At 32.2% G+C, this 72,089-nt stretch overlaps 3 protein-coding genes across 11 annotated transcripts; 2 read left to right on the top strand and 1 right to left on the bottom strand.

The window, feature by feature from the left end:
- Positions 1-19,767: 19,767 nt before the first annotated feature.
- Positions 19,768-28,285, top strand: LOC103487420 (uncharacterized). 7 transcript variants are annotated; one of them, XM_051081613.1, is made up of 11 exons: positions 19,768-20,084; positions 20,326-20,393; positions 20,861-20,922; positions 21,021-21,170; positions 22,550-22,726; positions 24,108-24,320; positions 24,657-25,625; positions 26,058-26,329; positions 26,854-26,910; positions 27,014-27,083; positions 27,416-28,285. In XM_051081613.1, exons 1-11 carry the CDS (start codon positions 19,879-19,881, stop codon positions 28,106-28,108), a joined length of 2,937 nt encoding a protein of 978 aa, XP_050937570.1. In that variant the 5' UTR covers positions 19,768-19,878; the 3' UTR covers positions 28,109-28,285. The 7 variants fall into 7 exon arrangements, with proteins under 7 accessions (XP_050937570.1, XP_008443953.2, XP_008443952.2 ...); XM_008445731.2 differs by having other exon boundaries at positions 21,063-21,170; positions 24,657-26,329; XM_008445730.2 differs by having other exon boundaries at positions 24,657-26,329.
- Positions 28,286-28,686: 401 nt separating this feature from the next.
- LOC103487419 (uncharacterized) lies at positions 28,687-45,136 on the top strand. 3 transcript variants are annotated; one of them, XM_051081610.1, is made up of 7 exons: positions 29,037-29,185; positions 29,680-29,845; positions 30,929-31,015; positions 39,736-39,909; positions 40,005-40,091; positions 40,157-40,228; positions 42,895-45,136. In XM_051081610.1, the coding sequence occupies exons 4-7, from the start codon at positions 39,871-39,873 to the stop codon at positions 44,839-44,841; spliced, it is 2,145 nt and encodes a 714-aa protein (XP_050937567.1). In that variant the 5' UTR covers positions 29,037-29,185; positions 29,680-29,845; positions 30,929-31,015; positions 39,736-39,870; the 3' UTR covers positions 44,842-45,136. The 3 variants fall into 3 exon arrangements, with proteins under 3 accessions (XP_008443951.1, XP_050937567.1, XP_050937568.1); XM_051081611.1 differs by having other exon boundaries at positions 29,044-29,185; positions 29,686-29,845; XM_008445729.3 differs by lacking the exon at positions 29,680-29,845 and having other exon boundaries at positions 28,687-29,185.
- A 6,304-nt stretch (positions 45,137-51,440) lies between these two features.
- On the bottom strand, positions 51,441-52,892 carry 6H01 (36.4 kDa proline-rich protein). The gene is made up of 2 exons (XM_008445727.3): positions 52,031-52,892; positions 51,441-51,664 (listed from the first exon to the last, which is right to left on the bottom strand). The coding sequence occupies exon 1, from the start codon at positions 52,713-52,715 to the stop codon at positions 52,068-52,070; it is 648 nt and encodes a 215-aa protein (XP_008443949.1). The 5' UTR covers positions 52,716-52,892; the 3' UTR covers positions 51,441-51,664; positions 52,031-52,067.
- Between the last annotated feature and the right edge of the window lie 19,197 nt (positions 52,893-72,089).

The raw sequence follows: 72,089 nt of genomic DNA, 5'->3' as shown, positions 1-72,089 counted from the left end.
AAAATATTTGGATTATCTGCATATTTTAAAATAAATAAATCCGTAAAATATTGAGAAATTAAGTGATGAAAATTGTGAGTAAATCTCCAAGTTTCTTCTCCATGTTATTAAGAAAATTGGTAGAAAATTGAATTTATAATAAAATTTTAAATGATAATGGATGATAATTGACAAGGTATATCAATTTTGAGTGCATGCATCGAGAGGATTTTGACTCTCCTATGATGACAGTTAAATCCTATCATAAAAAGATTTCGTGACAGTTATTTGTAGTCATTGATGCGTCAGTCATTGAAACTATTTTATGAAAGTTCTACAAAACTGTTACGAAATCTGTTTTTCATGACAGAGAATAAATGTCACGAATTACTTATTTTATGACAGATTAAAACTGTCATTATTTATATTTTATGATAGAGAATAACTATCATTACTTATATTTATGATAGATAATAACTGTCATTGTTTATATTTTTTGACAGAGAATAAGTGTCATTATTAATCTTCTTTGACAAATATTAAATGTCATTATTTATCATTTATGACAATTATTAACTGTTATCATTTAACCTATCATAACTTTAATTAATTGTCAAGAAAACGTTTTCGATGACAATTTTTTTAGATTCAAATGTCATAATTGTGTTTTTTAGTCCCTATTTTTCTTACCCTAATTTTTATTGAATCCATGTTTTTATTGCTGCCCTGCCATTACACAGACCAATACAATCAAAAGTACTATACAACACACCCATATGGAAAGAAATGGTGAACACCTTAATATATATACTTTAATATATGTACAATTGTTCGTAAAGTGTTTGTACAATGAAGAATGAACATATATGTTTTGGTACGAACAAGCTATTTAAATAAGTACATTTGAACCAAAATTTGGCTACCAAACCTACAAAAAGTCCTATAAATCAATCAATTGCCGTAAATATGGCTTCACTGCTCCAATAGATTCTTGCAAAACCTAGTCAGAAAACAAAATGAAATGTTAGAGTATGACTCTACACATCAAGATAAGAATTGCATAACAAAAGCATATGCCACAAGAACATTGCTATTTTTGAAAGATGATGGAACTTTGAAGCCATTGGTTATTAAGTTGAGTCTTCCACAGTAAAGATAGATCATCAAAGCTAACAGTAAAGATAGATCATCAAAGCTAACAGTAAAGACAAGCAAATAATTCAACCTAATGAGTAACTCAATTTATTTTAACAAAAAAAAAAACCCAGAATTTATATCTCACCCCTTGTGAAAACATTTTGCAGTATTTTCTTGACAGCAAACTTCATAATGTCCATGAACTCTTGTATGCTTTAAGGAAGCCAATAGTCGAAAAATTACGTCTTCAACAATCACAACCAATAATGGTTCAAACATAGATCATAAAGGTCGCTTGGGTATGTAAACCACAAAAACCAGATTCCACATAAAAGAATCAACATGAAAGTATTTTCCAAAACGAAACTAACCAAGAGAAGAATTATGGAGAAAGAACAAAACAACAAATATACATTCAAGAATTATTTCAAAAAATAAACTAAAAACTATAAATCTTCATTAGTTATCTGCTATAGCATTAATACTTTCAAGCTTATCATAAAGCTATTTAAATTTATCAATTGTCATTTTTGAATTTAAATGTTCCTCGATTCTAACTGTAAGACAATATCAAAAAAGTAAATTATAGAAAATAGTTATAATAACAATAATTTATGGAGCCTCTACATCACATATATTCTACAATGTTATCCACATTATCTTAATTAATATCTCAAGTGCACTAGTTAACATGAAATTTACCTTAACAGACTCATGGGTGCATATGGATTCCAAACTCGATCTCGCATAGGTGTTCTCATGTCATCATGAATTGGTGTTGCTACAAAAACAGATAGTAAAATATGAATAACTCTCATAGTACTATTAGAAATTTAGAATAAAAAAAAAACATGGAAAGAGAACTAACTTCAAATATCTCTCACTGGCGTCATGTTTGGATGTACGAGAGTTCGAGTATCTCTCATTGGCGTCATGTTTGGATGTAGGAGAGTTCGAGAAGGATGCATTGAAGTTTCACTTCTCATACCATATCTAGATGCATCACTGGTACATAGCAAACATTAGAACCTTGAAATAACAAACAAACAAAAGGAGATTAGTTATGTATTATATCTTATATTTACCGATGAGGAGTTGAAATGGCCATATTATCCGAGATAAAATTGTGGTCAACTGCTCAAATAAAACAAGCATTATAGAGTTAATACCACATGTTTAACTTCCATTTGAGACTTTAACAGTTCTCAGATATTCTTAAAAAACTGTATGCAAGTAATGTCACTAAATCAAATAAACTGTTGCTCAAAATCAAAACATGCCTCTGACAACATTCATTTGAGATGCAAGCTCCACTCGAACCTGTTGGCCTTTTATTTCAATAACACTCGAAAGCCCATCTGCAAACAATGGTAAGGAAAGCTAGCTAAGATCCAGAGAACAAAATCCAAAAAGAACAGGCGATGCAACATTCATTCATAAACACATAGGCGAGATGGGACAGATGGAGGGAAGGGGGATAGAAACAGACATCAACAATTATAACAAACACCGCATGAAATTACATACTATAACAATAAATTTGTAGATCGCCACAACATTAAACAAACTTCCTTAATTCAAGTGGTTAACTATAAAACAATCTCCAATTAAAGAACATCTTCAATTAAATACTTAAATAAAATAAACTCAAATGAGAAATGCATGGAGAATGATAGTCATTAAAATTTTTCTCATTTCCTAAAGAGTTACTCGATAGTCTTGTAAACTGAATAGTGTGGACTAATATTATATAATAAGTCTCCAAAGATTTTCTAACCACTTCAAATGATATATCTTGCTAGCATACAACAAAAACTAATTACAATAAATTGTATTGAATAGCAGAATCCAAGGCAAAATATACCAATCATAAATAGTAAAATAAAATTATGTTAGCAAAACTTACAGTCCAGTAATTTCGATTGGCAATGTCTCAGCCACCTTCATACCTCTTTTAAGTAAGACAAAAGCACTCATTTCCTCAGCCTAAATCAAATAGAAAATACATATTACAAAACTTAAAAGTTTACTAAGGCATAGATCTTCCATAATTAATTTTTCACCTTTCTCAAACCTTCCATTGAACAACTTCTTGAAAAAGAATATATTCAAGACCAAGCACCATACGACAACAAAGATCGATCAGCCTTGTTAAACAATCAATGATAATGCACTGAAAAACATATCAATAGATTTCTAAGAATGTTGTTCAAATATCAAAAGCAATCTTATCTATTGATACATTTACTTCAGTTCATTTATATTTTTTTGTAGTTCGGCTCAACCATATCAATGACCTATGAAACTCTTTAGCGAAAGGTTTTCTTAATAATGACTCAAATGTACAAATTATAGAACAGGAGCGAACGATCGTGGAATGCAATTGATAATCAAAAACCATAAAAGTGAACAATATAAAACAATTACAAACAGAGTTTGAAAATGGAAAGCAAAAAAAAAAAGTTATGAGCCATCCAAGGAGAGAGAGATAGAAACCAATGTCAATTCATAAGTGTGAAAAATGAAAACTTACTGCAAGGGCCTTAGCTAAATCTCCTTCTGTCAAAAAAATTAAGGTACATATGTATTAAACAAAACAAAACATATTACAGGCAACACATAAATACAAAATGCCTACATAAAACGCACGCATGATCCATAAACGCTTACTATATTATCATTTCTATATTATAATACAAGACGCCTACCTTACCGCATATAATTTCTCCTGCTTCAATACATCAACAAAACTCATCCCTCAAAGTCTTAACTAAACGAATTCTTAAGAACCAAACCATAGCTAAGTTCTTGAATTGACGAGTTCACAAAAACGTACCTGGTTTCAGATCGGTTCATGTAGATTCCAAAACACATAGGCCATATTTCTTCTAGTGAATGTGAAATGTCTAAATGATTGATCTAAACAAAGTCTTAACACAAAACTTACCGAAAATGACTTGAGTCGTAGCTGAAAAGTGATTGAAGAAGTCCAAAACTACAAAAAGAAGTTCCAAGTGTTTTGAATGAGATAATGAAACTTTTCAACTAACAAACAATTAATAGATGTTTTTTTGGCACAATAAGAATTAATGCTTTTTGGGAGTTCTTGAGAATTATTATTTATTCGTTAGACTACGAATGAATCTATTCGCAAGTTCTTTCAGAAATAAATCCCAGTAGAATAGTTTCAAGGCACATTTCCCTGGAATATAAACAATTAAAACTAGGAGAATTCAACTTCTAGAACAATCCAACTGTGGAGCGGAAAAAATTCTACAAGAAATGACAATGAATTAAAAAAAAACTAAAATTCCCTTCAATTGGATAGGAGTAGGACCAAACAATCAATTAAAATAAAACAAAACAATAGCAATAACACTATACCAAACTGCCAAAAAAATGCGTCCTTCATACACGTATCGACGTAGACATAAGCAATATAATCAAAGATAAATAAGAAATGGGAAAGAAACCTTTTCTTCCTTCTTCTTCTTCTCAGGGTCTTCCATTTCAAGTTTTTTGTTCGGTTCCATCTAAAAATCAAATGAACCAATCACTAACCAGTGTTTGTAAGAAGATATAGAGTGTGAGACGGATGGGAGGCGTCTGCGATCTTGTCGGAAGGCTGAGACTGCGGCAACTGAGGGCAACGTGGTAATAGAAGGGAGGGGGCGGCTAAACGTGAGATAGGGTTTGAATGAAAAATAATTAGACATGGCTGTCGTAGTTTGTCGTTCCTGGGGGCCGTGGAGATGGAAAATGAAGATGGCTGCCGTCGTTCGTCATTTGTGGCTGCCATGGAGATGGAAAATGAAAATGAAAATGGCCGCATCCATAGTGTTTTTCCAGAATAAGGCGCCCAACCTTATTCATACACTATAGACTATTTGGGTTATTAACTCGAACTTAATCCATGTTTATGTCTCTACATAAAGTCCAAGTATATTGACAAACTTAGTAAAATAGCCTCAGGACCTTAATATTTATTGGTTTTAAGATTATAGCATTCAATAATAAACTTTATTGAATCAAATAACAAAGTATGAGTTTTAGGACATAAATTCCAAAAGTTTTAAAAGGGTTTAGCGGTTAAATTTTTTTAAAAAAATGTTACTATAGTTGTACAAGTATGTGTCATAATGAATGAAATATTTTAAAAATAGAATGTGCTACAATTACAACTTTACTATGTTTTTAATCGTCGAAGTTCGATTTTTTTTCACAACTTAGGACAATTAGTTAAACACTTTTTAGAATATGGTGAAATATGAAGTATAGTACGTATTAAATATTGTTAATTTAATTTAATTACTTGGACAACTTAGGGGCATTTTTAAAAAGAGCCATTTCAAATGTTTTAATTTTTCAAAAAAATGTGAAGTTCTCATTTCTATTCCGTTTCAATTAATGAAATTCACGTTTGAGACCTATGATTGTTATGATAAGGTATTAGAAATTTTAAAAAAATTGTAGTAAAATATTTTGTTACTAATGTGAGTCGTACTAGTGAAATTCTTTACATTGGGATGGTAACTTTCAAAAGAAAATGTAATGCCCGTGCATCTAAAAAAATAACACAAAATTCAAACTTTGTAAGCATAGAATAAAACAAAATAATACCAAATTTATTAAATAGGTCAAATGTCCATAGAAAACAAAAAATTACAAAATTACAAAACCGAAAGTTTGTCCCCTACAAATAAAATTAAATTACACAATTTTAATTCTAATGAAACAAAAGCACTACAAATCAAACTTTGAATCTACAAACGGCTAATTTGTAGTACTTCTTAGAAGGGTGAGATGACCGCGACCGTTCTGCATAAAAAAGTAAAGAAGTTACGAAACGAAAAACGCCGAAAATACGAGAAGTATTTTAAATGCAGTAGAAATGAAGAAATAAAAAATAGAAAAGGAACGATTACATACCTTATACGTAGAAGAAATGACGCGACGTTAAAATACAACACTCAAATGTAAAAAGAATTTTTCGAATAAGATGTTAAGGAGCCTCAAAGTTTCAAAATCGGTTCAATAAGTTGAACCAGATTTCATTGTAGTGGAAACATGAATTAGGAGGGAAAAAACAAATAACAAAGCATATGAAGAGACAAAGTAGAAAGTACAGACGACACACAAGACAACAAAGAAAATAAATAATAGTAAGTAAAGTTATCTAACAACATTAACAGGAGATTTATAGTAGTTGAAACATCATTGGAAATATTTCAAAATAAGTAAAGTACTCTAATATATATGGAAAGAAACATACATTAAAAGAGAAGGAAAGAAAAAGATTACATAAGACAAAAGAAAATAGGTAAGGTACACTAATATGGAAAGAAACATACATTAGAAGAAAAGAAAGAAAAAAATTACATAAGACGGAAGAAAATAGATAAGGTACACTAATATGGAAAGAAACATACATTAGAAGAGAAGGAAAGAAAAGAAATACATAATACAGAAGAAAATAGGTAAGATACACTAATATGGAAAGAAACATACATTAAAAGAGAAGGAAAGAAAAAAATTACATACACTACTACAGAAACTGACTCTCTTGACGGTTTTAAACTGTCAAGAATGATTATTCTTGACGGTTTTAAAACCGTCGTTGAATCCAGTGTCAAGAAAGGCAATTTTCTTGACAGTTGTAAAAAACGTCAAGAATTGTTAACGTTAACAGTTTATAACCGTCAAGTATTCAATTATTCATGACAGTTTAGAACCGTCAAGATTATAAGTTTTAATGACAGTTTAGAACCGTCAAGAATGTGACTATGAATGACAAAAACCGTTAACAATATGAATATTCATGACATTTTAAAACCGTCAAGAGTGCATTTTTCATAACATTTAATAACCGTCAAGAAAGTGATTGTTTATGACATTTTGGAACCGTCAAGAATTTTGTTGTTTATGACATTTGCAAACCGTCAAGAAATTTATTGTTCATAACATTTCAGAACCGTCAAGCAATTTTTCAATTTTTTAATTGTAATTTAATTACTAGTTCCTATATTATGCTCCCATTGGTCCAAGAATTCAACTACATATAAACGACAAATATACACAAATATAGTTTGAAAACTCAAACATAAATATGCACTAGAACAATTCCAAAACTTTAACATATATTAACATTTTACCATATATGTATCAACATTTTGAAAACTTTACATATTTGTTCGATATTGTCATATTCAAAACATTACTTCTATCAACCGAGCTCAATGACCTTGAATGAAACTTGGCTTCAAATAAACTTGCATTCTGCATCCTCTACTACCTCCAATTCATGAGCTAAAATAAGTACCACCAACAGCAGAGCCAATCTACAAGAAGTAGATAACATCACAACAACAAATATAGGATTAATGATCAGCTATGTTGATGATAACAATGTAAAGGGGAGGTGGAAATAGGTTTAGATCAGATTGTCAATACCAAATATTTACAAACTCCTTGTAACTAATTGTTTCAAATTCACCTGTACTATGAGTCATTGGCAGAAACGCTCATTTTGAACTTTTTGACTTCAATTCAAGAGGAGTGATCAGTTTGATCCTCACTCATTCTATTCATCGTCATGAAAATATTTGATTTGAACCATTAAGTTTTAAAAAAACAACAGTAGAACGTTTAAAAGAAAGACACCCCAAAGCCATCACAGAGTGAAAAGTACTAAAACAAAGAAAGCTTAATCCATTGGCATTACAAACCTGGTAAGATGAAGTAACCAAAATATCTGCTCCAGCCTCCAATATTTGATCTTCCAATCCTATAAACAGGAATCTGAGTTAGTAAAAAAAATAAAAGTAGAAGTCAAGGTGCAAAAAAATTTCAATTAGATCTCATCATCAAACAGACAAATTATTTATTCCATTTATGACCACGTAGCAGTTTGCACTGGCAAAATCTACTCAAAATGAAGGCAGAAAACTAAATTTGACCAGATAAAAAGTCATATAGAAAGTAAGCTAACCTTATTATGAGAAAAACAGTCCAAAAAATGTGTTTCCAGTGAGAACTAGGCCATACATATGGTGATTCATGATGTCAACAGAAAATTTCTTTGGCGATGAAGTATTAGAATGTAGCGATTGGGTGTAGGCTTCCTTGTCGGATGGCCCCAACTTTATTCTTTCCATTTCCATCTGACATTTTGAAAGCATAGTTACTAATCAAATATTCTTTTTTGTCAAATGAAATGTAAACAATAATGTCAAACCAATTGAGATATGGATAATTTGAAACCACAACATCGATAATTTGTCGTTAAAGTTTGACAAGTAAATAGAACTAGTTCTGTCTTGTATATAGTAATGGTTATGATATAGAAGAAAAAAAAATCTGATTTTCTGTATTTCATTTTCTAAAAATAAAGATAGGCAAAATCATTAAACAAAAGAGATTGTGGCGTTCACCTCTTTCATAATACTCTAGCATTTGTTGAGTATTTCTTGCTGCTCGAGAACATTAGATTGTCTAATGAAATTTGTTTTTGAAGTCAGAACATCAACCTGCCACCGACCTGAAGAGTAAAACAAACGGTCTATTCAATACCTTAAAAATTCAAAATTCAAAAGTAGAACAAGAATATATTTACAGGGACAGAGAAGACAACGAGGTAAACAAAATTGACACCATTCTCCACAAAATTTGCAAAGTGGCATTCAATCAATCCTTCTGCAAAATTATAGTAAAATTACCGCATCCAAGAAAAATTAAGAAAAAAAATAAGAAGCGGAGGGGGGTGTAAAATATTGTTACTTATAGCACCAATTCGTAGTATATTGTAAAAATTGAACTCTATAAACATCAGAAACACAAGGCAAACTTGTAGCAACAAATTCAGACAAGCAAAAGATAAAGACAAGATATATTATAGTGGTTCTGTAACAACCCAAAATCTTAACACTGACTTAGGGGACATTACCAAAACTTGATCAGTAACTAACTCTACTAACTCTAAAACTTTAAACATATTTTAAATATAAATCAACTATCTTCAATCACTTAGGAGCTCCAGAAATGAAAGTAATTACGCAACTTGATTCTATCTTTTCACTCATGAAACGTGAAAATACTACAACAACCTTGGAAACTCATGTATAAGGATGTGTAATATACAAATGGCATTCTTTCAGAGGAATAAAAAAGCCCATATGAATATATCTTGGATGAAATCATTTTTCAAGATGCAGTCTTTTGACGTCCATCAAAGAGATACTGACCTTAGAGAATATATCTCGGTCGCGCAAGTTGGATGCAGAGAATGAAAGCTGCCATTAGAATCGGAGAAGAAGTAGGAAGATGAAACGAATTAGATGGCTATAAATTACATGAAGTTAAGAATAAGCAACAACGGAGGAAGCAACCATGGCTACATCTACAGCAAATCTAACATGTATACCCCAGAAGATAATACAACCCAATTGGAAACAGCAACAGAGAGTAAAGGATGGGGCACTAAACACACAAAGGACTTGAGAGGGTACAACCAAATAATTGAATGAAGCAGGTGAAAAAGAAAGGAGAAGAGAACCTCGATCTGGGAATAGAGGCCCCGATAGCCCCGAGATAACAAAAAACAATCTATGGAAACATTGGAAGTAGTACTTTGGGAGAAGGCAGTACCACCAATGGAAGACTGACCAGCCGCTTCGTTGGAAAAGCAATTGCCCATTATCCAAAAGTAAAGAGCTTAAGGATGGGAGTGAGGGATAGTTGCCTCCAACTGATCGACACAACTGTGTTACAACCAAAAATTAATAACTTCACATATCATAATCTCAACTACTCCAATGATATTGATATCCACATCCCATTGGTAATGCTCACAACGCCAACCTCTAATCATTCTCTCATACCGCCAACGTTGCTCTACAGTAAACCATTTAATGGAAGGGGCAATGATTTGCTGGAAGAGAAAAAAGGTATGGAGATCAAATTGTGGCACATGTACCTGGATACAAAGATAACACATGATCAAATTCAATCTGTAACAGTTTTTAATAAGAAAAGTTCAATCTGTAACATTAATTCATCAATACACTTAGTAGAGAAAGAAACTTTTAAAGAGTTCTAAAACCCAATAATATCAAATGAGACCTAATTAAAATAACAACATGAATGAGATACTAAGAGAGCTTTTCCCCATCATTGTTTTCAAATAGACAAGCGTGTTATGGAGATACTAAGTATATACAGTACAAGACACAAGAAGATTATGACTTGTCACAAAGAAGTTACAAAGAAAAACATCCCCACCTAACTGAAATGAGATTAAAAGAAACTTCCTCCTTCTATTCATCACTTGGATTTTCCATCTGCTCAATCCAAAATTTCTTTATTGATTAATTGAGAAAAAGAATCCAAAAAGAGTGATAGCCTAGTTATGGATAATCAAACACCAACAATGAATTAATCAATTAAACCAAACCTTACTTATATTCGGAACAATTGATCGGAGTGAGTAGAGGGCGGAGGTGCGAGTTTGTGCGCAACGACAACTGGAAGAAACGCGAAATAGAACGACCTCGCGTGATAGGCGTTGATTGCATGAACACCAACGAAGGGAGAACGATGGTGAATCTAAATGTTAACGACTAGGTAAACGGTGGGGTGCGAACCGATGAAAACGACAGAGGACTGAGTTTTCGTGGATGGGAAAGACGAAATCTTGGAAGGCGACTTCATTTCGAGAGAAGGCTCAACAGAAACACGACAGAGGATTTGATTTTTGCGAACAAGGAGGACGAAGAGAAGGTTCGTGCGAGAGATTTAGGGTGATGACGAACAAGGAAGACGAAGAGAAGGTTCGTGCGAGAGATGGCGACCGCGAACAATGAAGACGAAAAGAAGGGAAAATTGAGGGTTTAGATTGGAAGAAAAGGAAAATTGGGGATTTAATTTTTTTTAGAAAAATGAAGCTAGTTTTTTATTTAAAAAGTTACAAGAATTTAGTTTTTTTTTTTAAAAAAAAAAGATTTTTTTTTATTTTTTTCAATTAATTTAGTAATTCTTGACGTTTCTGAAACGTCAAGTAAAATTCTCTTACTTGACGTTTTAAAAATGTCAAGAAATTTTAAAATTTCTCAGTCTCCGCCTTTTCAATAAAATTCTTTACGTTTTTAAAACGTCAAGTATAATTACATATTATTTGACGTTTAAAAAAGTCAAGAATGTTGATTTTATAATAAATCTTGACGTTTTAAAAACGTCAAGAATTTAGAAGATAATCCTTGACAGTTTATAACAGTCAAGAAAAACGTTCATATTGCTTGACGGTTTAAAATCGTCAAGAATTTTGAAAATTGCCTCCCCTCCGCCTTTTCATCAAAATTCTTAATGGTTTTCTTATTAAACCACCCCTTTCTTGACGTTTTTACCAAAAACCGTCAAGAAAGGGTCTTTTTCTAGTAGTGATAAGACAGAAGAAAATAAGTAAGATACACTAATATGGAAAGAAACCTACATTAGAAGAGAAGGAAAGAAAAAAAATTACATAAGAAAGAAGAATCGTATAAGGAAATATGGAAATATGGAATGTACTTGAAAAACAAGGCAGACATACGTGAGAAAACACCAAACAAACGTGAGTACCAAAAAGGAAATATGGAATGTACGTAGAAAACAAAACAAGGTAAAAACAAACAACTAGGACAAAAGTATGGAAACAACAAAATAATTTACCTACGAATGAGAAAACACTAAAACAAAGGAATAAGGCAGTCAATCACAAATGCAAGTGGTAAATGAAAAGAGGAAATGTGGTTTATATAGTGGGTGATGAGGGAGTAAATAATGACATAAATGACCACACCAAAAAAGACGGAGGGAATCTCTGCCTCTCTGCAAAATCAGGATAAATGAAGAGATAAGTCCAAGCATAGTCAAAGGGTAGCTATTGGAAGCTATACAAAAAGTACAACAAAAAAAGATAGCCAAATATGTTGAAGAGACAAAACAATCTGCACATCTGAAATGATTTTTTCCCAATGAGATGAGTGAGTAAAGAAAACTTGGAAACAAATTTTTTTATGACAGTGAAGCAGCCAGGACAATTCATAGTTAATCAATTTTAAGAGCAAACAAAGTGGTTCTACAAGGGACATAATCACCTAATAGAAACATTACAAAAAATTACTTTGTGAAGTGCATAAAGAAAGATCAATGACAACAACGGATACCCAAACAACCGAAATCAGTAGACCGAAATACAAAAGAAATCAGTCAATGGAAAACTACCAAAATCAGTAGACCAAACTAGAAACGAAATTAGTCAATGGAAAACATCCGAAATCAATGAATGGAAAATAGCAAAAAAAGTTATATATATGTAACAAAACGATTCAAATGTAATGGAAAACAGAGAAATATACTCATCATCGGCTTGTGTTTGAAAATAATAGGATTCAAATAGAAGAATACCTCCCTACCATGCTCGATTTTGACCCATTGCCAGGCAAAGTTGTGAAGTACATGTGTTTACATCAGTGAATGGCAACCCGAAACGATAACTTTAATACCAAGTGGCGTATGGGTTAGATAGAGCGGCAAGGAAAACATTCAAGAGGGAAAACAAACATGCATGTTCACGAAGAACACCCAAAAAAGAGAAAATCGAAAGGAGTTTGGAGGCAACGCTGGTGGAGGGCTGCCTTCAATAAACCCACATTGGATTTTCAGGGAGTGAGAGAGACAGATGAGAGAGATGTAGATCGGCATTGGGCATCAATGTAGGAAACCCTTTTTCCATGGAAACGGGGGAATGGATTTTCAACGAAAAAATCATCAACAGTCGAACTTCCCTTCAACAAATGGACGTAAAACAAAAATGGAAGAGAATAGGAAGAAGAAGGAACCACAAAAATCGAAAGTGGAAGAAGAACACGATCGAAAAATTTCAACATGGATTAAGAGAAGAGTGAAACACGAGTTGAAGGGAAAGAAATGGGAGGAGTCGTTTTCGACAGAGTGGAAATGAAGGGTTAGGGATAAAACAGCTATTATAGAAACCCTAAAACTAGGGTTTCCATAACCCTTGTTCCAAACGGGGGTTAGGGTTGGGATAACCTAACCCCATAGGGGGTGTTTGGGGGAAGGAAAGGAAAAAGGGGGAAAAGGAATAAGGAGAAGGGGGGATTATGAAAAGGAAAAGATAATAATAATTCTTGTTTGGGGGAAAGAATAAGTGGGAGGATTATGAGGGATTATTTATAATCCTTGTTTGGAAGAAGGAATAAGTGGGAAGAAATATGACAATTTTTTTTATTATTTCTTTTTTAAAATTAGTACAAATGTATTTTTAAAAAAATTCATATTGTAAATCCAATATACAAATATTTGTATTTTATTTACTAAAATTTGATTTTTTTTTATCGAAAAACATGTTCTATTAGCTTTCGTAAATAGGATGTCAATTTTGAACATTTTGTAGGCAAATTTTCAGTGCCAAAAAATTAATTGATACATTACATGTGAAAGATTGATGTTGTAAGAGTAATATCGAAAAATTGCGTATTGTTAACAGTCGATTTAAAAAGGGAAACTTACATAAATGTAACAAAACTGTAAACTATTTACGGCTCGTGTAACAAAGCCCATAAAGTTAGCCATTTTTAAATATTTCACGTTTGCCCTTGCATCTTTTTTTTCTTCCTCGCGATTCGTCTTCCTCCTGTTATTTCGTCTTCCTCGTCTTCCCCTGCGATTTCGTCTTTCTTCTTTTCTCTTTTTCTTTTCTGTGATTTCTTTCCATCATCTTTCTTATTTTTCAATTCTTTATTTATGTTGTTTAATCTTCCCATCGTTTTTCTTCTTTTCCTCTTCGTTTTTTTCGCTTTGATTTCTTTCCATCATCTTTCTACTTTTTCTCTTCTTCTTTTTTTTTTTTTGCTGTGATTTCTTTCCATCGTATTTTTTTTACGCGTTTACATTTAGGTAACCAAATCTAAACGGCTGTGTACAACAAAATAGCAAAATCTAAAAGATTCTGTATAAAGAATCTTGAAAAAAAAATCATTTAGATTGGAGTAGCCAAATGTAAATGATCCGTAAAAAAAATAAAAAATTGTGTATAAAGAATCTTGAAAAAAATCATTTAGATTGGAGTAGCCAAATGTAAACGATCGTGTAAAAAAAATAAAAAATTGTGTATAAAGAATCTTGAAAAAAATCATTTAGATTGGAGTAGCCAAATGTAAACGATCGTGTAAAAAAAATAAAAAATTGTGTATAAATAATCTTGAAAAAAATCATTTAGATTGGAGTAGCCAAATATAAATGATCGTTTAAAAAAATAAACGATTGTGTAAAAAAAATAAAAAGATCATGTATAAAAAATCTTGAAAAAAATCATGAAAAAAATCATTTGGATTGGAGTAGCCAAATGTAAACGATCGTGTAAAAAGTAAACGATCATGTAAATAAATCTAACTGATCGTGTAAAGAAATCTAAACGATCGTGTACCAAAAGAATTAAAAAAATCGTGTACCAAATTTAAAAAAAATCATTTAGATTTAGGTCCCTAAATCTAAACGATCGTGTAACAAAATTAAACGATGAAATTGAAAAGATAAATTGTAACCATATCTAAACGATCGCATATAAATTGTAGCTATATCTAAACGATTGCGTTGTAGTCATATCTAAACGATTGCGTATAAATTATAGTCATATCTAAACGATGACGTATATATTGAACCATATCTAAACGATCGTGTATAAATTGTAGCCATATCTAAACGAACGCGTATCAAACAATAACCAAATCTAAACGATCGCAAATATATCACGCGTACATTATTGACGGCATGGTTGACGCGACATTTTTGGTATTTTACACGGTGGGCCTTTAGGCTTTTTTCACTTTTTGAACTGTTCTATAAAGTGCAAATATTTTGCCGCTTTTTTATATTTTTGAAAAGACCCCATTTAAAAAACTTTATTATTTCTTTTTTTTTTTTAAATTCGTACAAATGTATATTTTTTTAAATTCATATTGTAAATCAAATACACAAATATTCATATTTTATTTACCAACATTTGAAAATTTTATTGGAAATGTTTCATTAAATTTTGTAAATACGGTGTTAATTTTCAATGTTTTGTACATAAGCTTTTCGTGCCAAAAAATTAATTAATGCACTACGTGCAAAAGAAATTACATGTATTTTCTTCAAATTGATGTTGTAAGTGCAATATCAAAAAATTGTGTACCGTTAACAATCGATTTAAAAAATTTAATTATAAATTTTTTACTTCATACAAATGTATTCTTTTCTAATTCGTATCGTAAATCCAATATACGAATATTCATATTTTATTTACCAAATTTTGGAATTTTTATTGGAAAACATATTTCATTAACTTTGGTAAATACGATGTTACTTTTGAACGTTTTGTACGCAAGTTTTTCGTACCAACAAATTAATTGGTGCATTACGTGCGAAAGAAATTACATGTATTTTCTTTAAATTAATGTTGTAAGTACAATATCAAAAAATTACATATCGTTAACAATCGACTTAAAAAAACGACGACCAACATAATAGCATTGAAACAAAATGAAATATAGGAAACAAATGTTTTTCTTTTCGAATGCAGTTAAACGGCGAACATCAATTATATCGTACAACTCTATTATGAAATATAGTATTAAAATAATAAAAATAGTAATAATAACAATAATAATAATAATAATAATAAATTTCTTAATTTAAAATAATAATAATAATTATTAGTGTCTTTTCAAAAATATAAAAAAGGCAAAATATTTATACTCTAGAAAATAATTTCAAAAACGAAAAAAGCCCAGAGGCCCTACCGTGTAAAATAACAAAAATGTCTCGTCAACAACGCGGGCGTAATATATTTCCGATCGTTTAGATTTGATTATAGTTTGATATGCGATCGTTTAGATATGACTACAACTTATACGCGATCGTTTAAATATGACTACAATTTATACGCGATCGTTTAGATATGATTTTTTTTTTCAAAATTTGGTACACAATTGTTTAGATTTCTTTATACGATCGTTTACTTTTTTTTACCCAATCGTTTACCTTTTTTACACGATTGTTTACATTTGGCTACTCCAATTCAAATGATTATTTTTCAAGATTCTTTATACGTGATCTTTTGTTTTTTTTACACGATCGTTTACTTGTTTAAATGATCGTTTACATTGGCTACTCTAATCTAAATGATTTTTTTTTCAAGATTGTTTATACATGATCTTTTATTGTTTTTTTACACGATCGTTTACTTTTTTTTAAACGATCGTTTATATTGGCTACTCTAACCTAAATGATTTTCTTCAAGATTCTTTGTACACAATCTTTTATTTTTTTTACACGATCGTTTCTTTTTTTTTTAAACAATCGTTTACATTGGTTACTCTAATCTAAATGATTTTTTTAAAGATTTTTTATGCACAAACTTTTTTTTACACGATCGTTTACTTTTTTGTACAATCGTTTACATTTGGCTACTCCAATCTAAATGATTTTTTTTTCAAGATTCTTTATACACGATCTTTTATTTTTCTTATACGATTGTTTACTTTTTTTACATGATAATTTACATTTGGCTACTCCAATCTAAATGATTTGTTTTTAAGATTCTTTGTGCACGATCTTTTATATTTTGCTATCTTTTGTACACGACGTAAAAAAAAGGAAAACAAGAAAGACGATGAAAAGAAATCACAGTGAAAAAAAGAAGAGGAAAAGTAGAAAGACGATGGAAAAACAAAAAAAATGGAAAAGAAGAAAAACGATGGAAAGATTAAACAACGTAAATAAAGAATTGAAAAATAAGAAAGATGATGGAAATAAATTGCAGATAAAAAGGAGGAAAGAAAAAAGACGAAATCGCACGAGGAAGTAGATGAAATAAATAGCAGGAGGAAGACGAAATGTTTTTTTCCCTTATTATTATTATTAATAAAATAATAATAATAATAATAATAATAATAATAATAATATCACACCTTTTGAGAAAGAAAGATAATAAACAAGAGGGGATTTAGAGAAAGAAAGAGAAGCAAAGAATAAGGTGGATTAAATATATTTCTTTTCCACCTTTTATTCTTTGTCCTAAACATGGAAATGACTATATAGTTTTTTTCTTTCCTCTCCCAAACGGTTCCACAGTGATTATCCTACACCCAAACAGCCCTTGAGTATTTGATTTTATTTTAATTATGTTGCTCATGTAATTGCAAAAAAAAAAAAAAAAAAAAAAATGCTAGAGAAAAATATCTAAAATGTATTTGGATGGAAAATTTTATTTTTCAAATTACGAAACCGATCGTAAAAAGACCTATCAAATTCTGGACGAGAGGCATAAAAAATATTTGTTTTTCTTAAAAAAAACCGTTTTATTTAAATTATTTGATAAAAACTAATAAAAATAAAATTGATAAATATTTTAAAAACTACTTTCAGTGGTTAACAAATTTTAGTCACTTTCCTTTCCTACTCTTAACTTTTAACTCTTTGTGTATCAAAGAGTTACTCAATTTTTGGTAATAGTTCTAAAATTTTGTGAGTATCATTCTGCCGCATATCCACAAACAATAAAATTTAGTAATTTGTTAAAACTTGTTTGACCCCATCTTTTTTATTTTTGGTTAAAAGAAAAAAGAAAAAGGAGAGTCAATAGCTATTTTGAAAAATTAGGTTTGCAGAGGTATTTTAGAGCAACTTCTAGAATTAAAAAAATCTGCCAAACTTGTAACAAAAATGGAGAGTATAGAAATGAGTTCAACACAAAAAGGAAAAATAAAATTTACCTTAATGATGGGAGAAGAAGGGAAAAACTCAACCACAAGTGGGGAATTCAATGGTGAACAACGAGAGCTTTCAACGGAGAATGAATGGCAGAGGGAGGAAAGACGGAATAGAATGAAGATGAACATGTTCTTTAGTTTGAATGTTTAACTCTAAACCTAATGTTGCGCGAACCGAAAACGAAAACGAAACCGAACCGAGCCTGTTTGGTTCCATATTATTATATTTATAAACCAACCAAACTGAACTGAATCGATCTAGCAGTTCATTTCGATTTTTTACACCCCTATAACCAAACTATTCAAAACAAGTTTTTTTCTTTTTCTGTATTTTCTCTTATGGGTCTTATAATAGATTTCTATTCAATGTTTTGCATTTATTTTGTTTTCTTGCCTATCGTTTTAAATATGCAACTTCAATGATCTTTTTGGCTTTGAATTTGAAAACTAGTTGTTTTTCTTTTTAGTTTTGTACCTCATAGTTCACTTTAAGGTACCAGGTAGTATTCATATTTTTTTTTTTGCTCTACAAAAGCCTTTATACTTCCTTTATACTTTTGTTTAACCTGATGATAAAGGGAATTAAGGTTCTGGTGCCTTTTGCGAACACTGAAATGGTGTCCATCCACCCTCGTATGTGAGCGCCTTTCCAGAGTACACCTTTTGCACAAGATCGCTCTCATTTGTTTCTACTAATTTTGTGGTAGCAAGCATGTTTATGAGAGCAGAATGTTGATTTCAACTTTTTCCAAATTGTAAGAAAACTGTACAACCTTTATCTGCCATGCATTCAACTTTCCCTTGCTTGAATTCATCTATTGCTCGAGACAAAGTAGTTGCTACATCATTGACTTTTGGATTAGGCAAATTTGTGGTTATTCTCAACAATCGATCATCGCATTTGAAACATGTTGAGCGAAAAATGATCTTCAAATGTTTCTATGTCTATTAAACTTATTAAACATTTGAGGGCGAATGAATTTTAGTGAAGTTTTGTTTTTCAATTCCTACTGTGCATATTTTTGTTGTGTACTTTATGTATCAATTAGGGTTAATAACTAATTAAGTCTATATCAATACTGATAAAAAAATAAAAATAAAATTACACATATGACAAAATCTATTTCGTAAACTATATCACTAAATTATACAAAAGTTCTAGATTTTATTAAAGTTGAACACTATAAAAGTTGGCAAATAACTCACTTAAACTCGGCGATGACATTATAGATTACAAAATACTCATAGTAATAGTTAAATTTTTATAGACATATCAATATTTTCATAATTTCATGAGTTTTTAACCTAAGAAATGAACCAATATTTTGGTTGTATCGTGCAAGAAATACCTAACACAAAAGAACAACCAAACATCACAAAAGCAAATATAAAATAAAGGGATAGTTGCAAATGTAACAATTATATTCAAAATAATCAAGTATATAGTAGTATTTTAAAAAAATTGTAAATATAGCAAAATCTGTCAAAATATATGAATGATAGGAGTCTATCAGACCATGTAACAAATGTTGGTCTATCACGGATAAATTTTGCTATATTTACAATTTTTTAAAAATATTGCTACATATTTAATAATTATTCTAAAAATTGCTATTTGTTGTAATTATCCTAAAATAAATAACAAAACACAAAAATGACTATTTATTAACTTAAATATACATTTTTATATAGAAAATAAAAATAGAAAAATAAATAAAATATTTACCATTTGTAAAAAAATCTAAGTATAACAAATTTTTCGTCGTGATTTTTGTCGGCCTTCTACTTTTTAAACATGGAGCGATATATATATATATATATATATCCATTAAATTCCCCGCCATGTGGCCACTCCGACGGGACAATTTTTGGCGCGAAATTAATCTTCCTTCTTCCACTAGGTCTCTCCTTTCTCTCATTTGTTTCTTCACTCTTCACTCTTCACTCTTCAGCAATGGCGGACATCTCAAACCGTCTCCAACAAATCAATACCCTAATTTGTTCTGGAGTCAAAGCAAACAAATCACTTGCCTACTCCTCTCTTCTACAAATCCAACAGGCTTCTAATACAAACCACACTTCAATTGATGCCCTAGCGGAGTTTTCTCGGGATTCGATACACCCTATCGTCTCCGATACACAAGATGAAGACGAAGAAATGTGAGGCTTCCTTAAATTCTCACTTTTCGTTACTTCCTGCTTTCTTCAAGATACCTAGTTGCAGTTCTTTTTCCTCTTATTTGAACGCGATTCGGTTGTTTATTGTGATTGAGAGCATCGTATTATTGGTTTAACTAAATTTTAGGGTTGAAATGAAGTATATGTAATTGAAGGTAGATTTTAAGACCGAGGATGTTAAGTTGGTGATTCGGATTTATTTTCATTTGTTTTCTTCATTCAGCGCCGCACAGGCATTGAAGTGCTTAGGATTCATAATTTATCACTCATCGATTGTTGCTGCCATTCCGGGTATGTACTTACGGTATGAGGGTGGTTTTCTTTCAATTCTAACTGTCAATTGGTTACCTTCTTCACTTTTAGCTATAAAAGAGCCAGTCCCGAAGCACTGGTCACCATTCATCAGCAAAAGGTGCTGGTGCTTGAGTAGAAATATCTGAATGCTTGTATTAATGAGAAATGCCCATAGCTGTTGCTTTTCTTTTACCTTTTGTAGACTCAAATTGTTTTAAGATCTTATTGCATGTGCATTGGCATACCTGGATACATGCATACCCTGTATAGATGTAATTAGCTATAGAGACTAGCAGAAAAGCGACAAACAGATATGCTGATCTCAAAAATCTATGATCATTTTAGATATTTTACTCGAATCTGCCTGCCTTTTTTAGTGGCAATATTGTTGAGAATGAATATTTTCTGCTATTCACTACTATAGAAAAAAATTTCATATATTTTTCTTTTTATCCATGTTCCAGCTAAAGAAGCCAACTTTATCTTTAAGTCATTGGCAGAACTAATCAGTAGAACGAGACTGAAGGTTTGTTCTACTTCTAGCTCCAGAATGAATTTTTCATCAACCGCGCTTTTTATGCCCTCTTTTTAAATTTAACTTATCGTACAACTATTTCATTACAGTCAGTGTGTAACTTAGGAGTCTGGTGCATATCTATTCAACAGCTTGATTCAGACATTCTAGCTATGAATTTCCAATCTTTATTGCTGGCAGTTACTCGTGCACTCAACAACCCCTATGGGTCTTTGTCGACCACTTTTGAGGCTATCCAGGTACAAGTTTTGTTCAACGACTTATATTAGAGCTTTCATACCTTTTACTACCTTACCGCGATATGGGATGGCCTTGGTTACAGGCTGTTTTGTCAGGTGTCAAGTCCAGAATTGAAACTTTCCTCTCCCATTCTCTGTGTGTACTGCAAGTTTGTGTCTACAGTTCTGACATGTTAGGAATACTTCGTATCTTTCATTTGATAGATGTGCAAGAGTTTGTTTTCCTCCCATGTAAAAATCAGGGTGGATGTTACATATGTTTTCTGGAAACTAAGATACTGTGGTTGCTACCTAGGTACTTTTTTAGATTGACTTCTTCAATGCCACTTACAATAGGATATAGAAAATTAAAAATTCTTTCCCTGACTTTCATTACCATTTGCATTTGTCACTGCCAAAAATTGGCTTAGATAAACTCACTTCTAGCTGTATTCTTGGATTTTCCTCGGGCAAATCATGATATTTTCCTCGGCTAAGTATCCATTATGGCTGTAGAGCACAAATCTGATACTTACAAGTAGTCATTTGAAGAAAATGCAATCTTATTTCATTACTATATAAAGACGTCAAACCACACAAGCTCTTAGAGAGGTCTATCCCTCATGTCAGCAGTGATCTTACTTTCTTTACCCTACTCTTATCAACTCATACCCCTCCCACAGTGACCCTAGTTTCTTTTCATTGTTCTATCCTCTACAGCCAGGAACAAACTCGTGCTCAGTGAACCATACTACCCCCAACTGCTCTATACTACTACTGTTTCCTACACTTCTATTCAGTCTTCTTCATGTGCTAAAACCCTCTTTTCGGGCCAATTATCTTCTGGCTTTCACTAGGCTCACTCCTCTGGAACATTTCTCTGTCATGGCATAGGCGAATTGAATGGGTAGTTTAATCTTACAGCTATGGTTCTCATTATGAGCACACAAACACCCATATACACATTGCACGGTACTCTGTTTTGGTCAATATATTGTATTATCCATTAAGCAGTAAGAGTCTTTTGTGACATCTACTGTTCTAGACTACTAGTAAATTCACAATTATGGTTACTCCTCTCCAATCTGACGTTAAAAAGCAATGGGATTCAATAAATTAGTTAATCAAATGGCTATAGATAAACTAGTTATGCAAAAAGTTAATCAGGGAAAAATGGGATGGTATGGATATGCACTAACTTATGTACTTATAAAAAGTAAGTTCATGATGATATAGTCTAATACAATTTTGAATATGACAATATTTTTAAATTTTAATACAAGGTTGCTTCCTTGTTTACAATGTTTATGAGAACTTATTTCTAGTCATGAAGCAAATGGACTTTAATTGTCTTATTCTCTTACTCATTTGTTGATTTACCTTTGGATGCTATACATTAGGCTATTACAATGCTGGCAGCCAAATTAAGTGATAAAATGAGAGAGTCATCCAATATATGGGCTCCTCCAATATACAGAAGACTTCTTAGCTCAGATAAAAGAGAGAGGGATATGTCAGAGAGATGTTTGTTGAAGATCAGGTCCACAATATTACCTCCTCCGCTAGTCTTGTCCAAGGTACTCATTTATCTGTTTTATTGCCTTAAATGTCTTAATTTTTTTTGGTCAGAAACAATTTCTCATCAAGAAGATAGTATACAACAGAGACAAAGGCCTCTGTACTCCAGTGGAGTAACAAAAACTCTCTACTTGGAGATATGTAAGAATGGTAATTAGAGGGCATTTACTGATATACTATTTGATGATAAAGAAAAATTTTCGTTTCTACTATCCATCATGCAATGTATTAGTGATTCTAAAGACAATAAACCATATTATCTCGGTTATCTTTATGGTAGAAAGTGAAGAATGTCTACATTTGTGTGTATATATCATCTCCCTAGACACTTTTGTGCTCACTCAACTTATTATATGTACCCTTTTGTTGTCAAGGTACAAATATCGCTAATCTAGATAGGGCTGTCGGAAGATTTGGCCCGAAACAAATTGTAGTTTTTTTCATGGTGTTAGTTTGAGACATAGTTTTTCTGTTAAGTTGTTCCCACCTGGAGTTGTCTGGCTATAGAATTTTGAAATTCACCTTCTTTTTTGATGAATGCCAATTGAACGGATTTTTAAATCTCCTTTGCTAGAGTGAGTGGGGGAATATCTGTTGGGTCCCAAAATTCCATATGCGTTTCTCTGATGCAATGTTTCTTATTTGAAAACTAAAGCTACTTTTTTACTTCTCTTCAATTATAAAAAACTGAAGAATATGCCATAACTTTGATCTTTCTAAAAGTGCACTCATAATTCACTTTAATTTTCAGAATTGGGATTGACTCCTTTCTTTCTATATGGAGTCTTTTACTAGAAAGATGCAGTTTATCTGTGTTATCACATATTCACATTTGACTTTCACAAACAAGATATCATTGACGATCTTTTTGGAATTTAGAAAGAAAATCTGTTATGGTTGTCCAATAGTTCAGATGGAAGTCTGTATATTGGGCATACCATGCTGTATAATCAAACAGTTGACCTCAGTCTTAAAGGTCTGAAAATAGCTATGAAACAATCTGGGGACCTTTGTTTGCTCACTATATGAAGCATCTACAAGAGACACTAGATATTTTGATAATTCATTTCTTCAATAAGAAGTTTCATCTCTTTGTAACTTGATACGATGGAACCAACAACCATTATCAGTTGATGGTTGGCACCATAAGGGGAAAATTAGAAGACTTACTCTTGGGGGAAAATGAAGGTGGAAGAAAGAACCATGAGATGCTCGCTTATCTTCCTCTCATTTACAGAAGCCTGGTGAGACCCCCCTGAGTAAAACAAAAAGTTGGGCAAGGCCTATCACCTGTGTATGGGTTTAGACAGATAAAGTCGCAAGAATAAGAAACACTTAATACGTAAACATTCTTACATACTAACTTTTGTACTTCAACAGGTGCTCGTGAAAGATATGAAGGAATCGTTGCTTATTGGAATGGATAAATTATTAAGTCTTGGAATGAAGGTTCAGGCTATTGCAGCTTGGGGATGGTTCATCCGGATACTAGGATCTCATTCCATGAAGAACAGAAGTTTAGTAAATAATATGCTTAAAATTCCTGAGCGGACATTTTCAGATCATGACCCTCAAGTTCAAATTGCTTCTCAGGTACATGGTTTGAATTGCATATTTATGGCATGCTGTCAGAAGTAAAAAAAAAGGGTTAATGACATGGAAATATAATCTGCAAGCCTTCCAGTTCAAAGTAGAACTTGGGAGATTGTTCAGGACTCAGTTAAACAGAATAGTCATTTTTGTCTCAATTGGGGTTCTTTGAAAGACTTGAGCATACGAGCATAGGTGACCCAAAAAATCTGAGATTCAAAATTATATTAGTTGCTCTTATAAAAAGGCCTATATTTCATTCATGCTTGATGAAAGTTCTATTACATATATATTTATGAATTTTGTTCTTTTAGAGGTTTTGATACCTTGACCTTGCAGGTTGCATGGGAAGGTGTAATTGATGCTCTTGTTCACACTCCAAATCTCCCGTGCAAATTTAATTTGGTCAAAGAAAAGGACAGCAATCAAACAGTGCAATTATTAAATGGAAATAATTGTGAAATCCAAGCAAATGGGTTTTCAAAAAGCATAAAGCTGATCATGGTGCCTTTGGTTGGTGTCATGCTGAGTAAATGCGACATACTTGTTCGCGTTTCATGTTTAAACACATGGCATTATCTTCTCTATAAACTTGAATCATTTGTAAACAGTCCATCCGTGATAAAATTAGTGTTAGAGCCTGTTCTCGAGGCAATTTTTCAGCTTGTTCCAGATAATGAAAATCTCAGATTGTGGACTATGTGTTTAAGTTTTCTGGATGATTTTCTATTGGCGAAGTGTTCACACATGGATAATGATGTAACTGCTCAGTTATGCTACAAATCAGAAATGGTGACGTCTGAGACTGTATATTCAGAAGCTGGTGAAAGGTTTTGGAAGCGTCCTATAAGGTGGTTGCCATGGAATCTAAATCATCTGAACTTTCATTTAAAAATGATTTGTGTTATCACCAGTTCAGCATCAATGGAGACCTTCAACAATGAGAATAGGACTTTTGCATATGATGCTTGTCAAAAGTTATTTAAATCTGTCTTAAAAGGACTCCAACTAGAGTTAAAAAAGCCCTCTGCTAATTATGATGATGTTATGTTTGCTATAAGGGAGATTTTAAAATTTTTAAGACATTTGTCTGACGATAAAAGTGGTGATGTCCATATTCACCATCATTTACATTATGCTGTCCTTCACTTTATTCAGGCTGTCACCAAGGAATTAGAACCTTCTATACTGGGATCCCCACTCTATGAGGTTGAATTAGACCTCAAGGCAATGGATGCAGTCCAATCAGTCAATCACACCAGCTATGCCCAAGTTCTTGGTGTGCCTTCTATATCTCACATGGATAAGGTAGCACCTATAATTTATTTAGTTGTAATGTACAGTTTAGTTACTGTTCGGTCTACTTCAAAAATGCACCTTACAGATTGCATCCTAAAGGAAATGCACAAATATTTTGAACTTGTATTTTCTTCATTTATACCTCCAAATAATCTACTTGCAGCAGCTTCATTAGTTCTATATAAAAATATTGTACCCAGTAGCCTGAAGATATGGATAGAAATAGCAAAAGGTTTGATGGAGAGCAGTACTATGGGGAATCATCTCACTTTGAAAACCAAGTCAGAAACTGAAGGAGTGGATACCATATGCCATTTCCTTTCTTACCCTTTTGTTGTATGCTCTTCAAAAAAATTGTGTGGCTCTCCCCTGGAGAGTCTTGAGCTTGAATCTGTTGTCCAAGTCTGGAATTCGCTTTATGGTTCTGTGAACACATTGCAGCTTGACAGTTTCGTGAGTATCAGTTTTACTGAGGGTTTGGCTTCTATGTTAAAAGGATGCCTTGATGATCAAAGGATGCCTGGGTGTGGGAGTGAATCTTGTTCTAGCTGTGAAGATTTCATTGTCGTTTTCCTCTCAATATTCGTCAACATTGTCACAAACCTTTTGAATGGGCTTCAAATTTCCAAGAGAAGATCAGATAGGATTATGAGAAAAGATAGTAACCGTGAAAAATCCAGCTTCAATAGTTCTAGCTTGAGATTGGCTGCCAGGTAATTGAAAACAGTAGCTGTTTGATTTTAGTAGAAGACCAATAATATGGTCATGTACTGGTTTGCTATTATTTTGTTAAACATGTCTCCTCTACTATAAGTGAAAAGATGATTATTTCTTAGGTATTGCATAATTGTGCCCTTTGCATGGTAGTTTCTTGATACATATCTACAATGTTATCATAGACTAAATCAAGTGGTTAACTTTGCCTTTCCCATCTCTTACAATTTTGAAACAGATTCTGATTGGACTTCATTTATTCAGCTCAAAGCTGTATTTTTAAGAATTATGGAAGATGAAAGGAGAATTCTAGTTCAAAAAAAATCTTTGCACATGAATGCTTGCAAAACTAATGGTCTGGAATATATGTATCTATTTTTGTGAGGTTAATGAGGCTCCTATAGAAAATGCCATATAAAACACAATTAATGTTTCAAGTGATATTAATCGCATAAGCTTTACTGTCTCTGCATAGGGTCTGTCCTTAACTCTCTAACTCTTCGGTTTCTTGTTCCTGGTACAGATTTATTGGACTATTATGGATAAAACAAGGAAAGAATTCATCAAATTGGCTTTCCAGGTATTTTGGAACAATTATTGTAATAATCTGCATGTGCAACTTATTCCTCTCAGTCTTTGCCTTGTGCTTACATTAATAGCTCACCCTAGTAAGGATGTTGCAGAGTATTTTCCGCATTGGCTCAATTTGTCAGCTGCCTTCACTTGAAACACGAAATATTTGAGTTCATTGAGGTACTTAAATCTATTTTCATTCATCTGACCCAATCATTTTGCAAAACACCGAGTCGATTGGGATCATGCACTTAGTTGAGGCATATTAGGACATTTTTCGTTCTCTTTTGATTCTGGTGGTGATTTTGGTCTTGAAAAGTTCATTTTTTCACTTCAAAACTACGTAATTGCAATCAATTTCACCGCTGACATTATCATAGATTTGATATGGCTGAACTATGCTCAAGAATACTCGACTTGGATAACTAGTTTTCCTCATTTTTTTCTTGTGATTCAATTGGTGATCATTTTCATGATATTTTCTTCATTTAACACTTGTCTTTCATTACCAGATTATATCCTCTCCATTGCTCTTGTGGCTGACCAAAATGGAGACATTGGATGAAAGCATTAACAGTGAGCTTCAAATCCTTTGGTCTAAAATCACTAGTCATTTGCAAAAGGGTTGCCCCTCATTAGTCTCTGACTCTGCCTTTCTGAAGCTTTTGGCACCTCTACTCGAAAAAACTCTCGACCACCCGAATCCCTCCATTTCAGAGCGGACCATTACATTCTGGAGTTCCTCATTCGGTGAACATTTATTTGCAAGTTACCCTCAAAATTTGCTTCCTATACTACACAAGCTATCAAGAAATGGGAGAATAAAACTCCAGAAGAGATGCTTGTGGGTAATCGAACAATGCCCTGGAAGACAAGAAAATGCCGACCCTCCCTTTAGCCATAGGGTAAGTGCCACATCCATCAACAGCTCAAAAAGAATACAAATAATGACAACTACAAATCATGACAAGCAAAAGGAGGATACACCTACGCCCAATCCAAAAAGGAAGAAGATCGAATTAACTCAACATCAAAAGGAAGTAAGACAAGCTCAACAAGGACGGACATGGGATTGTGGTGGACATGGCCCGGGCATTCGAACTTACACAAGCCTTGATTTTTCACAAGTAGTTGATGATTCAGAAGAAAGCCAAGACACCCAAAATCTAGATTCCATTTTGGAGATGGCAAGGGCTGATAATTAACTACTTTCTTGAAGGCCATGTTGCATATAAATTGCCATTTATTTATTTCTCATTCACCTTGTAAAATAGCTGCCATAATTATCTTTGCTTTTTCTAGCATGCTTGGTTATTATTTTACATTGTTTGTATTTGACCCACTTCTTTGGCCGATAAATGTACAGGAAATTTTTTTCTTTATATCATCCTTTCTCTCTCTCTAATTAATTTGTTTTGTAACGAATCCTACTTAATTAAATCTACCAATTTGTTGATTGAACCCAATTTTTTACATTAAGATGACAAAATCTCCAACGAACTTACTAACTTACATGAAAATTAATTTTACTTGGGCATTTATTAATTTACAAAATCTAGTAATAATTAGACATTTAAATACAGTGAATGGATTAAAATTAAAAAAGAAAAACATTAATTAAGAGAAAAAGAGAAAAAGAGAAAAAGAAGTAGAGAAATTTAAGAGTGGCATCTTCCACTAAATTTGCGTCAACTTGCTTTCCCAATTTGGTTGACCATCTGAGTATAGTTTTTATTTAAGTTTACTTCATTCTCTTCGAAATAATTAAAAAAAAAAAAAAAACAAAAACAAAAAAGACGCATTTCACCAAAACACAAGAAACCAGGTGTCCTCCTTTGCAATTAATCCACACTTTAGGGTTTCAAAAATCTTCAACTTCCATTGCTATCGAGCTTCTTCTTCTTCTTCTTCTTCTTCTTCTTCTCTTCGATTTCGTAGTTCAAAATCCCTCGCTTTACTTTCTAATCTCACTGAGAATTTTGAACTTCGAAATTTTAGGGCTTCGTTTTTCTCCCCTTATCCGTCGACTCATTTCCTTCGTTTTGCAACCTGGCCCTTGATTTTGTTTCTTTTATTTGGATCCGTTCATGGACGCTCGGGATTCATCTTCGTCCTCCGCCCCGAATCGGGATGCGTCCTCGTCGGCCGTTGAGGATGACGGTGCTTTATCCATCACCGCCGCTCTTGCTAAGGAGGCTGCCTCGCTTTTCCAATCGGGGAAGTATGCTGGGTGTGTAGAGGTCTTGAACCAGCTGTTGCAGAAGAAAGAAGACGATCCTAAGGTTTGATTTTTCTTCCACCCTAATCTAATTTTGTTTCTTTCTTTACCTTTTCTTTTTCCCTTTTTCTTGAGTTTTATAGCTTGATGTAGGAATGATTTAATCTATTCTACAATTTCGTTAATCCTACGTTAGTATATGCGCAGATGCGGGGTAGTTTTTGGAATTCAGTGATGCGAAATGTTGAGCTCAGAAATAATTTGGGGCGCGTTCTTTTGTCCCTTTTTTCCACTTTAGCGAATGTTGAGATATGAATTATTTGAGGATGGCATGTTAGAACTAAGTGTAATTTCATCGAATAGTTTGACTACGCCTAGGTTATTCTGGGAGGAAATTCAGATGGGTGGTGATTTTCATTGAATGTCATCAATTTCCTTGGGATAAATTTTATCTTTTATGATTATCTATAGGAATTTAGGCTGGGGTGGTGGTATTTCTGTTCATGCATTATTTCATTTTTGTTTATTACTGGTTAATTTGAATGTTAACCCTTCTAGTCACAGAATTATTACCTAAACCTTTGATGTGAAGGCGACACCAATAGAATTCCCCTAGCAGCTGATGGCCTGGAAAATATTTGGGGTTTCAGCCGCTTAACTAACAAGCATGGGCGATCAACTCCACTAAAGGCTCCATCATCATATACCACGTCTTTATCTTACTGTACTTGTTCCCACTGCTAGATTCAATACTTTCAATCCCTAGTTCTTCACTTTTGAAGTATGAAAAATCTAGAGTTGTGAAAAAATAATGTAATAATGACCCTGCCAGGTGCTAACGAAACGAGAAATTTGTTGTTATTGTTAGTCTGTCCAGTCTCCATTCAGTATGACTGTGTTCAGATTCACATTGTTGGCAAAAAGAGTGTTGAATGGCTTTGAATCTGGTTGGCGTTAATTATATTCCTCATGTACGGGACTAACTCCTAATCTCTGCTTTAAATTTCATGTCAATTGGTAACTTATGATTGATATAAAAAAAAAAATACTGTCGTGAAGTTAAATCAGCTTCATGAGACAGATAATATTAAGTGGAAGTGTTATGTGCATTCTCCAACTATACTGCTATCTTTGACTCCATAGCAGTTTATGTGGTGATTCCATTTTACTTCTCTAGGATAAGACCAAATTCCTTTTCTTTTATTAATTTTAGTAATAGCTCACTCTACTACCTCGGCCCTTTCTTACTTATAAGTAATCAATGGTTGCATATTTAAAGAGTGGCTTCAGATTCCAGAATGAATTACGATAAGTGTTATGGCGACTCTTTTATTATTGTTTTTGTTGGGCTGTGAGGAAGGTTTGGAAGGGGATTAAGGAGATTCTACCTTACCTTTTTTTTTTTTTTGGAAAAGATTCTACCTTACTTATTTTTGAGCTATATTATCACATTAATTTTAGGGAAATATATCTTTGGTTTTCGATATTTAGTCAATTGTCACTGTTACATCTATTTCTTTTTTAGTTTTTAACTTGACATATTCGGATGGGGTGTCTTTTGATATAAATTTATGTTGGATTCTCGATGAATTGTTATTTTCCAGGTTGATTTTGACTTTGATCCAATCTTTAGGACTGCATCTTTTATAAGAAGCTTAGTGGTATCTTGGTGTCATTGTTTTGTTGTTACTAAACTAGTTAGTTACAATGGGTTTGGCTTATGTGCTTTAATTTTGATGCTTCATTTGACTCTTCATTAAAGAAAGAATATATTGGCCAGCAGTTCATTTATAGGTGCCTTTTGCAGGTGCTTCATAATATCGCCATTGCCGAATACTTGAGGGATGGTTGTTCCAATCCAAAGAAGTTGCTTGAAGTATTAAACAATGTCAAGGTATGCCATTAGCCCTTGAGTAATTCACGCCTGTTAACTGCCACAATAAATTTATGTTTTTGGTAATATTTTATTATTTTTTTTCCTTTTGGAAGATCTGTTTGTTTTTTGCCTCAATCCTTTGCCTAGCTTAATTTAACGTTGTAGTTTTAATTTTAAAGTCATCTTTTAAATTTTTATGAAAAAGTTGTTTTAAATCATAGATAGGTAGCTTTGGCATAAGTCTTATTATACATCATTCATATTTTTGGATGCAAGTCTTAGCATTAACATAATCTTTTCATGTTTTTTCATGCAACTAAAGTTCAAAGATTTGAACTTACACAATCAATAATTAATAAATGAAAAACTCAGCTTTGAGTGAAACTTTATGATTTTTGTTTAATAATAGATTTGAAGGGCAACATGCAGTTTTCTTGGATTTATTTGATTATTTTTTAGATAACTAGGAGACTTGATGTGAGGAGAAAGTGGGTAACAATATAACGATTGTATGCTAACATGACACTTTTGTGTGGTAAACTAGTTGGGATGCATGCATTCAGTGTTTAATATCTGAGATTAATAAAGTAAACTGAGGACAAAGGTTTTGGAGGTTTTGTGATAAGGGCTGGATTTTGTGGCATGCTAGTCTCTTGTTGGCCATCATTTGTGTTCTTTGTTTATTGCTTCTATTTTTCTACAATAAACAAGCCTCTTCATTAAGATATTGATGTGAGACTAATGCTCTAAGTACAATTGCAATAGCAAGCATAAAGCTATGGATCAGGATGTGCATTCGGGCATCTCAATTAGGGTGACACCCCCTTAGCACCACCATCATCTTTAAAAAGAAACTTAGAAATTACACAGTAGAGACTCAAACAATTACAATCTTAGCCAAGAATATTCGAAAATAACAAACAAGACTATGAAGTGTAGTAGAGGAAGATGGTCATCTTTTCCACTGTTGCTGTCAACAATTTAATTCATGGAGATGAGAGCACTCCATTTTAAACTAATATTTTGACTCGAATAATCAGCAAAAGCCTTGGAGAGAAAGGAGCAAATGGATGTGTTCAATCGAGCTGCTTCAAATCTAGTAACCAAGGAGTTCCCTTATCATAGAAGACTCTTTGGTTTCTTTCTAACCACAAATCAGCCAGCACAACCTTGACCCCATTACTCCACAGGGTTTGTTGATTTTTTTTTTTTTTAACTTTGGCCCTGCCAAAATCTGAAGAACATTGCTTTCTGCTGTTTTTCCAAAAACCCAGCTGATGCCAAAAAACTTAAATAATGCAAACCAACAATTTTGAGCATAACTGCAGTCAAAGAGGATGTGCTGAATGTCTTCCTCTTCTCAACAGCTTCCTCCCGCTTGTTAGAAACCAGAAATCTGTCAACAAGAGATTTAGAGATTACTTCCCCTTCGCTTGACCTAGCGAATCAGCCATTTGAAAGAAGATTTTCCATGAAGTTATTTTCCTCAATGAATACATTGAAATTTCTCTTCTCCCTTGAAGCTCTTCCCATTAGGAATCTTTCACTTCTTCGTCGAATACTATTGGAATCTCCGCCGATACTCCGAGGTTCATTACATGAATCAGTAATAGACGTCAGTTCATTGCTGTAACTACTCCACTTGTTTATTGCTTCTATTTGGGTTTTGGTTGCCAACAATTTCTGTAACTACCCATTAGGTTGTATCAGTCTATCAGTTTATATTGGAGCCTCCTTTTTGTAGTAGGGCTCCTTTTGGTGGATAATGGATTGTAGTTTTATGTACTCATTTGTTTTCCTTTCCTACTTTTTCAAAAGAAATACTTTTAGAGCGTTCTCTGCTCAAAGAAGAGTATGAAATGAGTGTATCTCTTTCTTTTTCATTTTTTTTTTGTTTTAATCAAAAGAGCTAATTTCATTGAGAAAGAAGGGAAGAATACAATGGCATACAAATAAAAAAGCCCACTAAAAACCCTACTAAAAGAAGGGGTTCTAGCTAAGTAAAATATTACCAATAGAATAGTTACAAAAGGTCTTCAAAATCAAAGCCGAAAGGGACATATGAAATCTAATCAGGGACCAAACCTCACTATGGTCCCTTTCCTTACCTCAAAAACACCCTATCATGTCTTTGCCCCTAAATATTGCCAATTGTAGCACACACTCTAGCAGCCACAAAAAACAACCTTTCTCTCTGAAAGGCGGATGGAGGAGGAACTCCTCAGTTATTGTGCAAACGCTCCTATGCTGGCATAGCTCATACCAAACTCTTGTAGAAAAGAGCACCACACAACCCACACATATTGATAGTCCCAAAAGGAGACGATCAAGGTTTTGCTCCGCCTTCTGACAAAGTAAACAACAAAAAGACCCAACAAGTGAAGTCTTCCTAACAAGCCCATCGACATTGTTCACCTGACCAAGCAAAACTTGCCAAATGAAGAACCTCACTTTCTTATGAGCCTTAATCCTTCAGACCACATTGAAAACATATTTCCTAATGGGGAGGGAGCAAGCAACAAAATGAACAAGGATTTATGCGAAAATCTTTACTCGAGTTAGGACTCCAAACACAAACATATTTTTCTTTTAATCTATACCATATCTAAAAGGGGAAAAGTGGGAAGATCTTTATGTTCCCATTTTGCCCCTCATAGATATATATCTATTATACCCTTGGTTAGTTATGTGTCGTGGACCTTTGCACCTTTTCTATAAAGCATCATTTCATTTTGTTGCTTGACGTATCAAAACCTTGATATGCCTCTCTAATAAAGCACGATTCATTCAATATTTATTTAATATGTGTGATGGGATCAGAGATTTTAGAGGCTTTCCATCTCTTCAAAACAAAGGTAACCTACCATGTGTTTTTTTTTGTTTTCTTGTTTCATTCTTGTAAATAGAAAAGGAAAAAGGCTCCCTAAGCTTATTGAATTGTGGTGGAATATAATACATATTTAGTTTATTTTATGCAATTAGTTGAAAATGATTTTAAATGTTTTTTTAATTTTTTTAGGGGATAGAAACAATTGATTTCACAGAGAAAGAAAATGAAAGAATACGAAGGTAACAACCCTCTAAAGAAAGAGTTTCTGACCAAGTAAGATACTACTTAGAGGATCATTACAAGAAGTCTTTGAAACTGATGTTCAAAGAGAAACATGAAACCTCGCCGAAGACCAATCATTACCATGTTCTCTCTCCACACTCTAAACACTGTCTTTCCTCTCCCCCAAATATCAACACGCCTTAACAAACCATTAAAATTGACATTTCTCTTTGAAAGGTGGATGGAGAAGGAACTCATCGGTCGTCTTCTGGACCTCATTGGCAAGCTAACTCGAGACCAAATTGTGGAACTGATAGTTCCACATGGATCATGCAAATTGACAACCCTTGAGAAGGTGATCAAGGTCTTCCTTTGACTTCAGAAAACATACAACAAAATGGCCCTATAAGTGTAGACTTCTTCCTCAAAAGCCGATACATAGTGTTCAAACGACTGAGTAAAACTTACTAGGTAAAGAACTTAATCCTCCAAAGCACATTAAAGGCTGTCCTGGTAGCGGGGGAGGGATTCAACAAGAAGAGTAAAGAAAAAAGCGTCAAAATACTTGTCCTTTTCATTTGGATAACGACCGGTAGATACCAAGGTAGAGAGAAGACGAGTAATCATTGTAGGAGGATAAGGTGTAAGCCACTTGATGAAATCTCTGGGAGGAAAGGTGGTTTTTGCAATCGAACAGAGAGGAAAGAGGCCTATTCATCAATCATTTTTTCTCCAATCTCCCAAATTAGGCATTCGTCTCATCCGCCAACTAATTTTACTCAACACATGATGTAGACGAAAGGGTTTTAGTTTGATACTATGTTATTAAAAGAAGAGGGACGGTACTATGTTATTTTCCTTTGGACTGAGGAGTCCCTTTTAATTCTTAATCATATTGTGGGCTTTTATGAAGACATGTTTGGCCTCAAAATCAATAGGAACAAATGTTAAATATTGGGTATTAACGGTGATCATGATCAACTTAGGAGGTAGGTGAAGGTGTTTGGTTGTAAGGTTGGTTCCTTTCCTACATTGGGCTTCCTCTGGGTGGTAATTTGAGAGCCGCTTTGTTTTGGAATCCTATTTTCGAGAAGATTTGGAAGAGTTTGGTTGTGTTGATGAAAGGGTTTTTCTCTAAAGTAGGTAGAGTAACCCTTATTAGATCTGTTTTAGCGGCATTTGTGTTTACTACTTGTCCCTGTTTCGGGTCTCAAGTGTAGTGTGCAAGAGTCTTGTCAAGTGTATGAGAGACTTCCTTTGGGATAGGTGGATGAAGGGGCAGGCTCTCATTTGGATAGTTAAGAGGCTTATTAACCAAGGGGGTTTAGAGATTGGCGATCTAAGAATTTGTTTCAACTCTCTTGTTGGCCACGTAGGTTTGGCATTTCGCCCTCAAGCTTGTAGCCTTATGGCGTCGAATCATTGTGAGGGAACATGACCCTCATCCTTTTGATTGGGTGGAGAAAGGGGTTAAAGGCGCATATTGAGATCCTTGGAAATATATTTTTTTTGAGCTTTTGGCTCTCTCCTTTCATTTGTAGTATTGTCTATTGTGGGGGATGGTGAAGATTCTTATTTTTTGGGAGGATCAGTGGGTGAGGGAGAATTCCCTTTGTTCTTTGTTTAAGTCTTGATTGCTTATCCTCTTTTAAAAACCGGTTGATTTTGTAACTTTGGTTCAATTCAGGAGTTGTGTCCTTTTCGTTTGGGTTTCGTCGTAATTTTTCCAATAGGGAAACGAGAGAGTTGTCTCTCTTCTTTCTTTACTTGAGGGTTGTAGCATCAGAGGGGATGAGGGATTTCCATGTTTGGAAGCCTAATCCTATCAAGACTTCTCTTGTAATTTTATGTTCAAAATGTTGTTGGATCCATCCCCCATTAGGGATTCGATTTTTGATGTGGTTTGGAGAATCAAGGTCCCGAAGAAATGTAGGTTCTTTATTTGGCAAGTCTTATTTGGTCGTGTGAACACTGTTGGTAGGCTTGTTAGGCGAAGGACCTCTATTGTTGGGCCTTTTTGTTGTAATCTTTGTCGGAAGATGGAGGAAGACCTAGATGGCTTTTCTATCAATTTGCGCGGGTGGTGTGGTGCTTCTTTTTGTAGCAGTTTGATGTTTGTTTGGCGGGCCAAAGAAGTGTTCGTGAGTTGATCGAGGAGTTCCTCTGTTAAGATTCTTCCACTTGAAACCAAGAAAAATCCCAACAATGGCAGCAATAGAAGCAACACTCTGATATATTTTATTGAATAGTAAAATAAAATTCTCACAAGATACCAAGCAACCAAAGAACAATGTAAATGCCAAGAACAACGATCAAGAAAGAAAGGAAATGATATTGGATTCTAGCTCTTTTGAGAAGACTGGCTTCTTCTCCCTTAAAAGTTCTCAGCAGATTTTCACCATAATAAAATCTACCTTTTGGCAATCCCCAAAACATTCCTTAAATACCCGCATAATAAGTGGCTCCATCGGTCGTTTTCTCCTTCTCCAACATTCCTTCCCAAAGCTGTCTTTTGTGCAATGCCAGTCTTTTCATTTTGTTTGTATGTATGGATAATTGGGGGCCTAACGTTAACGCGACTCGAAATTCACCTTGTCCTCAAGGTGAAAGGTAAGAAATTGTTGATTCATTTGATAAACCGACCCCATGTAGCTTCATTGTTTGGCATGCCCTTTCATTTCACTAGCCATTCATTAGCTCCCAATTCGCCATTCCACTTCATTCCCAAGATGGTCTCTGGCCACACTTAGAGTTCAAATTCCTTAGTCAATGCCAGCGCTATGTGTTGCACATGTTGAGCTTGGCCTAATTTTAGTTTTAGTTGAGAGATAAAATACATTATGAATGGCTGCTTCAGGAGGAAGTTCCAATCGATAAGCTACTTCACCAATTTCTTCTAACACTCGGTAAGGCCCATAGAACTTTGGAGATAGCTTCTTACTTTGTTTCCAAGTTAAGGAACGTTGCCAATATGGCCTCTATTTCAAATACACTTCATCTCCCACTTTGAATTTTAACTCTCTTCAGTGCAAATCAACTTGATTTTTCATCCTGTTCTGTGCTATTGCCAAATTTTCCTTCAATGCACTGATGATCATATCTCTGTCCTTCAACATTTGTTCTCTATTATTGGTGGATTTTCTTTCTCTATAAGATATCAATGGAGGTGGGGTCTTCTGAACACAATTTGGAGTCGTGAGGTCTTCGACGACTATCAGAATTGGTGCCAGTTCACAAGCTCTCAGCAACTTTTCACCACAGTAAAATCTACCTTTTGGCAATCCCCAAGACATTCCTTAAATACCCACATGATAAGTAGGTACCTCGGTCGTTTCCTTTCATTTTTCTCAATGAGAGCTGTTTGTTCTATAAGAAAAAAACATTCCTTTCAGGGTTGTCTTTTGTGCAATGCCAATCTTACCGTTGCGTTTGTATGTGTGGATAATTGGGTACTTCCATTTCCATCCTTGACCCTACATAGGTTTGGTCCTTAACTAGATATCATGTGCCCCTTTGGACCTCGGGTTCGAAGATCTTTTGTAATTATTCCCTTGGTAACATTTTACATAGTTGGAACCCTTTCTTTTAGTTGAGATGTTTTGGTGGGTTTCAAAGACCTTTCTTTCAATTTTTTCTCATTTTTTCTCAACGAAAGTGGTTGTCTTTATAATAAAAAACAAAAAACACAGAGACGTAGAAATAGCTTTCCACAAAGTGTCTAGCAGTGTCTTTCAAGTCTCCACTTTAAATCCACTCCAAGGGACTAGGTTTACCTACAATAAACTCGTGCCAAAGGTTGAGGTTCTCGAGGGAAAACGGTATAGCCACTGAGCCAGAAATGATTCATTACAAATCCTAAGGTTAACAATCCTCTGGGCTCCATTGACTTGGACACTGCACTACGAGGAAGTTCGAGGAGCATAAGAAATAGTCTCATTCACTCACCCTTAGGTTTGCCACTAACAAGGATCAAATATCTCACTCCTAAAATATCTAATAAAACTATATGGCACAAAAAAATTATCACTGTGCATCTATTAAAACTGGAAATGGTAATAGAATCAGAAATAAATGGCTATTAATCTCAGCTGGAAGTAATTTTTCAGACCTTTTGTAATGTCACAAAATAAGGAAGTCCCAAGGAAATTTTGGAGGGAAACAAAAATGATCTTAATAAAGGTGGAAATGGAATGGTGTGAGAAGAAATCTAAAGCTCTGAATGGTTTTTATCTCCATTCATCTCTAAGAAAAGGAAGATAAAAGGTTCTGGTTATAGCATTCTAAGGACACAATATTTAATTACATCCAAAATAAAAACTTTTGGAGGAAGACTTGGATAGTTTCTGTGGAGAGTTTCTGTGGCCCGTTTGGAATTCGTTCATCTAGACGTTCAACTTCTTGCTAGCTTGTCGTAAGGGTCCTAGTGATATGATTAAAAATTGCTCTTCCATCCCCCTTTTCATAAAATAGCTGGTTTTTATGGCTTGCTGGGTGTGTGCTATCTTGTAGGATCTTTGGAAAGCGAGGAATAATAGTGTTTAGAGGTTTGGGGAGTGACTCAAGTGATGTCTAGTTTCTTTTTAGATTTCATGTTTATACGTAGGCTTTCATTTAAAAGATCTTTCTCAACTATTCATAGATATTTTTCCCAATTGGATCCTTTTCCTTTTAGGTATCCTTTTGAGGGCTTGTTTTTTTTTTTTTTTTTTTTTTTTTTTTTTTTTTTTGTATGCCCTCAAATCCTCTCATTTTGTTCTCAATTAAATATTTGTTTTATAAAAATAATGCAGTTTGGGGTTTGGTAGAATGAAGTAAATCAATCGATAGGTTTTGAGCAATGCATTAAGAGCTATTGAGGTTTACACTTCTTATTAAATGAGGTTTAAGCTTATGTGAAAACATATCAGGACGAGAAGTCTCCATCTCGTTTAACGAATAGAAAAATAATATTTCTTAGGCTCGTTCCTAAAAATTATAGACTTGAGTTGCAACCAATTGATCTATTACTACCTTTACTACCAGGACTCAAAAAATTTGGAACTAAACTTTATAGTGTAAGTCGATTTCGTTAATAATAATAGTAGTGATGTCAAGGATGTCCTTTGAGAATTTTTGTTTGAGTTGAAATTGAAGATCGATTCTTTTCTCACACTTTTGTATAACTATTTTCTAGCCATACCCGGTCATTCTAATTAAATTTGATTTTTCGGGTTTTGTAAAATCTTCTTAATCATATTTGTGGATTGAGGGTTACCTCTTGCTTAAGTGAAAAAGCCTTCAAAGTGGTTTCAAACATAGCAAAACGAACCAAAATACTTACAAAATATGCAAAGTATCAGCTTGTATTATTGATGGAAATTGAAATTTTGCTGTATTTTGTAAATATTTTCAACAGTTTTTCCATTTACAATAATTCCCCTCAAAAGTTTTGGTTTTGAGAATTTGCTATCCTATGAAGCCTCGGCAAGATTAAAAAGAGAGAAAAAAAGTCAATCGACATATGTAATATTTTTTGATACTATAATCACATCATTCAATAGTTCTTTGACTGAAATTTTGAACGTAGAGAATGCCGTAATGCTCCCCGCACTCCCCCATATTCACTTTTTTGGTATTTTCGAACATTTGCATAATGATGTGCACATACTCATCTTTCTATCAATTCTTTTTGGATGTGCTTCTTCAGAAGAGAAGTGAAAACCTTGCAGTTTCGTCTGGAGAACAAACAGATGCTCTTAATACTGAAAATAAGAGTACTTTGGTTAAAGGAAATAATGTGTCTGCTCACCAGGCTCCTGCAAATAATGCCAATCTTGTTTACATGGAAGAGTTTGACGCCTCCATTGCTATCCTAAACATCGTAAGTTCAATGCATCTCTTGGGAAGAAACCAGTTATTTGAAAAATATTTTATTATTGATCTGATTGTGATAATTTAAAAAATATCTGTTTACAGGCTATCCTATGGTTCAATCTTCATGAATATACAAAGGCGTTGGCAGTTCTTGAACCTTTATATCAAAATATTGAACCCATAGATGAGGTACTGGAGTTAATTGCTTATATTAGTGATGGGAATTCTCTTTTGATTATTCAATTGATATGCAGACAACAGCGCTTCATATTTGCTTCTTGCTGCTGGATGTTGGACTAGCCTGCCGTGATGCATCATTGTCTGCAGTAAGTAGTCTTGTCAGAGACCTGTATTTCATTTGCTAGTATAAACTAACTTCCTTGAGAGAAATCATGGAGAATTGTTTGTAATAATCTGCAAATAATCCCTTCTACAAGTTAAAACCTATAGACCCCTATTTAAAGGCTACAAACCAGCCTTTTGTTCCTTAACTAACGGTAACTTAGCATTCAACCAAGATAAGAACCATAAGAAACCGAGCAATGTTAAAACAGAAAATAAAAACCATAAAACAGAAAACCCAAAGTCAAAGGGAACATGCAACCTAGGAACACTTATTTAAAGGCTACAAACTAACATAATAGGGTTGATTGGGAATTTGTAGACAATATTACGATAGTCAAGGGCTTTGGCAACACTTGGAGAAGATGGATCATGGGTTGTTTATCATTGGAAAATTTTTCTATTATCATTATTGGAAAAGCCTAGAGGCAAGATCAAAGCCACCTGTGGCCTCAGATAGGGGAACCTCCTTTCCCCCTTCCTCTTCACCTTGGTGGTTGATTGCCTTAGTATAATGCTTACGAAGGGGCTGGACACTGATCAGATCAAAGGCTTCGTTTGATATTTTGGGCTTAGAATTTATAATTTACGATTTGTGGATGATGCCATCCTTTTCTTCTCTCCTGATCAGGAAAAGTTGACCAACTTGTTTGAGATCATTCAATCATTTGAACAGTCATCGGGCCTTTGCATAAACCACTCAAAATCAGAATTTATGGGCAGTTATTTGATTGCATCTTTGACTACTTCGATTGGTTGTAAGGTGGGCTTCTGACTCCTTAATAGCAAGCCCTACTCTTGTACTTTCTGGAAGCCCATCGTCAAGAAGATTGAGGGATGTCTTAATGGTTGGAAGGGTAATCGTATTTCCCAGGGGATTGACTCACCTTGACTCAAGCCACCCTAAGTAATCTCCCTACATACTCTGTTTAAATCATCTAAGACTGTTCGCCAGATCGAGAAGCTATACAGGAAGTTCCTTTGGAATGGGCATCGGGACAAAAAATGTCTTCACTCAATTAATTGGCAGAAAGTACAACTCCCTACATCTGAAGGTGGTCTTAGACTGACAAGACTTAAAAAAGAGCAGAAGTCTTTTGGCAAAATGGATTTGACGATATAATTTTGAGGAAGATGACCTATAAAGGCATTTTATCAATGCCAATATGGCTTCCCCTTACAACCTCGGCTGATCTTTTAAGCAATCAAAAGGCCCTTGGACATACATTGCAAATTAGTGTAGTCTCATTCTTGATAATATTGTTCATGTGATGGCTGATGGTGCTAACACTTCCTTTTGGAATGACAATTGGGTTGAAGCCTCTCCCTAAAGTTGGCTTGTCCTAGATTGTCCACCCTAAGAGGGCAAAAGGAGGCTTCCATTGTGTAGTGTTGGAACATTGACTACGAAGCTAGGGACCTTGGATTGAGATGCAAACTTAATGAAACTGAGATCATGAGTGGCTTGGAATGTCTAAATTGATTTTGCCTGCAAATCCCTATGGGGGATGACTCTTTTATTGGAATCTAGATAAATCTTGCCAATTTACATCCAAATCTCTTGCACACCATCTTGCCTTATGTGGCAATGAGCAGAAATTTTCCCTCTATAGAACATTTGGAGGAAGCCAATTCCCCCAAAAAAGTACGAATTTTCTTTTGGGAGGTCAATTATGGCAGCATTAATGCAGTAGATGTCCTTATCATAAAGGCCCCTTGGATAGTTTCTACCCAAAATTGGTTTGTTCTTTGCCATCATTCCTCTGAGTCCATCATATTAGTCTATTGTGACTTTGCACGATTGCTCTGGGAGAAAGTTTTATCATACTTCAACTATCAGATTGTCTTCCAAAATGATCCCAACACTCTTTATAATTCGTTTCTCATTAGTCACCCTTTCAAGAATGAAGTGATTTTGTAGGCCATCATCAAAACTTCCTTTTGACTTATTTAGAGCAAAATGAATCATCCTATCTTTGATGATAGAGAGACGGCCTTCTCTTTTATCATCTCTTGTATACATCATTTACATGTTGTAAATTCACCATTTTTTTTGTGATTGTAACCTTATCTCTTATTTCGTATTGGAATAGGAATGTGTAATCTCACAGCAATTTTTGCCCTTTTGTAATTTCATATCATCAATGATATTATAATTGAATGTTTCTCACCCCCCCCAAAAACGTCAACATACTAACTGATTTTATTTCAGTTGCAGACTTTTAAATTTCGGGTAGTCTTGTGGTGTCAACGTTTTAGCACATTGCTTGGACTTGTTAACTTGTCCAATAATGTAGAAGAACTACATGTTTTTTTGTTGGTCTAAGATTTACCATTTCTTGTATTAAATCTTAATTTACCAAGCACGTGCGGAAGTTATGAGTATAAGATTCAGATGTTAAATTCATGGATGAGATCTTTCAAGTAATATGGTTACAAGATTAGTTAGTTTTATCCCTCTGTCAGGACAGTTGTGTCACCGTCATTTCTGTGTATATTATTTCATGTGCTGTCTCCTCTTTTTTAGGAATTTGTACCATCTGTTCTTGTTGTACATCTCATATTGTTTCTACAGTCTTAGTGGAACTGAGTTCTGCGACAAATCCGTGATGATATATTGAAAATGGTTTTCTCATATATTTTTTGTCAGGATGTTCTACTTTATCTGGAAAAAGCTTTTGGGGTCACCAGTACAAGTCAAAGTGAAAATGGAAGTACAGGAGTACCACAATCCACGAACGTGGTTGCAAAATCTTCATCTGTTCCTAACAATGCTTCTGCCTTTGACTCTTCCAATTCAGATTTAGCTGCAAGTGTTAATGCCTCGGAAAACCCTCTATCAAGAACTTTGTCCGAAGAGACATTTGAGTATGAGTCCATGTTATCAACATTGGATATTGGTGGACAGAATCCTGCAACACAGACTGGTTTTCCATCTTCAAATGTTCTTTTAAGGATCCCAGTTGACCGGTCTTTATCTACAGTTGATCTGAAGCTTAAATTGCAACTTTATAAGGTTCGATTTCTTCTTCTCACTAGAAATTTAAAGCAAGCGAAGCGTGAAGCAAAGCATGCCATGAACATTGCTCGTGGGATAGATTCGTCCATGGCTCTTCTCTTGAAGGCTGAACTTGAATATGCCCGTGGCAACCACCGTAAGGCCATGAAGCTACTACTGGCATCAAGTAACCGAACAGACTTGGGGATTTCAAGCATGTTAAACAACAACCTTGGCTGCATATATAACCAACTTGGGAAGTATCATTCATCAACAGTATTCTTTTCCAAAGCAGTATCTAATAGTACAGCTCTCTGGAAGGATAGAAAACCCACGACTGTTTCACAAGACAACTCTCTTCTTATCATCTATAATTGTGGTGTTCAGTACTTGGCTTGTGGAAAACCACTTCTTGCTGCTCGATGCTTTCAAAAAGCCAGTTTGATTTTCTATAGCCGCCCTTTGTTGTGGCTCCGGCTTGCTGAATGCTGCTTAATGGCTTCAGAGAAGGGGCTTCTAAAGGACAACCTTGCAGATTCTGATAGATCAGATATCAAGGTTCATGTCGTTGGAATGGGGAAATGGAGGCAGCTTGTATTGGAAGATGGAGTTTCAAAAAATGGACGTGCAAATTCCTCTGGAAGAGAAGACGGGCATTTCAGCAGTGAAGGACAACCTAAGCTTTCAATTTCTCTTGCTCGGCAATGTCTTTCTAATGCCCTGTACTTGTTAAACCATTCTGAGACAAGCTTTTTGCATTCTGTCTTGTCCCCTAATTCTTCTTTGGAGGATAGAGATTCGAATGAAGTAGCAGCGCCAAGGAGAAATTATAAGAACTTACATTGTATTGATTCGAAGGCCTCCTCAACTTTAGGCTCAAGTCAGATAACTGCAAACGGTGATGCAAAAGAACAAAAAGGTGCTACAATTCAGGAACTTGTGCAAAACTCCCTCTCCTATTATGATGAAATTTCTAGGAGAGAGAACCTGTTGATTAAGCAAGCACTTCTTGCTAACCTGGCTTATGTGGAGTTGAAACTTGGAAACCCCTTGAGAGCCCTGACAATTGCAAGGTCTCTTGTGGAGCTTCAAGAAAGTTCTAAAGTTTATACATTCTTAGGCCACGTTTATGCTGCAGAGGCCCTTTGCTTGCTAAATAGACCAAAAGAAGCTGCCGACCATTTATTATACTATTTATCTGGAGGAGTCGATTTCAAATTGCCATTCAGTCAGGAGGACTGTGAGCTATGGCGAATGGATGGGACTGGTGATCTTGAAGGGGCAAACGGCGGATTGACAACTGCTAATAATTCATCTCAGGAAGACCCTCATCACATCAACTTCTTAAGACCAGAGGAAGCACGGGCAGTCCTCCTCTCAAATTTTGCCACTGTTTCGGCTTTGCAAGGAAATTATGAAGAGGCGAAACAGTTTGTATCGGAAGCATTATCGATTATGCCAAACAGTCCAGAAGCCACTTTGACTGCAGTTTATGTTGATCTAGCTCTTGGTAAGTCACAGGAAGCTGTTGCGAAATTAAAACAGTGTAGTTGTGTAAGGTTCCTCCCCAGTGGATTGACAATGAAAAGATCTTCATGATTGTTATAAGTATAACCGGTGGCTTTGTATTAATGTCCTGCCCTCATGTTAGTACTAGTCAATGGGCTAGTCGGCTAGATAGTAATCTTTAGGAGGAACATATAATATAGCTCACGTCAGAAAATAAAATTGATGTTCAATTTTTTTTTCTTTTTAATTTTGATCCCTAGGGTTCATTTGTAGTTGTGTATCTGTTTTTTTGGTTAGTGGAGATGCTATCCTATTGTTACCATGAACGTTAATAGAGCTTTTCTTGAGAAAGAAATTGAAAAAAAAGAGAGTATTTTTCTCTTCACTTGCCTTTGTGCCCACCCCCCACTCCCCCCCCCCCCCCCCCCAAAAGAAAAAAAAAAAAAAAAAAGCTAAAGAGGATTAAAAATAGTGAAGAAATTGTTTCGTTCTCTGATATTTATTGAGCTAGTGTTGCTGTATCTTCTTTTTTGTGTCTTGAGTAGATTTGGGGGATTGCTATTCTAATCTGTAGATCTCTTTGTTCATGCTAAAAATTCGTCTTTGAGTTTTTTAGTGGCCGATCTATTATTAAGAGTGCATTAAAAGCACGTTGGCTAGATTAAATGTTAGACAACCTTAGATGATTTTTGGAGGACATTCAAGCTCATGCACTTTACTAGAAAATTTCATGGTGATGGTGTGTTTGGATTGAAAGTGGAAAAAAGATGTTTATAAATATTTAGATATTAACCAAATTAGCTTTTGCCAAGCTTTTCAAGGGCAGGGCAACTTTCAGTGTCGCATTACATCTTCACTAACTTCGGAATTTGCTTTTTAAACCACACTGCCATAGTTTAGTGTAAATATTATTAATAGCTCGGGATGACTTGAGAGTTGAGAGACTGGTTTAGGGACCTCGTATACAGCAGCAGAGAAGAACTTGTCTTTGCAGCTCTTAAGGTGCTCCAAATTGAAAATTTTCCTTTACCCTTTTGAACACTATGTTGTCTCAGCATGTTTAGGAATGCATATTAAGATACTGACCTAGGGACTCCATTATCACTACACCAAGAATTCTGCTAAAAGATGATGTCTAGACCACTCTTGATATTATAGCTCACCATGAAGGGAGACTTTGATAATTGATTGTTTTACCATTTTGTTCAAGAAACTTGAACTAGAGAGAGAAGTTTGTCATTTGCAAAGAAAATATGAGTTATGGCAAGGGATAAAAATCACTATTAGTCCTTGAATTTTCACAAAAAGTAGCATTTTGGTATAAGAGTTTTCAATGATTTAGTCTATAAATTTTAAAAATGCTAACAATTTAGTCCTTTGGTTAAAAATCCATCTTCTTGCCAACACTTGCATTATCTCTCTCTTCTCTTTCAATATCTGCTTCTTCATATTGTTTCTAATTATCATATCAAATTAATTTGCTATTTAAAACTCTGAAAAACTTGGGAGAATTTCAAATCTCTGTACACGAGACTAAAATATTTAAGAAAGCTATGGTACTATAATGGCTCAACATTCAACATATAATCACTATAGAATTGTCTTGTTCAAATAATCAAGTGCGTCTTTCTCTGTTGAACTCGGGTTTAGAGAAGCACACTGTATACTCTCCAACCCTAAAGGTGTCATAATTTTGTATTATGTAACATTATCTCTTATAAAATTGTTCTCCTCTACTCCGTGAACGTAACCAGTACACTATTAGTTGCCAACTATGTACATTTATGTGTCAATTCTCTTCTATTTTATATTTTATATATTCTTTATTTTTCGAGTTCATAGCAATCACTATACCCATTTCATGTGCTAAGGAGGAAACTATAAAATTGTATAACAGCTCACCACTTTTAAGTTGCTTGCTTTGCAAGGCTATTATGTAAGAGCAATGATCAGGTGCATCTTTCTATATGTTTCCATTTCTCCACCATACAAATTGGGATTACTAAAAATCCGAGAAGAGGGGTATTAAATGTAATTTGTGAAGAATCGAGGGCATAACAAAAATGGAATCGTGAAACACGTGGTTGAGTTGAAAACTGTAGATTGGTATTAAAAATCGGATCTAAAATGCTTTAAACAAAACATGTGTTTTTGGATTATATTACATTATAAACCTATTACATTACAATTGTCCTGTCTCAAAAGCGACTCCCATTAATTAAGGTTAGATATAGATTTCTCCATTTTCAAAAGTGTAGGAAGACCTTCGAGACATAATAGGAGAAAAGGAGTCGCCTTGTTTAGACCTTTATCTTCTGCAACTTATAATTAGCAACCTTTACTGAAATTAATAAAGGATTTTGCCTTCTTTAATAACCATAATATAATATAATATAACATATATATATATATATATATATATATATATATATATATATATATATATATATATATATATATATATGTTTAGTAATCCTTTGGTTTTTGGTGGGTTAGTTGTATAAAATAATTATGTTGGCCTTTCATATTTTTCGTCCTTTCTATTATATTTGAATTCTGAGCTATTTTAAAAAAATAATATCTTTTTGAAATAGATATTTTCAAAAAAAAAAAAAAAAAATAGAAATAGTAATTCTAAACCTAAATTTAAAAGTAAAAAACTAAAAACAAAATAGATATCAATTGAAGTCATAATTGTCTAACACGTTACGTTGATTTAACTATTTGCTATGAGAGTGTATAAAGCTGTTAATAATAGAGGGGGACCAACACGATATTTAGTTTCATTTTAGGCTTAGTCATGTTTTCGTCTTTCGACTTTTAATTTCTAAGCATATTATAATCATCATCAAGCCTAGAGTCATGTGCCCATTGTTGAAGAGTATTCCTATACACTTCCAACTTTTAAAATATTTGTTTTAGTCCATAAAATTTTCAAGTTTCTTCTATTTTAGTTAGGGTAATTTCAAAATATCAATTTTAGAAAAATTTTTGTCCTTACTAAATAACATTTCTATATCCTTTTTCTACTTTAAGAATGTGTTTAGAATACATTTTTAAGTGTTTAATTAAAAAAGTAAGTCATTTAGAAAAAAAAAACGAAGTTTTTGGTGACCACCAAAATAATTATTATTCTTATTGTTAATTAATCATAAGATAAAACTTCATATTTATCAATATCACACGTACTTGAACTTGAAGCTACATCATTAATTTTTTAAAAATGAAAAAATAGAAGTAAGGACCAAATTAGTTATTTATTTGTTAAAATAGAAAGCTCAAATACTAAATACATAAAAGTTTGGGGAATCAAAATATAACAAACTCATCAATTAGTTTCATTTCCTATTCAAATTACAGTTTGAGCTAAGTTAGGTAGATCTCGTTATTTTGATATGAACATAGATTATTATATTTACAATATTTACTACGTTGATTGATTTCTTTCCTCTTTTAAACATTTTAAGTTTATTTTAAGAAGTTTTACTTGTTGAAAGAATGTCATATCAAACCTATCGATTTTTTTGACGAGTTTATGTCAATTAGGATTGAGTTAAGATAATGTTTTGAGTAATATAAATAGGAGAAGAGGCCCCCTAGCTTGCTGTGTGTTGGGGGTGAGAGAGAAGGGGTTCCCAAAATTATTAAAAGCATATATCTGTAATGAAAATGTTGAGAAAGGTAATGGACAAAAAAAAAAAAAAAAAACCCATTCATTATTTGTATTAAACTAACTGACAAATTCCTTCCCATGTGCTCTCTTTCTCATTGGTTTCTCTTACTCCTTCCCTTATCACTAATTCTTTCCATCTTCTTCTTCTCTGATTTTTTCCTCTCCATTGTGGAGATTATTAATTATGCATAATAATTTAATTTTTTGATTTTCAATTAAAAAATATATATAAATATTATTATGGTCTAGAGATGGATCCACACCATATTATTATTCACATATATATGTCTCTATATCAGTATTTGAAAATCTCATGAAAAACTAATGAGACTTACATTCCTTATAAGATAGATGAACCATTCATCTCCCGACCAATAGTTGATTTTAAAATAAAATCTTGATATTACTGACTTTTACATTTTTATTTTGCGAAAAAGATTTCATATATCCATAAAGATAATTGTCTTCGTTTATATTATATGAATATCTCTTATCTAATATGTTAGGAAAACCATCAAACTAATTTTGCAAGAATAGACAAAATAATAATAATAGTAATTTAAAAAATGAAAAAAATTACATAGAAAACCCTAAATCAACTGAGAAAAATATACAACTCAACATATAAAGAAATCTATTATGTGAAAAATTGTTACAATTAGATAAGATAATTCTCTTCATATTCTCAATTAAAAGAGTTTTCTCTTTCGAGGCTTTTATATCATCAATGCCCTTTAATCCCACGTTCTCAAGTTAAAGAATACGAATGAAATTTAAGTAAAAACAAAATACTCAAGTTTAAATGTGTTTGTAAGTAAGACGATTCAAAATAAAAAATCTAATAGGTTTTTTATTATAGTGCTTAGACTGTATCGATTTTAATATTTTGTCAAAATTTAATATAATATACGTGAAACTTTGTTTAATTTTGTGCCACACATAACCATTTGGATTTAATTAATGTGAGGATGAAGATTATTATTGTTGTTTGTTGGATCTTTAATTTAGACTTGAATTATTCTTGTTCCTCCTCTTCTTCTTTTACTTCTTAATTACTTGTTATTTTTAACACACTGCAAAGAATAAGTTGTTCCTAATGATTAACTTTAGCTCAATAATTAGTACTACTTTGCCTTCATTCTTACCTATACTCGCATTGAGAGTTAAAAGATGTTGCTTTGGTCAAATTTAGAAAGGAAAAGAAATTTGTTCTGCCTAGTAAAATGAAAAAAATAAAAGATCTAAAGATTAGTCAAATCATGAAGAAATTGAGAGGGTCCAAACAGTATATAACCTAACGTTTCCTATGTTCCTAAATTCATAGCCTCTTTAGGAAGGCAGGAGTTCTAATTTTGTACACCAAAATAAAGATAAAGGATGAAATATTATAGGCAAGTTTCAAAACGTAACTTATAAACTTCACTTTTAATTCTAATTTTTGTTTGTTTGTTTGGTATATCTCTACTTTCTACTGATATTCTAAAAAATGTAAAGAAATTAGATAAAAGAAATAAAAACGAACGAAATGGTTATTAAGTAGAACCGTTTAGGATTTTGAGGGAAGAGAGGTGAAAGGTGTTAAAAGGCATAAAGACAAATGGATTTGAAGGACAATGGGGCCTTCAATATTCTGAGGTCTCAATCAGTACTTTTGGAATAGCATCAGTGTGTAGCTATGAATTACTGGATTCCACATGTTGTATTATTGTTTTATGGCCCACAGGAAAAACTAAACTCAATACCTCTCTTCTTCCCAATTAATCTCTCCCTTTTCCATTGTGAGCAGAAACTTTAAATACACTTCTCGCAAAAATCACGATTGAACAACAGTAGTGATTGTAATTTACAATCTCGAATTCTCAATTTTAAAAATTCAACTTCTAAACTTATATAAATATTATAAATTAGACTCTCAGCTTCACAAATTATATAAAGTATGATTAGTTACTGTAAAATATAAAAACAAAATTATTAATTATTAAAGTTTAGAGATATTAAATTGTTGTAATGAGTTTAATTAAAAGAATATAAAGAATAAAATCTAGTTGAAGTTTAATGGACTAAATTACTGCCTCTACAAAAGTTTAAGGATCACAAATGGTTTTAATTAGCCTTTAAACTATTAAAGAAATAACTTTCTTAAAAAAAAATATGTAAAAACTAGGAGGTGCTACGATATTATTTACCGTCGATGTATAATCTTTTTATTAAGAAAACAATTAAAAATTGAAAAACGAATTAGTGGTAATGGAGTGACGCATGTAATATCTCAACCTATACATAATTTAGGGTTAGTTTTAGATATTTTTAAATACAATAAAATGAATCTAAATATGTTATATTTTGTATATATTTTCAAGTGATACAACCCGTATTTGACATGAATAATTGTCACATTAATTTATGTACGTGAATGTTATAAAAGAAAAGACAATACTTTCCAATAATGAAAGTGATCTAGGATGGAAAAAAAAGGATCCTATTAAATTTAGAAACTGCTGAAAAGCACCATTTTATCCGACAACGTGTGTGCTTCTTTAAATCAAGACATTATATATTTAATTTAAGCTATACTTTAATTAATGTGCAAGATTTTGTTAGGTCATCATATTCTTAGGATCATAAAGAGAAAATCTCTAATTAATTAAAATAGAATAAGATGTTCCATTTATTATGTTCAGCTGCTATATAATTCTTTCCATATGTATATCTTTTAGAGTTATATTTAATATTTGTATAGTATAGTATAGTATAGTATGGTGATATTATTCAAAATTTCACTCTTTGATTTATTTTAATTTTGAATGGTATCAAATAGATGATATTAACAATAAAAGATAGTTTAGAATTACATTTAAAAAGAAAGGAAAACCCCCATACTCATACGTTACACCTTATCTTATTGTAGTAAGGGGAGAAAATTAAAAGTTAGGGAAAAAAATAAATTGAAATATTATAAGATCTTAATTATTGGTAAAGATAAAAATGAGTAAGGTGAAGGAGAGAGACATATAAATAAGGAAACACAAAGGCAACTGAGATTTTGCTTTTCTTGCCTAATAATCCACAACACAACATAAAACAACAATAACTATCACAATTTTAAAAATAAATGGTTTACAACATCAGCCATAATTCCATACAATAAAAATAAAATAAATCGAAAAATAAAAAGAGAGACAAAGATTTGACTCGACATCCTCTCATGTCGACTCCATTTCCATACCACATCAATCAACCCTGAAAAAGATTAAAAAGAAAAGGCCTTTTAAGTCAATAATTATTTCCAAAATTATTCCAAATCCGTCAACATAACTCCCTATGATTGCATACTTTGGTGAGATGTAATCCTTGATGGTTCCTAAGTATTTTTCATTTATAAATTATGTCTTAAAATCTTAACTATAAGGAATGTGTAACACTGTCGAGTACCATTACCATTAATTAGTAGATTAGTAGCAAAATTAAGTATAAAATAGTACCATTACAAGTTCAAAGTTAATGAGAAGTTCAATCTCCCACTATATATATCAAATATTATAAATGATGATAATAATAAGAGAAATTAAGAATAAGCTGAATTAAGAGAAAGATGAGATAATTAACCTTTTTGTTGTTGTTGTTTTTTCTTATTTGTTGTTGTCTAAAGGGAGCAAGTGTAGCCAGGAGGAGGGGTTTTCCCGCAAGTGATAAGGAGCTGAAGAGCAATAGGAACATAGATTTTAAGGTTAAGAGCCTTAATCTTAAGTGTTGTACAAAGACAAACGGCCGCTTCCAATTCAGCCAACCCTGATATAATAGGGCAACATGCATTCGCTGCAGGGTCCCCTATTCCAATGTGCACCAACCCTCCCAATAGATCCACACACCCTCCCAACTTCAACGTGTCAATCGGGCAAGTCTCTTTCCCCGAGGGTGGGCACGGTTTCTTGGCCCCTGGCGACGGGTTTCCAATAACCGGAGGGACTGGCAGTACTGGTGGAATGGGAACACCTGGGAGAGGAACCACGGGAGGAATGGGGACGGAAGGAATGGGAACAGCTGGGATAGGAACGACGGGAGGAATGGGGACGGGAGGGATTGGAACGACGGGAGGAATGGGGACGACGGGAGGGACCTTGATGGGGATGGGGGGAAGGGTGATGGGGCCTTTGGGGGACTTCGAACCGGAACCGGGCTTGGTTTTTCTAGGGGGTTTGCCGCTGCATGAACCGCAGCCGAGGATGGGAGAGGCTGAGGAAATGAAAAGCATGCAAATGAGGAAGAGGGAATAAATTTTTGAAGGCTCCATTTTGAATGGTTATGGAGAAAATGAGAGTGTGGGAATGGGAGTGAGGAAAGTGAAGGAATTATATAGGAATAGTGAGGAAAAGATGAAAACAAAAGAAAGTTAAAAAGAAAAAAACCAAATCACGTGAACATGGGGCTAACGCCAACCATGATCTAAAGGACATCTTCCGAGTTGGCATTTCTAATTTCTTCACTATTTTTTGTTTATTTATTCAAATTCTTCATGATGTATTGTATATTTTGGTATGAAGATTTTGAATGTTGTGATAAACTAGTTGTGTGAGAGATATGGAGAGAAGTGTTGTCACCAAATTTCATACCAAGTAACAGGTTCATTTTAACTTTGAGGTGGAGAAAATTTTACTTTCTTTTTTTCTTTTAAATTTTAAATTGGTTCGTTTTCTTCGGTTCTCAATTATACTATAATAAACAATTTTTTTTTTTATAATATAACAAAATCTCAAAATTTAGTAGTAATAGACACGATATCAGTGACATTGACCGAAACTAATATGTCTATCCCATATCTATCGATAATAGATTTTGGAATTTTGTTATATTTGTAGATTTTTTTTTTAACAATTTTACCGTTTAAAATAATTTCTATTTTTATTTGAGGTGTTTTTCAATTAGTTTCCTTAAAGGGATCATTTGGATTTTCTTTTAGCTAATTGTGATAATAAAACTAATTTTTTGAATGATGTTTTATAACTATTTAGTTACTGTGTAAGTTTCCAAAAGTTGAGCATTTTTGTTAAGCATATTGTTTTACCATAGTTTTCAGATTTGTAGGCAAACATTTGAATTTCTGATCAGGTTTTCTATTTTCTTTCCTTTTTGTTTTCCAAACTAATCCTAAAACACCATAACACGAAATAAGTAAACCTACACAGATAGAGATGAAACTTGTGTTTAAATGTTTAATTTTAAGAAACCACACACTTTATATCTATATCTATATCTATCTATCCATCTATATATATATATATATATATTGAGTACTTTACCTGCACTAAAAGTTGATATGAATTAACTATACAAAAAGACGTTCAATTTTTCTTGAAAGTCTTTAGAACAAACTTTAAAAATTATTCAAAACTATTTTGAGTGGTTGACAAATATTTCTATTTTTTCTTCTCAAAATTAATCACTAAAAAAGCTAAATCAAACACACTCTACATTTTTTAGTTTCAGAATCTTTTTTTGGTTAGAATTTTGAAAACATGAATAAGTAGAAACAGTTTATAAGCCTTGCTTTCTAAAAAAAAATTGAATCATGTCTTAAACATTCTAATATTTATATATCTTAACCTAAAATATATTAATTGTAGTCGAGAATGAAGTGTGAAATTTAAGATGCGGTTGGAATACATTTTTAAAAAAAGATACGAGAATGTAGATTAGTAGATGCATAAGGATATCCCAACAAAATTGATATATCTTTACCACCCTTTATTCTCTTGCAGTTCATATTAATCAAACAATACAAAGGAGATGAACCGCAAGAGCCAACAAAAACAAATGTAATTAAAAAGGTTAGAGAGAAGCACCATAGTAAGAAAAAAGGATAATAAATAATACATAAAGCAAAAAGGTTAAGGAAAACGGTGGATGCATTATCATTTTTCAAGTGCTTAGACCATTGCTGCCAAGGAGAGAATGTTTTTCAATAATTTTTGTTGAAATCCCGAGAATCTTACATTGGAAAAATCAAGAAGACTCACATTCATTATAAGACGACATATAAACTATTTCTCAGCTCATTGTCAACTAATTTTGAGATAAAACCTCATACTATAAAATATGATATCAAAGCTTATAAAACTCAAAGAGATATTCGATCCAATAAAAAGAAATTGAGGTCCAGTCAAGATTGATGAACCCATCTTGAGGAGGAGGAGAAATGTTGAGATGTTAAAAAATTTTATAAGATAGATGAGCCCACGTAACTCCTTTCATTGCAATTGGTTTTGAGATATGAAACTTTATACTATCAAATAACTTTACATTACTATTAGAGGAGTTATTGAATGTGTGATTTTTTCTTTAATCTCTAGCTAAACCGTCCAACTCTCTGTCGCTAAATATGAGAAGAAGTTCACAAAATTGGCGCGCCAAGTATGCAATGGTGCTAATCACCTTGAAGACCGAAAGATGTAGGTGATTTGTGAATGGACTAAGAGGAGAAATAAGAACTCCAGTTGTGCCAATTACGATAAGATGTGATTATGCGGAGTTGGCAAACGTAGCTTTACGAATAGAAAATAGTTTAAACATAAAAAGACTAAGTTCTGAGTTAAAGTAGAGAAGAAGAAAGAGAGAGTATAGGGAATCTTAAGAAATCTAAGACTATAATAAGTCAAGGGTCATGTTGGGATGGCGATCAAAATCAAAAGTATAATGACTATGGTAGAAGACATGCAGAAACTTGTAAGCGAAAGAGCATTACTTGTTATCAATGTGGGGAGAAGGGGCATTACAAAAGTGAATGCCAAGTAAATTTGGAGAAGACGAAGAAAGATCAACTCAAACAAGGGTGGCATTTCACTTAGTTCAACAGCATACACAAGAAGGTTCTATAGTGGATAGTGGATAAGGGTAAGAGAGTTGTAGATGTAGAGTCTAGAGGAAAGTAAGAAAAGAGAGTAGTGCAATAGTTAAGTTATTGTTTTGTTGCACAGTGTAAAGTTGTAATTACCAAAGTAAGTAATGAAGATAGTATTTTTGAAAGTTTGGAGTTAGTTTTGTTATTTAAATTTCGAGGATGAAATTTATAAAAGAGGGAAAGAGTTGTAAGACCCGTACCTAAGTTAAGAAGCCAAAATTTAACTAAGTGTTCTAAAGAAGGCGTTTTGAGCAGACTACGCAATAAGGGGTTGGCATTTGAGTTGGCTCACGATAAGGGTTATGGGACAAGACTTTTAAAGGTTAATTAGTATACGATTAAGGTTCTTTGCGATTAAAAGACTAGGCGAGAAGGAGGAAGGAAAATTTTTCAAAATTTTCTAAGTTTATTTAATGGGCCACATGGAGAAGTTAAAGCTGAGCATGGTTAAATTAAACACTAAGCTTCCACGTGCTCCACTGTGAGTAGGAGCTGGCGTGATAACATGAATTTAAGGGTGACTAATCTATTTTAAGAATAGTATAAATATGGGTTGAAGTTAGATGGTTTTTAAGTCTGTTGCTAAGATTCTGAAAGAATTTAGCAAGTGATGATGCTGTTGTGGAAGGGCTACGTGAGAAGAAGAATATTTGAAGCAAGAGGAGGCTAAGACAACTAAGTTTCTAAGTTTGTGAGTGTTTTCCTTCAAAGTATTTCATATGTTTGAAAGGTTTTCTTTAAAGTCTATTGATTTGAAATAATGATTGTCTTACAAGTGTTTCCAAAGAATATTTATATGAAAAGGTTATAATATATTCAAAGTATGTTTTACGAGAATTCAAATGATTGTGAAATGAAGTTAAAACCATTAGTCTTCTTCCTATTGTTGAGCTAACTGTTAATTGCACATAAAGAGTAAAGTCAGCCATGTATAAAAGACGTGCATGGTAGAATGATGTGAGACAATGCATAAAAGATGTATATTGCACTTCGACCTGAGCAACAAGAAATGAATCAAGATATTCTTGGATGTTGATGAAAATGCTATTTCAGTAGTCTAAACGTGAGATGATGAGTCTTTGCGTAGAGTATGATTCATGTTCTTGGTGAAAGAAATGTATTTATGACTAATGTGTGTTTATGTGATATGTATATGTTTTTGCAGAATGACATATTTATGTTAAAAGATGTGTTTAAGTTATTTGAATTGAAAAACAATGGTTACAAAAGGTATTTTGTGAAAAAGATTTCTTTAAACCTCACTAAATCTTTTGACTTATGTTTTAAAGCTTTACCTTCTAGGTGTCAGACGTTAAAGGCCAAAGTAAGAAAAGGGTGAAAAGCTTGCTAGACGAGAAGTGTTGCCAGGCGTTTAGTTTTAAAGTTTAAGTGTTGTTTTATGCATTCTTGTAAAGTGTTGTAATCACCTAACTTAAGTAATAAATGTTTGAGTTTGGTTACTTCTGATTGTGTTAAGTTTGTATATCGCCTAAGGTTTATCTTTTTAAGTTACAAGTTAAATCAAGGAAAAGCTACAAGGCGATTAAGCAAAGCTTAAGAACCTCAAACTGAGTGTTTTTGTTGTTTAACGCGTCAAGAATAATCAGAGTTACACTGTGTCTCACATCGCGAGTTATGATGCATGTGGGGTAGGGTGTGACATCTTCTTTATTCCAATTAGGTAGGGAGAAATTGGATTTTGCTTTATTCCACTAAACCATATATCTATTAAATACCGATCTTTAAGTGTTAACCAGCTTCAACTAATTTACGTTATTGAAAAAAATATTTTTTCATTGTTTGTTTGTTCGCTAGGAAGCACATATACTTCAAAATATACAGAGAATCGATATCAGATATGTATCTGATACTGAAACATTCAAATATGTGAAATAAAGTAGTTTACTTTTTTTTTTTTTAAAAAAAAATTCAGATACAAATCTGATATCAACCTTCACATATATCCACGGTGAAAAACATCGTTTGTTTGTCCATTTTGTGTGTATACACCTTTATAAGTCTTCTTTTAATTTCACTCCAAAAGACCTCATACCAATGGAGATAATTGTCCAAATTAAAAGACCTCATTTGATGTTGCCACTAAAGTTGCTGCAATGCTGGTAAAGAACTCTTTGAATCGCTTCAATCCTCCAAAGAAGAAATAGCACCTTGTTTTCAAAAAGTGTAACATCTCAGGCCATACAGTTGACAAGTGCTATTGCATCCATGGTTTTCCCCCTAGTTACCCAACCAGCCAAAACAATCAGAAATCTGATTCAAGCAACACTATAACAACAACGCCTTCCTATAGACTCCCTTGCTAAGATGAATGTTGGACAATGCCAAGGTCTTTTGGCTTTCCTCTAACCTCATCTTGCCAATGTAAAGGTTGACACCCCTGCAACTAATACCTCAGTTGAATTCACCTCCACTCATGTTGCATGTCCTTGTCATTCTTGGCTATTTTCAATTTTTGAAAAGAGTTGCTGGATTATAGGCTCTAGTGCCACAACCCATGTATGCTTCCCTTGTGATAGTTTCTATTCATTAAGACTTGTTAATGGTTTCAATGTTTCACTACCTGATCATAAAAGATTACATGTGAACAAAATGGAAATATTCACTTACTATCTGGTTTGATTTTGGAAGATGTCTTTCTCATACCTAAATTTTGATTCAACTTAATCTCAGTGAGTGCACTAACTATGAAATTCTTGTCTCATATAGAACAAGTTCTCTTTGAGGACGATTGGAAAAGATGATATCTAGACTAGTTTATATCTTCTATGCATTACAACTAGTTCTGTCACTTCTCTATGTAATACAATTTCTACTCATTGTAAGTCCTTTGCTACTTGGCATACTAGACTAGGTCACCCCTCCACAAAACATATGAAAGCTATAAAGTTTCTTTTATCTGTTGGTTCTTTCAAAGAGAATAAATCTCCCTATTTAATTTGTCCTTTAGCTAAATTAAGGAGTCTTTTTTTTTTTCAGTCAAACAATCATATTTGTAATGGTTTTTTGATCTCTTGCATTGTGACATTTGAGGGTCTTACGAGTCTATTACTAGAGAAGGGCACAAATATTTTTTAACGCTCTTATGGATGATGAGGTCTTTTTGCTACACCAAAAATTTTTTATTCTCTCGGTCATTGTTCATTTTTTTAACTCGCATTGAGAATCAGTTTGGAACCACCATTAAAGAAGTTTGTATCAGACAATGCTCTAGAATTGTCCTTAAACCTTTTCCACACTAAAGGCATTATCTACCATTTTTCTTGTGTTAACTGTCGAAATAGAATTCAATGGTAGAGAGAAAGCACCAACACAGTTACTGAATGTCTCTTAGGCACTGCTTTTCCCGGCCCACATTCCTTTGAAATTTTGGGGTGATTGTGTTTGCATTGCAACCTTCTTGATTAACTGGTTGCCTTCATCCAATATCCAGTGGCAAACCTCATATTTTTGTTTTCATGGAAAACAAGCCGATTACAACTTCATCAAAACGTTTTGGATGCCTGTACTTCGCATCCACTCTTCAAGCTATCTGCTCAAAGTTTCACCTAAGAGTCACTTCCACTAGTAGAAAAAGGGTCTACAATGACAGTTAAATGTTGTCATTAAAGATTTTCGTGACAGTTTTTTGGAGTCATTGATGAGGCAGGCATGGAAAGTATTTTATGACAGTTGTAAAAAACTGTCACGAAATGTTGTTTTCATGACATATAATAAATGTCACGAATGAAACATTTTATGACAGATTATAACTGTCATTATTTAGTTACGATGACAGTTAATAACTATCACAGTTTACATTTTATGACAGAGTGTAACTGTCATTATTCATTTTCGATGATAATTAATAACTATCATTGTTTATATTTTATGACAGCTTATAACTGTCATAGTTTACATTTTATGACGGAGGATAACTGTCATTGTTAAGATTCTATGACTGATATTAAATGTCATTATTTATCATTTATGACACTTTTTACCTGTCATCATTTTACTTACCATGACTTTAATTAAATGTCAATAAAACTTTTTCGATGACAGTTTTATTTTTCAATTTAAATGTCTTATTTCTGTTTTTAGTCACTGTTTTCAACAACCCTCTTTCTTATTGAATCCTGTATTTCTTGTCGTCCTGCCATTATACATACCATTACAGACCAATACAATCACATATGGAAAAACGGTGAACGCTTTTATAGGCCCAACACACTTTGTATTATTGCTTTAATTGTTGGTATAAATGTGTTTTGGTACGAACAAACTATTTAAATAACTACATTTAAACAAAAAAATTTCCTACCAGACCTACAAAAAAGCCTATACATCAATGAATTGGCATAAATATGGCTTCATTGCTCCAATGGATTATGGCAAAACCTAATAAAATAAGAAAAGGAAAAAAATGATTCAACAAGACAACACATTCATCCACATAAACACTTCACATTCACTTCATGATGAACATCACACTTCAACAACATAGAGCACATACACACTTCAATAATAATAACTTCTAAGCTTAGCTAAATTAAGCCCACAAACTTAGGTAAATTACGTACACACTTGAACAACACTTCATGATCAACAACACACTTCAACAACACTTCATGATGAACAACACACTTCAACATCACTTTTTTATCAACAACACACTTCAACAACACTTCATGATCAACAACACACTTCAACAACACTTTTTTGTCAACAACACTTTATGATCAACAACACACTTCAACAACATAGAGCACATACTTAGCTAAATTACATACATACTTCAACAACACATCAGTGCAAACACCAAATTCAGCCCACAAACTTACCTAAATTACATACACACTTCAAGAACACATAATCGTAAACACCAAATTCAGCCCACATACTTAACAAAGCTCAAAGCTAAAACACCTACAAGCATATCAATGGCTAAAAGTAAGAAAATTGATCGAACGATGCACTATCACAGAGTACAAAAGGAGAGAAAACCAACCTTTTGAATGAAAATGGATTATGAAGTGTTGGGATTTGAAGTAGAAGGACTGATAACAACTTTTAGCGCCTGGTAAGTAAAACAGAGTGTCTCATCTTAGCAAAAAGTGTATTCAAGTTATAGATACTAAATCAATGGAGATAATTGATGAACTTCAAAAACTGCATTTTAGTAATTTCTAAGATAACCTTACCTCATTGATATTGAACATGGCAGCTGTATTTTCCTCCAGTATTGTATTTTCCATGGTAGCTCGAACACAAAAATATGTGACAAAATATGTGATAAAGTATATGACAAAATATGTGACAAAATGTGTGACAAAATATCTTAATAGGAATGTACGTGCTTCCCTACAAACTCAGCCCACTCAGACCTTATACAATCAAGGTCATCCTATGTGTAAGCACGGGGTGAATCTTTCATCTGTAGACAATAAAGTGGGCTACTTGAAACAGTATCATTGAAACCTTTTAATGACCAACCAAATATAGTATAAACCACTTCCCATTACAAAAATATGTCTCATATGACAAGTTTGACTCTTAACATTCGACATTTCGTCCTCAATATATCTACCACTTCCGAGCCACAATACTATCATGGGGGGGGGGGGGGGGGGGGGTATTAGAGTTAGTTTTAGTTTGTTAATTTTCTGTTTATTGAGTTCACCCTTTTCCCTTGGTAGTAAGGTGGCTATATGTATGCCCATCCTTTAAACAATAAAGATAAGAAGGGTTTATTTACCTCATCGTCTTTCAATACTATGAAAAATCAAACAGGTGAGAGAAGCTAAAATTCACGAAGAGTAACGAAGAGAAACTTGTACAAGAGTGAGATCAAATATGCACCCAAAACTTTGATTTGTTGAAACTAGCAAATAAAAATAACAAAGAAAAAGATGGGCTTTATAAAATAAAAGTAATTTGATTTCATAGTCAAATACTTTTTTTCTTTCCTTTCTCGAAAAATTCTTACATGTAATCTTTATTTATCTTATTCAATTGTTTAATCATAATTTATTGGGTGGAATATTATATCATTTTTTATGTGTGTGATGATAAGAGATGCACGTGATGAATGAAAATCTGAGATACACCTATTTTTCATTTCCCTATTCTATTTCATCTAAATAAAACATTAATTTCCATTATTTGTAGTTTTTAACCCTTCAAAAAATCTATTTTCTGAATTTTCTTAATGAAAAAGACATTTAGAAAAAGTATTTCAAATCACACAACTATTGAAAATATTAATAAATAAAGTAAAATATTAATAAAGTAAAATATCACAATCTATGCTATCTATAATAGATTGTGGTAAACTATTTTGTCATATTTATAAATATTTTAGCTCATTTTCTATATTTTAAAAAAAAACCTAAACATTTATTTATTCTCCAAAATTTCAAATTGTATTACTTCTTTTTAAATGCGACTCTTAGATTTTCTTTTCTTCTATCTGTAAGTACGTTACTGCTTTATATACAAGTTAAACTAATTTTATAATTACTTCATTTTTTCTTCACAAAATATGTTTTTTAATGGCCCACCAACATGCGATTCCTAATTAACATTTAATTTAGGAAAATTAAAGTTTATTTCTTTTGTTAAAAAAATTAAGAGGTTTTATTACACTGTACTTAATAATCAATTGTCACTATTACTATAGTTTTAAAGAAATTTTGACCTAATTGTAAAATATGGTATATTTGAGAGAATCAAATAAGTAGAATTGTCAAAGAAAATCACAAGTTGTACTTATACTTTACAACAAAATCAAGTGTAGTAAGTTTTTGTCATTTAATATTATTTTTTGTTTAAAGGTAATTTTTTTTATTATTATAATTAATTAATTTATATTCTATATCAAACTTCCGTTATATCTTATTCTAGAAAATGTAAAGTCAATTTTTTTCGATGTAAGATTTTTAACCTGAGTTGCGTCAATTAATATGTTTTGGGTTTTTTTTAAAAAGATTTTTAGAATATTTGATATATGTATATAATAATTAAAAAAAGAAAAGAAATTGAGGAAATTAGGGCTGATTTGTGTATGTAAATCCTTGGGCATCTAATGTTCTATATGGCTCCAATGATTAAGCCATGGGGTCCTGTGTATATCTGTCGAGATATAATACAATAAAATGTACACTACACAATATCTCTAAGAATATATATATATATATATATATATATATATATATATATATATATATATATATACATATATATGAAAAATGAAACAAAATGATATGGAAAGTTGAACAATCCAGACCGAATAATAAATACATTATGGATTTTTCCCAAATAATAAAAATAAAAGTTGCAATTAATGTCAACCAGCTCATCCATGCTGATTCCTTCATAATTTTGCATGGCAATTTCTTCATTTCTCAAGATATATATATATATATATATGTCTGTATATATATAGGAGAGAACAATAATTCTTTGTGTTCTTCAACTCAAAAACTAATTACCATTTCTTACCTAGTCTCAATATTATTTTCTCTATTGGTTAACATGGTGTGTATATTTGAACGGGACGTCAAAGATTTAAAATTTCCATCTTCAAATGTGTTACAACCGTAGTATTTAACAAAAAAGTTCAAGTTCTCTTTTATAATCAATGAGTAATTTTGGGTTATATATATTTTTTTAAAGAAAGTTAAAGCCTAAAACACTACTTTTTCATCCATTGATTTATTTGTTTTGTTTTCAATTTTTTTCCTAAATGTTTTAAAAGTGAAGGAAAATTTCAAAAACTAAAAAAAATAAAAACTTATTTTCATTTTTGAAATTTTAATGATTCAAATGTTTTAAGGTAATTAGAAATCATAAAATAGGAATATACATACATACATATATATATATATATATATAAAAAACAGTGATTTCAGTTTTTGGTTATTGTGATTGTTTTCTCACATTTCTTTAATTATGGCTTTTTATGTAAGCATTCAAATCTTAATCGGGGTTTAAAAGCAATACATTTGATTTTTCATTTTTTAAAATTAAACACTTCATAAAAACTTCATCTATATCTATTTTAGTGGTGTTTTAAAAGAATAATTAAGCCTAATTCTTGAAAACTAAAAAAAAAAAAGTTTTGAAAACTTATTATTTATCAAAAACTAAAAACAAAAAGAAAAAGCTAAAATAATTAGCAAAAGAAAAAGTTTATTTTGACATTTGAATTTTCTAAAACTAAAACCCTTTGAATAACTATTTGATTTTTTTAAATTTAAATAAAGTTTATTACCTCTCAATTTTTATGGGGAATTCCATCATTCTCAAAGTAAAAAAAAAGTCCAATTCTAGCCAAATTTAAGAAAAAGAGGAAATTTTTAAAACTACTTTTCCTATAGTTTTAAAAATTAAACTTGGCTTTTTCTAAAAGATTGATAAAAATTAGATTAAAAAAACAAAAAAGAATTTAGAGGCAGAAGAGTGTTTAGCATAGCTTATTACCATTTATATTACTTAAAAGCAAAAACTTATCAAAATGTTTAGTAATAAACCTCTCATCCCAACATCGAAAATTGCACCAAAATTATTGGGGGAAAAGTTGGACTTATCAATGAACTCTTAGCTCTTTTTGCACAAACCATAAATCGCTACGTTCAAAACAACAAACTGCACTTTCATTCTCTCAGTTTCCAAAAAATTCACCTTCATTGTGATGTTATTGTAGATCTAGCTAGCTTTTGTTGTTTCAATCTGTTAGTTCAATTTACCTTATAAGAACACCAAAACAAAGAGAAGAGAGAGAGAGATTTGAAACGATTATTATGGGTTGTGTGTGAGAGAGATACAATACAGCTAGCAAAGCCCATGTGGGGTGCCAATATTGCATGGTAGCTCCAACAACAAGACACACACAAAAGATGTATATTACAACAACTAACGTTTGTACATTTCTATAATATCAGCCATTTAAAATCGAAAGATATTTAAGTGCATTTCGAGTTACATTTATGTGTGTAGTTCATTCAAATGTCTAATCACAAATTGTCATGTGATAAATTTTCTTTTCGTAGAAAAAATATTTTCTTTTTTACTTTGTTAAGTGAATAGAATGTATGGAGATTTGTGCTATTTTAATTATACTAAAATTATACTCATTAAAATTTGCCATATGTCAAGTAATTTTAGTTTTTCTTTTTTAGAAAGATTGAATTATTATATTTTTAGAGAGTAATAAATGAGTGTAGTATAAAGAGATTATTGGTGTAACTTAATTGCACTTCATCGTTACTCTTTTTGCATTTTCATCACAAACCTACGACCTGAAAAAATTTCATATAAATGTAGTTCAATTATTGCACTAGTTCGATTCTCATCTTTGGAGATAAACTCTTAAACTTCAGTTCATTGCAACCAACTCCTCCTTCCAAACACTTCTCAAAATTGAAATTGTAGCACTTTAATTACCTCCACAACCTCTGGCTTAGCTTCAATTTTGCCTTGTGCGGTTATAAATGTTTCAATTCTATTTTTATGGGATGGTCGAACCTCACAAATAGTTCTGTGGTTGTTAATTATATTGGATAATAATGAACATATCAGACATTATTCTTCATTTTCATCTTAGCAATGAGCTGTCATTTTATATTTCTCTCTTGTTAACTATGCTAGTTGATTGTATTAGAGTTAATATAACTATTTTTTTTATACAACGAAGGTAGGAGATAACAATTTGAGTCTATAACATAAAAGAAAATAATAGATGTTCATTGCAACTGATCTATATGCTCATATTGGCCAATTTTAGAACTAAATAAAAAAAATAACACAAAATATTAGTTAAGCTGAAAAAACATATTAAAAGATAGAAAATTTAAATTGTGGTTGAGGTAAATCACTAACCCAACTAATTATAAGTACAGAAACTAAACTAAGACTAATTATGAACTCAAGACTAAATCCAAACCATATATAAAAATTAGGTCGTTTTCATTTTTAACTGATGTGAGAACATATTTACCTTCTGTCTAAAGTGAAAAATGTTGTGTGAAGGAAGAGAGGAGAGAGAAAAGGAGAGAGAGAGAGGGGGGCATGTGGGTGGATGGTGAAAGAAAGGTGTGTGTCTATGGGTGAATGAAGTTAAAAGAGATGAAGCTGTATGGTTTTTTGTAATGTTGTGGGATCCGTGATTTTGCTTTACTCATCGTTGATGTGATTGCTCTTAATTTTTCTCTTTTTATCTCCAATATCTTCTCCATTCTTTCGTTTCTATCAACGACAGTTATACTTACATATATATTTTAAGATATACTTACCTTTATATATCTTAATTTCACCGTAGACAAAAAGAAAAAAAAAAAGGGTGTAATAATCAATATAAAAATAGGTGTAGTTGGACCTAAATAAGTATCAAAATATTTTTTAATTAGGTCAAAATCATGGTTTTAATTCCTGCACTAAGTTTATTAGTGCACTTTCTTTTCTTTCTTTCCTACTTTTTTTTTTCCTCATTTGGATTTGCTTCCCTAGAGCCATTCACATTCACAACATTCCCCTTCTTTCGATCTTATCTTTGGCTAAAACACTTTCTTTTTGTATATTTGTTTTCCATCGTTTGGCTTTGGTAGGTAGTGAAATGGTAGTGATTTGAATTTTGAACAAAAATGTATTTCTACTTTTTTTTTTCTTTTTTCATTTCTCTTTACCATAACTTTGATTTATTATTATTTTTGACATATGCGAAATCGAAGATTTAAACTATTGATACTTAGGTCAAAAATATAAATTATATCTCAACAGTTTAAACTCTCTCCAAGTTCATACATATGTTTTGTTTAATAAAATGATATACCATATAATTTGGGTGGGTACAATTCTCACCTTATTTCCTATTTATTGGGTTTTTTAAGGAGAAGAAAATAAAATGTGTTTGATAGTATTTTTTGTTTTTAAAAGAAAAGAAACATGTTTGACGAGTATTTATTGTTTTGTTCTTTATTAAATTAAAATGAACTTCTAGAATGATTAGATCATTTTTAATATTTTGTATTTTTAAAGAAAATTTTATGATTGGATTGGACATATATTTAGGTTTTCAAACATAAAAACAGAAAAAAAAAGAAAAAAAAAAGAAACGAGAACCAAGATATATATATATATATATATATATATATATATATATATATATATATATATATATATATATATATATAAGTTTTGGTTAAAAGGAGAAATGAAAAACATTGTCTTAAGAAGGGTAACAAAATAAGAAATAAAAGTTTTACCAAACAACTCTAAATTGAACAAGAGTATTAATAAATTAAAAAAAAATCCCATCAACTACAAAAGTGTACTTTCTTCAAATCATTATCTAAGTTACGTTAAATAACTACTTACAATCAAGTAATATATTATAAGCAATGATAGCATAAATAATTCATCACATTATGAATTAGTATCACACAATTTAAATCAACCTCTAATTTTATAGTAAATGATAAAAAACAATCTAATAAGATATTTTAATTTAAGACAATAATATAGACTTTAGTATCCATCACATATAAAACAAGAGAACGAAGGTCATAGGTTTGTTTATCCACCTACTTGTTACTTTTATTATAATATCGATATGATTAAATTTAAAAAAAAATTTGTTAGTTTTAACCTTTAGATTGATTAGATGATTTATTATGATATTAACCAAGTTCTAACTCTCGTGGGTCAAGAATCCATTAACATATAATTGTACAATATCATTTTTTTTCACCATTTAATAGTGAGTTGAAATAGTTAAATTTAGACTAGATTTAACTCAAGTTGAAGGGTTTTGTTTTTTACATGTACTTTCATAATAAATAATAATGTGAGTTTGCAATTTAGAAAGCCAAGAAAAGGGGGGAATATTGATGAAATTTGGAAAGAGAGAGATTGGTAAATAGAAAAGAGGTATATTAGCAAAATAATTCACAAAAAGGAGATCAGGACACAAAAGAGAGAGGGTGTGTGTTTCGACTTTGCATGGGAAAGGATGGCAGAGTAATTAATGGGGATTTTGTCGTGGGTGATGGAGTACTACTGGTGTAGAGACCAATAACATTTTACCGAACACACGTAGAATCCAATGGCTGAGATTTGTAAATCCAAACTGATGGCTGTGGATGCACAATGGAGATCTACTTGGGTTATCATCCAGTGGCTCCTCTTCCTTTTCCAACTCTCACTTGGATAAACTTCATCTCTTCATTTCTTCCACATATTTTCTGTGGATCCCCACCATTTTCCTTTTTAACTATATATATATATATATATATAAATTAAAAAGAAAAAACATTTTTAGTTCTACATTTTGTGAAAATATTTGAAAAGACATTATCAAAAATATTAAATTCTATTCATGTTTTAAAATGGATTTTTTTCACTCTTAACCACTCCCTTTCTTTCCCAATTTTCTTTAGAATTTGGTTCACCTTAATAATATTAGGGTTTTTTTTTTCATAAATATAAAAAATTGACATTCATTTTTTATTACCGTGTGAAAATGTGTGTTTTTTAAGAGATGACCAATAATATTATAATTTAATTAAATAATATCAAGTATTCATTATTATTGGTTTTAACTTATTATTAAATATAAATATATTATTTGACCTAATAAATTTCTAACTACTATTTTAAGTGGAAATTTCATAAATGTAACAAAACATTAAATTATTTATAGCTCGTGTAATAAAGTCCATGAAGTTAACCAAGTTTTAAATATTCCAGATTTTCCTTCCGTCTTTCTTCTCCTTCTCGCGATTTCTATCATCGTCTTTCTACTTTTTTTTTTCCATTGCGATTTCTTTCCCATGTCTTTCTTCTTTTTCTATTTTTTACGTTGTTTAAATTTGAGTAACCAAATCTAAATGACCGTGTACAAAAAGTAACAAAATCTAAAAGATCGTGTATAAAGAATCTTCTTTTCCTTATCTCTTTTTACGTCGTTTAAATTTAAGTAACCAAATCTATACAACCATGTACAAAAAATAGCAAAATCTAAAAGATTGTGTATAAATTAGAATCTTGAAAAAAATCATTTAGATTGGAGTAGCCAAATGTAAATGATCGTGTAAAAAAAATTAATCGATAAATCTAAACGATAGTGTAGCAAAAGAATTAAAAAAAAAAATCATTTAGCCAAATCTAAACGATTGTGTACCAATTTTGAAAAAGAAAATTGTTTAGGTTTGAGTCTAAATCTAAACGATCATGTAACAAAATTAAACGTTCGTGTAACAAAATTAAACGATAGAATTGAAAAAATAAATTGTAGCCAAATTGAAACGACCAAATCTATACGATCGTATACCAAACAATAGCCAAATCTAAACGATCGTGTACAAAATATATTACACGCGCGTTGTTGACGGCATAGTTGACGAGACATTTTTGGTATTTTCCATCGTGAGTCTTTTTTCATTTCCAGAATTTTTCTATAAAGTGTAAATATTTTGCTGTTTTGTTATATTTTTTAATAGACCCCATATTTTTATTGTTAATATTTATGCTATCTTAACTATTTTATATAAATTATTATCGTTAATTATCAATATTTTAATAGATTTATTCTTTTAACTTAATTAATTTTTTTAGTAATTAATTCAATGATGTTTAATTAAAAATTATATATTTATTAACTAGTTAACTAAACATTACAATAAGTTAATTATTTATTATTTAGTTTCTGTATTCAAATTATTTTAGAACAAAAATATTTAACATTTAGATTAGTCATCAGCCACACATCTAAACACACACATTAATTACGTTGGATATTTAAAATTCAGACAGACATTCATTTTCAGATATTTAATATTTATATTCATGAAACAATATTTACGGTCCAAACGATCCCAAATATTGTAAAGATAGAGATGTTATAGAGGTGTTTTAGAAAAACTTGAGCGCTCTTTGACTATGTTAGTGTATCTCAAGTATAGTTTAATAAAATGTTATTTAAGACAATTTTATTTCTTAAAAGAAAATAATATTTTTAATTCTTTTTTGTGTTGTAGAGAGGAGGGATAGCACAAGAATTATGTGCAACCTAGGTAATACTTAACAATTGTTCGATAGTAAAATGATTAATTTATTTATAAAAATAGTAAAATAATAAAAAATTTATATTTTGACATTTTGTTATATTTAAAAATATTTAAAACAGTTTTAATAATTTGGTATAAGGTTTTTAGACTTTAGAAATTAAGCTTATAAACATTTATTCTACCTCTCAGTTTATTTGTTTGTTATCAATATTTTTAAGAGTGTCTTATAAACTAAACTAAATTTTTTAAAAACAAATAATTTTTTTTCCTCTTTGAAACTGCGATTATTATTTAATTTTTTTAAAAAAGGTAAATTATTGAAAAAAACGAAAGAAAATAAGTTAGATTTTTTAAAAATAAAAAGTAGCAAATTAAATGGTTAATAAAAATATGACCTAAACTCTCATCTATTTACTTTTTAAATTTTTAAAATGAAGCTTATCTATCCAACTTTTACATATTAAATTTCTTTCTTCTATTATCCACCCTCTCAATATGTTTTGAAAGCAACAAGGTTAAAAATCGAAAAGAAAAAGTAACTTTCAAAAAAATTAGTTTTTCTTTTTATAAGTTAACTAAAAAAAATTAAGTTTTAGTTAAAAAAATATTATGAAAAAAAATTAAAAGTAAATTTAAAAACCATCAAACTAAAACAAAATAGTTACTAAACAAGGTTTAAAGAATATCAAATTTCAATTCTTTATACATTTTACGATAGTTTTTTTTAGAAAAAAAAATTTATATCGTCAAATTCTATAGTAATAATGCAAACATAGCTTTCTTTTATCACTTTCCATTTTGTTTGGTTTATTTTATACTAAAAAAATCAACCATAACTTAAAATGTATAACTCTTTTTAACATTCAATAAAGTCACTACAAAATGGTACAATTGTGGCTACAGGTTCAACTATTATAGAGAAAATGATAGGTGGTGTTTTGAACAGCCAGTATATATTGTCAAATATGAACAAAAAACTTTATGGGGGAAAGAATGGGGAGGAAAAGATGGAATGGATGAACTACACTTATTTTTGGAATCAAATGTGTTGGATTTGAGAGGCTATGGTACTTCACTTGTTGGGAGAGAGTGCAGATAGAGAACCTATGGTAATGGTAGCTAGTACTTGTTGATAGAGTGTAGAACTTAAAAAATAATGTGAGAAAATTGAGTGGATTCTAGAATCTACGAAGTATTTAGATATTTAAAACAATATTATTAAATTTTAAGGTTATATATAACATGTAGAATGGATAGATTTGAACGTCTAATGTGGATCGTGTCGGAAAAAAGTATCCAAATTCTATTGTCGAAGTAAGGAAAATGATTAAATGTCTCATATTGATTAGGAAAAAGGAATTAGTAATAATAAGTATATAAGTGATGACAATTATCTTCATTGGTATGAAGTCGATCTTTTGGGTGATACGTACCAAAAGCAAGCTATGATGGTTGTTTATGCTGGACAATATAATAGTATCATTGTGGACATATGTCGAGGTTTATTATTCCTTATCACTTACCTTCCACTACAAAATATATATATATATCTCTCAAGTTGACAAACTTGAAGTTTTATAAAATTAATAAAGTAAATAAAGATATAGAAGTTCATTTGAAAATAACTGCAGCTCATCTCGGATCAGTTCAAGTGAGTGGTTGTTACCTTGATCATGAAAACAAAATGACAAATAGAAGGAAGTGGTTAACCAAAGGTATAGATCATTTTCTTTTGATTAAGCAAAAGTGCATAAAACTAAAGAATATCAGCAAATTATTTCGAAGCAGGAACTCCTTCATTTCTAAAATCGGTTGGGCCTAAAGTCAAGCTCCATTTTCTTCGGTCCAAAAAAAAAAAAAAAGATGGAGAAGTGTCTTTTCTATACTTTAATACAACAAAAAACTTATACCTACCACACATAGAAGAAATTAAAGTGGTACCAACTGAGTTTCGATCTTGAATATACGTTCTTGAAGAAGATATACATTCTGCAAATGACTTTGACTTCTTCCTAAAAGCATGTTGCCAAAGCTAGAGACACCATCTTTTTTACATTAGCAATTGCTTTGGCCTTTTACTTTGATGTCTTACTCACCGAGGGGAGTTCTTCAATATTCCATCACAATACAATTGACAAGTGTTTCTTCTGTTAATTAATCTTGATCTAGCTGACTGAAATTGGCTATTACTACAAGTTTAATTTACCTCTATACTTGTACTATTGGCAGGTTTAATTACCATCCATCATCTATTTTTTTAATATATATCAAACCGAAATTTATATAACGTAGAATCTTGTGGCCGACTGCCACTGCCTAGGATTCTAATAACATGAGTTTACACTGACAATTGTTACACTCAACTGTAACCTAGATCATCACCTAACTTTCTGATAGAGATGAGATTTATTTTCATCTCAAGTAAAAACCTGACATTGTCTAGTACTAGGTTTTCTCCATACTTTCACCTCGAATTAATACTCTTAACCTCAACGATCTTTGTGTTGAAACTTGTGCCGTAAAGCCTCGTAATATTAAATTATCCATTACAATAAAAATCTACAGTTATTAGAGATAATCATGAACGATATACACACTACAAGAAACGGGGGTACTCCCGACGCACAAATACGTCGGCGAAAATGCAAAAAAACGTCGGAAAAGGATATCCCGACGTACAAAACGGCGTCGGGAAGCACGTCGGGAG

The sequence above is a fragment of the Cucumis melo genome, chromosome 2 (genome assembly GCF_025177605.1).
Source record: "Cucumis melo cultivar AY chromosome 2, USDA_Cmelo_AY_1.0, whole genome shotgun sequence".
Lineage (NCBI taxonomy): Eukaryota > Viridiplantae > Streptophyta > Magnoliopsida > Cucurbitales > Cucurbitaceae > Cucumis > Cucumis melo.
The sequence above is the reverse complement of the archived record's forward strand: the minus strand, read 5'-3'. Positions and strand labels throughout refer to the sequence as shown.

What these genes read in the sequence shown, in the direction of transcription:
- 6H01 (XM_008445727.3), bottom strand. Translation starts at nt 52,715, where the DNA reads ATGGAGCCTTCAAAAATTTATTCCCTCTTCCTCATTTGCATGCTTTTC.
- LOC103487420 (XM_008445730.2), top strand. Translation starts at nt 19,879, where the DNA reads ATGGCGGACATCTCAAACCGTCTCCAACAAATCAATACCCTAATTTGT. An exon ending in CAAGATGAAGACGAAGAAAT is followed by an intron (nt 20,085 to 20,325) that starts GTGAGGCTTCCT and finishes TTCTTCATTCAG; the next exon opens with CGCCGCACAGGCATTGAAGT. An exon ending in CTCCGCTAGTCTTGTCCAAG is followed by an intron (nt 22,727 to 24,107) that starts GTACTCATTTAT and finishes GTACTTCAACAG; the next exon opens with GTGCTCGTGAAAGATATGAA.
- LOC103487419 (XM_008445729.3), top strand. Translation starts at nt 28,991, where the DNA reads ATGGACGCTCGGGATTCATCTTCGTCCTCCGCCCCGAATCGGGATGCG. An exon ending in ATATTGAACCCATAGATGAG is followed by an intron (nt 40,092 to 40,156) that starts GTACTGGAGTTA and finishes ATTGATATGCAG; the next exon opens with ACAACAGCGCTTCATATTTG. An exon ending in GTGATGCATCATTGTCTGCA is followed by an intron (nt 40,229 to 42,894) that starts GTAAGTAGTCTT and finishes ATTTTTTGTCAG; the next exon opens with GATGTTCTACTTTATCTGGA.